We start from the raw sequence: 72,089 nt of genomic DNA, 5'->3' as shown, positions 1-72,089 counted from the left end.
CGGTGCAGACACCAAGAACCACCAATGCACCGATGTCTGAGGGCGTCTGCCACTGGCAGGGGGAGTGGTGGTGGGGAGATACCTTGTATTTCACTGCTATAGCACAACAGCTCATATGTTCAGCTATGTTCAGCTTACATGTGTTAAAATATTTTCACACTCTCCGCATCTATTCGCATGAATTTGCAGCATTAATTTTTATGATCAAGTTAGATTTTTCCAGTTTTTCTCATGTGAATAATAATATCCGACTAATCAGACCACTGCATTTGGCAACAAGAGTGCTTGTAGCTTAAAACACGCACCGGTACTGAATAGGCAATGATATGGAAATAGTAAAATAATACTGTTTTACATCAACACATGGCTAAATGCTGTTCCAGGTCAGTCAGCTCTCTGAAATTATTTCTCCGCTGCCAACTTTGCCAAAGAGCTCAGTCTGCTCCCCTGATATCCTGAAATATGTACCAAAGCTGTCGTGATAAAACTTCAACTCCTGGATCAAACCTGCTGCTGTTCCCCCCCCCCACCCAAACACACTTTGTGAAAAAGACGAAATAGCCTAACATGATTAGCTCTAACAGCTGGCTAAAGAATTCAAAAGTTAGAGCTCAATAAAAATCAATATTTGTGCTTATTACCTTATTACTTTCGACATTAGAACCATCTTGTGAACGATGCCGTATCTTGTAGATGGGCTCATCAATCAAAAAAGACATTTCATCAACTCATAGAGGTGATGTTAGGTTTATTAGCTGCCAACAATATTATAGCTGGCAGTATGTGCAGTTACTCCTATTTAGACAATAACCTTGTTATTAGTCTCCTATATGTTATCTGGTACTACCTAAAGGACTAAATTGACAACCTAAACCTATGAGTGAAATTCAGTTAGTTGTTTTTTTGTTGTTTTTCCACCATGAATTACCTGGCAGAACCTACCCATGTGAACAGTGAAAGGCCGTCTTTGTGAGCTCATAAACACACATGCGCACTGTTGCAAATCCGCACACAAACACACACACTTAATAACCATCCCCCGCCTCCCTTTGACTGGCCTTAAGAAGTGTTCTGTTGCTGGTTAATGAAGAGGAGGGAGGTGGCGAGGCAGGTGCTGCTGCAGGGGAACAGTGGGCCACTTGTGGTTCCTTTGAGGGACTCTCCACACTCGTCCATCTCTCTCTGCCCCCCTCCTGCACGTTCACTTTGTCTCATGCTGTTTCAGCCCTACCACCATCACAGACAAGTGTGATTCCTTGCCTCCTTGCCTGTCATTTCTCCCACTCTTAATCATTTCTTTTCTCTTATCCTTCTCCTTTCCTTACACTGGATGAAGATTAAAAAAAAAAAAAAAAAAATTCTAAATCCAACAAGAGTGTATTTCCTGGAAAAATAGATATGTCACATCCTAAGATGTGGAACCCAACATCAACTCAACTCCTGTTTAAATTACATCGTTTATCTAACCAGCCAAATTTTTGTACCTACTGAAGCTTGGCTGGTTGCTGGGATTAGTCACAGAAAGAAATCAGCTTTTAACATGTTTGCGAGTCATTGTTTTTGTCCTTGAAATACACAAAGATTCAGTACAGAACAAGTATTCAACAAAGCACATTGTCAAACAGGATTCTTTTAGTAAAAGAATTCTTTTAGGATTCTTTTTTCCTCTTTGAATTGAATTTTGCACCATCAATATGAACAACACCTGCACTGCAGATGAGTCTCCCACCACAATGACAATTCTCTCAAGGGTAATGGGCTCTGAAAGAGGCAATGAACTATTAAGAAGTGATCAAACTCCCATTTAGGACATCAGTACAACTCATTTTTCTGTGCTTCGTCTCACCACAGACGGCTAGCTCTGCAAAAACAAAACCTATAGAAACCTCAGATTCCAACTCAGTTTGAAGTCTTCTTCTCTACTCTGATAGACACATTAAAATCAATACTGCACTGATTTAGACTGCTTTCCAGATTTTAATGAACGCTAAACGCTGTGTGCCATTTATTTGGGAATCATCTTTTATTTAACTTACATCCATCAATGAAAGGTGCAGAAGCATGACAGTAACTTTTCACCCACTGTTATCGCCACCTGGTGGCCGTAAAAAATACAAAATAAAAAAATTTAAATGCTGGTTTTAAGCACCTCCATGTTGACTTAGACCATAAGCAGCATCCAGTTTTTGCAGATTCTGTGAAATCTTGATTAGTCGGTACTAACACACTCAAAGTGTGCCTGTAAAATATCTCCCACATCATTACTTCAGCAGAATCAGCCTGAATCTGCAGACCTTAGTTGCAATTATATGCTGGTTGAGTTCCTGTCTTATTCCAGTAATTAAATTCAACTTTCTGACTCAGTTAAGGTCAGTGTTCATGACGCCACCATAATTATGAGACTGGGCGAAAAAAGGCATGTTTGGCACAGTTCCAAGACAAAATCCACTGCTGAACAAAAGGGTTATATAAAGTTTCCCAGTTTTGCCAGAAAACATTGGGAAAACACTCTGTGGACTGCTAAGACAAAAGTTGAACTTTTTGGAAGGTGTGTGTCCGATTACATGTGGTGTAAAAGTAACGCAGCGTTTCACACCAACCATAAAATATGGTGATTGTATTGTGTTGACCTGGGGCTGTTTTGCTGCCTCAGGAGCTGGAAGGCTTGCTGTGTTAAGAACCATAAATTCTGCTGCCTACCAAAACATCCTGAAGGAGAATGTCCCAGCCATCTATTCATGACCTCAAGCTGAAGCACACTTGGGTTCGGAGTGGAAATCAAGAAAATCAAAAGAAAGACTTCGGAGTGGCCTAGTTAAAGTCCTGACCTGAATCTGATTGAGATGCTGTGGCATGACCGAAAACCCTCCAGGGTGGCTGAATTACAACAACTCTGCGAAGATGAGTGGGCCAAAATTCCTCCACAGTGATGTAAAAAATTCATTCAAACCTATCACAAAGGCTTGATTGCAGTTATTGCTTTTAAGGCTGGATGCTAGAAACTTGATGACAAGAAGATATAGAAAAAAAAAAGATGAATTTGAAGAAAAAACCCGGGGGGCAAAGACAACCACAGAGAAAAGACAAGGGAACTGAGAAAGAAAGAAAAACCAACTAAAACTAAACCCTCAAACACCAATGTGTCCATTAGTAAATAGATGTCATAACAGATCTTTTTTTTCCACTCACTCTGTGGCTGGCCAAGAGAAGAGCTCTGAGAAAAACATGAAATAAACATAAGATGTGAAATGCCCCCCGCCACAAAAAAAGCCTTGTAACCTTAATGATCATCCAAATTGTTAAGTAAGAAATGTAATGGGTTTTTAGAACCTTTTTAGGAGTACATTTCTACCTAATTTAAAAAAAAAACTACATCAGTATAATGTTGTTAGATACTGCTAAAAAGCTCAAGATTAAAGAATACATTAATACATTATAAACCATCAGCCATTTGTGATGTACAGTCTAGATCCTTCAAAGCACCATTAACCAACGCAAAACCTGCCTCTGTTGCGTCTTCACAAGGTGAGGTGAGGTTCATCTCAATGTGAGTTTGACATAAAGGAAAAATAAGTGTTTCAACACTGCCCAGAACAACGGTAGGAGCTCACACACACACAGCAGCCATGAATCAAATGCCCTCTCATCTCAAGCGACCAGGCACAATCTATTTCTCATTCTCTTCTTATTGTTGACACACTGTCATTGCTGGGTCTTGCTGCCTAGCAACAAAATCTGGGCAGGCATTTTTCCAATCTTCTGTCAGGGAGAAGCTCCGCCCCTCACCATCCCCGGAGGAATGATTGAAAGGTCACTTCACTCCTCGCCTCGTCTCAGAGCAAAGATTGTCTTTTCTGAAAACTATCAAGAGGGTGTGTGTGTGTGTGTGTGCGCGCGTTTGTGAGAGAGAGTCCGGGGGAGGACACTTGAGTGTTGGTGCAAAACATTCGGTGATGAGTGGGCAGAGCAGCAGCTCCACAGACCTGGTGATCGAAGTTGTAAAGGGGGAGGTTACGTTGCAAGATCAATAAGCCGACACTTACCTCATCGCACGCTGAATGTTACCCTATCGGATTGCTCCATTGTTATTCTTCAATAGGTCAAAGGCCCTGTGGAGCGCTATCAAAGGAAAAGTGTTTCATTTTATTTATTTATTTTTTTACAAACTGGGTCATTGTATTGTATTTTTGGTCATCTTTTGTATTCATTAGGGCACATTTTACGCACCCTATCCATGCTGAAATGCTGGAACAAGCTACTGAAGAACATCATAGAAAAGTATTGTGGGCAAATATAGGTTAGCTTTTGCTTTATGTTCAAATAACTTAGACTTGTGGATTTTCATTAGCCCAGAAATTGCATTTTATTAAACAGACATGGATAGCCAAAGCCAGCAAAGCCTTGTGTTGTGAGCATTTGTAGAACTGCTTTGTAAAATTATAATTTTTCATTTCAGGGTCTCAAATACTGGACTTCTGACAGATCCTGATGGCATAGTTGAATGTTACTTGCATCTAAATGGACCAGCACATTTAAAGTGTCTGTTTTTTAAATCAGCTACCAAAGTGTCTAGTGCTCTTCACAGACCACTAGACATTAACCATAGACCGTCAAAGGTCAGTGATAGTCTGCCAAATCAAGTGACAATGGAGAAAACAAAACATCCAATGGTGAAATGAAATGGGCAAGCTCCAGGTTGATGTGACTACTAATGTGAATAAGGGATATTGCAGGGAGACGTAAGACAAGATGGCAATTACATTAGAGGGTTACCTATGCAGCCGGAGCCTGGAATGTTTGCTAGGAACCAAAGCGATGTGGGTTGAGCTAATTGCTTCCTGTGTTTATGCTGCTTTAGTGCTGATTAGCTGTGGCGGCTCGCCCATCTGCATAAGAAGCCAGAGGAAGTGTAGCAGTTGAGGGGCAGCATTGGCCTTTTGTTTTACAAAAAACTCTTTTTCAAGATTTGTTTATTCATTTTTAATTGAGATGAGAGTCACCAGCAGTCTTGATTTCATAATCTGATGGTGCTCTACATAGCTGGCTTAAAGCCTTCTCCCCCTCTTCGTTTGTTTTTGCCCGGGCATGGTTCTCTGTGATTTTTTTTTTTTTACCCCCATCTATTTAAGTCAGCATTTTTGCACGATTAAAAACAACAACAACAACAACAATCTTTTAACATTGTGGACTATTAAATATTGTCTTTCTTTAAGCCATGGACTTGATCTCTCACTTAGGGCGGAAGCAGTTCCATGTCCAAATCGTAGACAAGCCCATAATGTGTTTTGTTCTGCAAATCCATAGCTCAATGCAACCCACGCCCATCAGATTCAGACCCGTCTCACCTCCTCCCCACCTCAACCTGGCCATATAGAGAAAGGGTTTAAGTCTCCCCCTGATGGTCTTTATCAGTGTCTACACTCTTGGGGGTCCTGTCCTACTTCCTATCATTGTTGGACTCTGCTTTTCTATGTAAGAGAGTCTAAATGCCAGATATTGTGTCTCATGTCACTAGCCAGGGCAGTACTGGACAATGAGAGGGAAGTCCCTCTTAAAGAATTTTGCAGTAGAAGGTTGGAGGGGTGTTAGTACTGTAGATTATAATGTTGACAGCCTGGAGATGGGGGGGTTGTGTTTTGTGAATCATTTTTACTGGCTTTTTGGGTCCTAAAAACTACTTAGATTTAGGAAAATATAGAAATTTGGGTTAAAATATGACACAACACTGACAGTGCATGCTGAAAAACTGTGCATTGAGAGTGTGTTTCAATATGATCCGAAGTATCCATGTGAGACAATTTGGGAGTGACAGACCATAGCAAAGCCTGGTGCTTCATGGCACAAACGTCAAAGGACACCTTGTACATGTCTTTGAAACGGAGTTTGACACCCTGAGAAATGAACAGGCTGGCACAGAAAGCAAAGGCAAATTGATCCCTGCACAGATTATCAGTGCGCTCAAAGGAAAATGAGTTTATCCTCGTTTTGCGACATTTCAAGCACATGCTTGATGATTCCTATAAGTTACAAATAATGGACAAATTGTTAATTATGTTAGTTTTCAGATGTGCACGACTTGAAAATTATATTTCTGTCATTTATTTGCAGCTACCCGCTTTGTGGTACTCAGGCATCAGGCACCCAAGTGTGTGTGGATTTCTGTTGTGTTGTGTGTAAGTATTCATTGATTCTCAATTTAAAGCAATGGCTGAACAATTTGAAACAATGACTGTCAGTTGCTTTCAGTCAAGCGATTAGTGAGTAGTATAGAATTTGATCAACACATCATCAACAAACTGCAGTGTGAAGACAAACCCTTTCCAGCCCGACAAATGTCAGCGTACAAAACACCCCCCACAACAACACATTCTTCAAGACTGGATAAATGTGTTACTTAAGAATTGTTAAAGAAGACAAAATATTTGTCATATTCTACTCACATCAGCTGGACCATTAAAACCACTGACAGGTGAAATGGATACCACACTGATGGAAAACCTTGGGTTTTGGCAATTATCCTGCATGACAAGCCCCATAATTGCCAGACAATGCACCCTGCCACACTACAAAAACTGCTCAGGAACGACAAAGAGCCCAAAGGCTTGAACCAGCTCCTAAACTCCCCAGCAACAACAACTGGAACAAACCAGATCCACAGACACTCCACGCTGAAACTCACAAGGCCGAGTGGATACATGTTCCTAATGCCAGAGGACACTCCAAGAGGTTCTGGTGGCAGAAGTAATAACTGCATAAGTTATAACAAGAAATATCATTGCAATTGTTGTGAAAGGAACAGAAAAATACATTTCAATTAAAAGTGTTCAACAGGAAGTTGTACCAAGACCCCAATTACATGTTCTCAGAAGAAGAGTGAAATTACATTTTTATTACAAAAAGGAGGAGGGAAAAAAAAAGTGTGAACGCTATGAGGTGGAAATTAAAACAAATTGACATACATATTTCATTCTGATGAATTTGACAGAGCCCATTAACTGCACTGCAGTGGTGTTTTTTTGTTTTTTTTTTACTGAGGTGAATGTAGCTGAGGGTTGTGATGAAAAGAGAATGAAAATGGGAGCATGAAGGGGGAGGCGGAGAGCTACATTTATGGAGTTGAATGAATTTAGTCCCATCTCTATGTGAGGAGACGTGACTACATTGCGAAATAAATGGTCTCTTGTTCACAGCAGATTGATAATCTATGGGTCTCTCCTTGAACTGTAAGCATGGACTGTAACTTCAAGAAGCTTCGATCCAGATGTTTTCGAGCAAGACCATTACATCAGACCAATCAATGCTGACCAAAATCTTTTGAACTGTGTGTTTGCACAGTTGCCCGATACAAATCACTAAAAATCAAATGCGAAAGTAGAGAGTTTAGTTCAGTTTAAACTCTAAAAAAAAAAAAAAGTGGTTTTGAGACTTGTTCATACTCTTCTATCTCAACCCTCTGAGGTCTACGTCACAGATGACAACCCTAACCCTAGTAAGGAATGTGAATAGTTTTCGATATGCATCAGTTAGACTGATTATTTTTTTCCTTGTTCCCTGATTGCCAAGACTTGAGAAAACTATTTTAAAAATATAAAAAATAAAATAAAATAAAAAAAATCACACACTGGGATTGCCTAGGATTAGAGTTGGGGTTATGCTGGAGCTGAGGTTGTCATCAATGTTAACTTAGACCTCTGAAAGATTTTATAAAGACTTAACAACAATGAGAAACCTTAAGAATTTCAATCAACAGTGCAGTGATTAATTCAGTATGGAATATTCAAGGCTATGCAACATTATTAAATGGTAGTTAAAGGGAAACAGTTTGCATCCTCAAATTACTTCAGATTTCTGTACTCAGTACTTGTCTAACACTAAGACCTGTCTCTGTCAGGCAGACGTGAAATGAGGGTCAGCAACAATGTGGCAACCAGAAACTGTACAATTCAAATAAAATTTAATGGTTATAATGGGAGAAGTAACCATGGCAAAGACCATTTTCAGAGGAATATTTTTGTTCGTTTGTTAAGCAACTTAACAATGACCTTTGACTCAATTGAGAAATTAAGAAAAGGATCTCAAGGAATGAACCGGTGTTGTATCCACACAAAACCGTTTAGCAAAGATTTAGTCTTTAGGCACTTTGTTACTAGCAGTCCGAGAGAGGAACACACAATTTGTTCCAGTTTCTTTATTTGAATCCATGAAAAATGCCAAAGATAACACAGTTTGACAGGCATAAAATAGCATTTTTGCACCAACAAGGTCATTCCCAACGAATTATTGGCTGAAAACTCTCAGCATGGTGAGCAGTGTGTTCTGAAATGATTTGACAAAACTGAACAAGTAGAGAACAAAAGAAGTGACATGCCTTAAAAAAAAAACCTAAAAAAAAACCTTGATAAACTAGATAAATGATATCTGAAAGTCATATCTTTAAGAAACAGGATCAAAATCCAACAAAGACCTGGTACAGATGCACGGAACATTCAGGTGATCCATGTAGTTTTTGTTGAAGCCTCATCACATTCAGTCTCAGTGGAAGGCTGGATTTCAAAAAGCTTTTCTTAAGGAGGAGAAACAGGGAGAAAAGCCTGATGTATGCCAAACTACACAAGAGCTCAACTGAACTGGCAACGGGTCTTATGAAGTGATGAATCCAAATGTGAAAGTTTTGGTGCAAGTTGTCTTCCAAATGTATAGAGATCAGGAAACAGGTACAACAGCGAGTTTCTACAGCCATCTGTAAAACAAGGTAGAGGCTCTGTCATTGTTTGGGGCTCCACTTCAGCCAGTGGTGTTGGGGATCTTGTCAAAAGAAGAAGTGTACCATCAGAATATGATCTACCATGCAATACATGTCATCTGTAAAGCATCTGATTGGGAAAGCTTCATTTTTCCACATGAAATAACTCTCCCAGTGCAGTAAAAGCATATCAGTCATGGGCTTGAGACTGGTTACGGTAGCAAAATTACAAGAAAACTCACCTAAGAGAGTTCAAGCTGAAAAACTTGTCTGAAATTATTTTAACTTTGTTAATTTAGACTTAAAACTTGACTTGGACTTAATATTTTGAAACACACAGCTATTAGAAACATTAACAACTTGCATTTCTTCCTGCATTTTACTTCAGACGTGGTTCGGACTTGAGTTTAACACTTAAAGCAACGCTAAAGATTACTTGAATTTGTCTTCAGTTGTTCAAGATTAACTCAGACTTGTGCTTTAAAGCTGTAAAACTGCTTTTTCTCAGTTATCACTATTCATTTTCTCTAGGAAAATATAATTAAAAGCCCATGCCCCTGGTTTAATACTCATACGCCACACAACAAGGTTGAATTTCAAAGACTGAACATGCAATTGTAGATGAACTTCAAACATGATATAAAGCCAGCATCCATAGTGTTAAAAACTTCCATTCGAGCCACTTTCATCTGGTTTTTCCTTCCATCTAAAAAGCCACTTCTGTGGTCTGATCAATACCGTTTCAAATTTTTATCAGACAGAGAACAAAACAGACACAGCTATACGCAACCTTCAAAGCTAAGTCCCCTGGATGCATAATGGAAAAAACAAAAACAAAAACCTAACAAGCCCATCTCTCATTAACATTCCCCCACAGTCACCTTCAACAATGCATCTGCCTTTCTGCGAGTGGCAGCACTCAGTGGGGAGATGGATTTCTCTGTTCTCGTGTTGGAATATTTTAATGTGTCATCAAAGTGGCAGCTCATTCCTGGCACAGCGAAACACTAAGCCAGAGCCAAACACTGGAACAAGAAGTCTGTCTGAGGGATAATATTAGCATACAGCCTCTGTGGTTTGATACGAGAACGAATTCAGACAAGACTTTATTGACTCTGAGGCAGCCTGAATGGCGCAGTGATTGTAGACCTTTGTGCCACTGGCATGAAACAAGAGATTGCAGTATAGGCTGTGGAGGCATGTAGCGTCTGCATGAGTGTGTGTGTTTGAGGGTAGCTTCTTTTCTCCGACTCAAGCAAAGCACCGTGAAAGGTCTTTTACAATTTTCTTTAAATCTTCCTTGGCTTTTCAGGCCTGAAGAGCAACCAAATACAACAACCTCTCTCTCACATTTCAACCTGTTCATGGAAACTGGAAATCAGGTGCAGTCAAAGGTTGACAGTTTGACAGGAGCAAAAGCAAAAGCAGCAGTGTGAAGCGCTTCTTTAATGTAAAGTTAGCTGTTGGAACAGTATCATTTACACTGTACCAAAATTCTCAAAACAGACAGCCACAATATTCTGCCATGGTCTTGCTGCAGCATGACACCACAGACAGTAAACAGATGGACCTAGGCCTCGCAATGCTGGCTTTATTAAAAAACAATCTTTGAACTTTTGGGTGGAGAATTTCACTCACCAAAATCGAAGCATAAAGGTTTTAGATGGCTTGTTCACCAGCTCATATTATTTCCCAGCTCGTTCCATTAAAATACTTCAAAGTTAGCAAGGGCACAAACGCTCACTGGTTAGCAGTCAGGTGAGGCCTGATGGACACTGATCAGTTACAGCTGCATCTGCTATTAATGCCTAGTTGAAGCATGCTAATCCGGTGAAAGCTGTAATGTTCTAGGAGGAAATGGAGCTGATAATGTTAAGATTTTCTTTGGGAGTGACCAGGATGAACAAGATTAGAAATGAGAACATCAGAGGTCCAGCTCAAATTGAAAAAGAATGAGTGGCCTGGTTGAGATGGTTGGGACATGTGCAGAGGAAGACCTCAGAGAAGATTCGTGGTTGTAGTGAAGGAGGACATGCAGACAGTTGGTCTGACAGAAAAAGACAGGATGAGATGGAGGCAGATGATCCACTGTTCTGACCCCTAAAGGAGGCAAATGATTGAAGACATGTTGAATCAACTTGAGAGAAAATGGAATAAAAGGCAGCCAACATCTAAAGAAGAGCTTTGAATGTCTTTCAAAACGTATGGAGAACTATTCCTTAAGACTACTTAAGAAAATCACAAGAAAACATGTCAAAGACAGTTCAGGCTGTGTTGAATAATAAAGGTGGTCACACCAGATACTGAGTTTCAAGTTTTTTTTTAATTGTGCAAACTCTGTTTAAGTATTATATTCTGTCTCTCTACATATGCTTGCACATTTTAATAAATCACAGCAGCTATTCCCCATCTTCCTACCAAAATACAAAGCAACGATGTGTAGTTTGTAAATACAGAAAACAATTAATAGATGGATGCAGAAAGATGGAAATAGCCTAAAGATGTTGTTTTAGAAATGTAGAAATAAATTCAGTATCTGATTCAGTGCATTAACTAGGAGAGCCAACATGTAGATTGTAGATATCTAAAGATTTATGTGCCATAGCGTGTTCATATAAGAGCTGTCTGTAACCATATAACCACCATCAAACTGTAAAATAAATAAAATAAGATTTATATATGGAAAAGACTCTGACCGCCTTTTCTAGCACGGGGAATAATGATGAAGTCAGTGAAGCGGTTTCTTTAGTGCTGCGGTGGTACTCAGTCTAAGGTCCACAGCATTCAGAATGAAACCATCTCTTGTGTGGTTAAGAGCGTCCACACGCAGCTCTTCACACTCTAGTTCCTCTGAACCACTGTTAGAAAGACAGCTCTTGTACTTTGCTGCACTTTGCTGCACTTTGCCGTCCACAGCCTGTGTGAGTCATTTCCTCTTCAGAGGGTCTGAGCACTTCAGCCGCGGTTCAAAAAACTGCAGCGAGAAGAGAGGCTCCGGCTAAAGCCACAGCACTGGGATCAGTATTTTTAACCACCACAGAGCGGGGAAAACAAACTCCCCACATTAACGCCGCTTGGCTGTTAAACTGAGGATTCAAATCCTGACATCCTCGTTCCTGCTAGTAATTAGGCGTGCGTGTCATTTTATGCTCTCAGTTACTTGGAAAGTGGGGTCACTTTTCACAGAGCCAGACCGTCAGTCACCACCACATGAACTCCTGCCTCCGGCTTTACACCTGTTGTCTGCTGGGAGACAGAAAAAGTGTGAGCAGTGTTAGCAGGCCCGGCCCTGCACCCTGATGGGGATATCTGATCCAGGGGTGGCCAACAGCTGAAAAGTGCTGTCAGCACTGTGACGCCAATCACCCCTTTAGATCTCGCTTGCCCATGATGTGCTATGACTGTAGAGGAATTTGGCAGAAAACAAAATGTGTGAGGAAACTGTAAATTTGAAACTTCTGAGAATGCAACGTGAGAAGATGAATTACTCAACCCTCTGTAAAAAAACAAAACAAACATGGTCACCTTGCACATGGTTTACTCCCTTAAATACTAAATTACTCCTGAAAAAGCAGCTGCAGACTCATGCACATAAGTCACCATGGGGCGGTGGTTGTGGTGGGTGGGGGGTGTGCAGTGAATTTAATGGAGGAAAAAAATCAAGATATGAGCTACAGTTGCAGCTATTCACCCCCTGATGACACTGGTGATATATTTCAGAGCTGATGAGAAAAGCAACTTTATTTCAAGTCTCACCACAAAAAGGCAAGAAGAAAAAAAATGCTTGCTGTAGTAATGAGGAGAAATGTTGCAGGGTTAACGCCCACCTTGCAGATTGTGCACTGGGCCAGTTGTCTCACTGTTGAATGATTTCAATTCTGCAACTGAGTAATCTGTGACTGAATAATGCTGGCAGCGCTCCAGCGCAGCTAAATTGAAAAACTTGGGAGTAATTTGGCCCGTGATGAGAAAGAGATATCTACACTGCTGAGTTTCTACGCTGGATTTGTGTTGTTTTATTCATGCTCGAACGCTGATAAAGAGCCAACTGTAAATAAAGGAAGGGGCGCTGAGTCGACTGAAGCTGTCGCAGACAGTTTTCGTTTCTGCACCAGCGAGATGTATTCTTATTTGTTTGGTGAGATTTGAAGGTGATATTTCCCCTTCTTTGCCTTCTTGCTAAAGGTTAGATGAGAAGATTAAATATGTAGCTGAGGTATCAGCTTAGCATGAAAACAGGAAACAGCTAGATATGCTCTGCGCAAAGGTAACTAGAGACCATGCTGCAGAGTGATCCCACCATAGACGATATAAAACAACGACATAGCCACTGTGTTATCACCAGTGTTGGTCAAGTCACTTGAAAAAAGTAATCAGTAACTAATTACTGATTACTTCCCCCAAAAAGTTTAAAAACATGATTTACAACCTTAATAGCAATAGATCTTTCAGCCCAATTCTACTTTTTCTGCATAATCCATCATATAAAATGTAATCAAATGGAAAAAGGTTTTTTCGCTGTAAAAAGAAGTTTTCTTCCCACGCAGTGAACAGCGGACGCTAATGTTTTTGTCACTTTTTATGGAATCAAACTCAAAGTAAGGTCAGTACTTCCACGCTTTAAACGCTGCACGCTCATACTCTCTCCCGCACTCGATATATGATCCATTGATCTGCACACAGCTGTTGCCACGAACGTCGCACTCGCTCACGTCACTGTCATGAGACACTCTCGCAAAAAATCACGGTTTTAGTAACGCAGTAACGCAGTGTGCTTACGGGAAAGTAACAGTAATCTAATTACCTTTTTTGCAATAGTAATCCCTTGCTTTACTTGTTACTTGAAAAAAGTAATCGGATTACAGTAACACATTACTTGTAACTTGTAACGTGTTACTGCCCATCTCTGGTTTTCACCCACTGGTTTGTGAACTACTATTTTGAAGCTTTTCAATTCAGTTTTATTTATATCCTGCCAGTTCACAGCAAGCCATTTAAGTGGTCTTTATAGAGTCTATGATATTAGAGAGAGAACCCCAACAGAAGCACTTGGTGACAGTGGGGAAGAAGAACTCCTCTTTAACAGGAAGAAACCTGCAGTTAACTGCCAGGATATAAGCTTTATTAAAAAGGAACATCTGAAACCAAATCTTAAAAACAGAGATGGTGTCTCCCAAATGTCTCAGGTTTAGCATTTTGAACCCTGTTTTCAGTTAGAAGGGACCATATTTGGAAAAGATGGTGGGCCACTATCAGTTAGTGATATACAGCTGTGTTAGGATGTCCTTGTTTCATATAATTTACCAAACAAAGCTGGAGCTCAGCTTGGACAATTACCACTCAGCAGGCCAGATAATCTATCCATCCATCTCTTTTCTACCATTAATCCGAGTTTGGGTAGAGGAGGCAGCAGTCTAGGCACCTCTTTCAACGCATCGGGGGGGGGATCTATGGATCTCTCTAGTGATTCCTTAGTCTGCCCCAGGACCTCCTCCTCGAAGGACATGCATGAATAACATCACCTTGGAGGAGTCAATGCCATGTACCTCAAGCTAGTTTTGGAAGCTGAAGAGTCTGCAAGGATCTTTGCCACTTGACTGCCACCCAACCACAAGGCACCAAACTCTCAGAGCCCCTGGTGTGGTTGGTGGGCCTATTAGAAGGCAGATCAGTTTAGCTTCTTTAATCAAGGCCTGGCCCTGCCCTGGTGCTGCTGTCCTGGGCAGGCTAAACTAGATCTTTGATTTAAGGTTGCAATCCACCAAGGGGAGATATCCACTTCATTAGATAATAAATTAAGTTAGATCATCCTGGTCTTTTATCAATTTTTAGAATTATTTCTAACATATATTTATTTCATTTTTTCATTGATCTGGATGCAACATTTTCAGTCTGATAAATACTCATCAAATTGACTTCTTAAACTTGGGTGACTGGAGGGTTCCCCAACCTTATAAACAAGATAGATGCATAACAGTGAGCCACAAGATTGCACATCAACTATTGTGAAACCAACTTATTAATCCCAAGGGCTGTTCACAAAGAACTGGAGAAATGACTGCAATCACAGCACTAAAAGATGGCAAATATTGTACTCTTAGGCCCCTTCTTTGGTTCAGAGGTGGCTGTCTGCCTTTTACAAACCAGTGCTCCTTTCCGTCCAGGATGTGCATATCCTCATCATTGAAAGAGTGGCCACACTTGCTTTAAAGCTTATGGCACACAGTTTTTGTGCTGATGTTAATGCCAGAGGATGTTTAGAACAATCACCTATTCACCAAGACCATTTCTGCTGAGGCTTCAGTGAACAATAGATACATCAACTGAAGGGCCTCATGCATCTGTCAGATCTGTGTCAGGTCTTTGCTGCCCTGCCCCGCCACCCGCTTCTTAAGGAGTTTTAGATATTGTTCATCTGCTGAGCTTATTTTTTAACCCCTGACACATCTTTTGTCCTCCAACTGTCTATTTTCCTCCAATCTTTTAAGGTCACACTGGACTGCTAAGTTATAATCAGTGTTGGGGAGTAACGGAATACATGTACCGCCGTTATGTATTTAAAATACAAAATATGAGTAACTGTATTCCGTTACAGTTACCATTTTAAAAGGTGGTATTCAGAATACAGTTACTTTGTTGAAATGAATGGATTACACAGCTGTATTTTCCTGTTTCATAAGGCTATGAACTCTGTTTTTGGTGTCCATGCTGGTGGAAAACAAACCAAAACGCGCATTAAGAGGCTCTCATGTCACCCCTACTTGCGGCCCACATAATGATGTGAAGAAATATTTTATAAAATGATTCACAAAAATGATTTAATATGAAGACAATAGGCAGAGTGTTACAGGCATAGCCCTAAAGAATGTAGCCTCATGGGCAGTGTAGTCCGTGCTGCAGGGAGAATGGACTGTCATATCATTTATGTGTCTGTGAGCGCAAAGGAGGGAGAAAAGGAGTCGAAAAGTACGAGATGTCACCGACCAGAAACGGGAGATGGAAGCATGTAAATGTTTATATACATATATATACATATACAAAGTTGACCCCGACAACAAAGTAAAGCTAGTTTTCGGCTACGAGCCCGACACGGAGCCCGACGTATTAGCCGGAGGTCTCTTTACGGTTTTATGCCTTTACGGTTCGGAGCTGCGGAGCTGTTTTATATCATATAGAATCTCATATAGAATAGTTTTCTATGAGACTGCTGCAAAAAGTGCTTACCTAATGTCCACCCTACTGTTACTCATTTTATATTAAGATTTAAAAATCTAGTTGCTATTGGTATGGCGAATAACCTTCAGTAAAAGTAATAAATCACACAGCAATAGTGCATTCATGTAGTTGTAAACAGCATGATAATATATTAAGTAATCCAAAGTATTCCAAATACGTTACTCTCATTGAGTAACGTAATGGAATACGTTACAAAATACATTTTGGGGCATGTATTCTGTAATCTGTAGTGGAATACATTTTAAAAGTAACCTTCCCAACACTGGTTATAATGGATTTTGGCTAATAGTTCTTCAGGAATGGCCTTGTTGGTGCAGAAATGCTATTTTGTGCCTGTGTTGGCCTTTACACTGAAATGGGAACAAATCATGTGTTTTGTGACAGGCACTTTGTTACTGGCAGGCTAAGGATTACAATCTAAAACTGGTTCTTTTATGGAGACACTGGTTCATCCTTTTACGGTCATGATTCATAGGTTTGCATTAAGTTGCTTAGCAAAAAAAAAAAAGTACAAAAACTGAAATGAGTGAAAAAGTAGCCAATGTCCACAGAAAAACTTTGAAAGACCTTCAGAATTAGTTTAAGCTAACTAATAACCCCAAACAAAAATAAAGTAAGGGCACTGCTTTTTTGGGGGAGGGGGCACAGTACTCCCATCTCACAACTAAAGTGTAAAGAATCACACTTGTGAGAGCTATCAATCTTTCCTTACATGCAACAGAATAAAGTAATGAGTATTTTTGAAAGATCCAAGTCAGTTTTAATAATTTGACTTAAATTTTAACCCAAAGACTTTATTTAAAACATGGGTAAAACATTGGCGTGGCCGACTTGTATAGCCAGAGCTTAAATATCAAACTACTAATATCCTACATTATTTATGACATTCATATATGTGTAATTTGAACATACTGTTCAGTAAGACTTCCAATGTAAATACCAGTGAAACTGCTTGAGGAATTCAGTGTCACAATTGTTTTAGACCTGATAGTGGGTGCCTAAGTATACCCTTTACATTTCTGACCATGTACAAGTAAACTCGCAGATAAACCAAAGTTAACCTCACTTGTATTATCTGTACAGTTTGGCAACCTTGAAAACACCCACACAGACACACACATATAAAAGAAGGGTCTGAACAAATCACATTTAATGCCCTGGGCTTTATTGTCTTATTTTAGTGAGAGTTTTGTCACATTTTTTTTAGTCTTTTCAGCCTCCAGGTGGGACAAGTAAACCTCAAGGATATATCCTGCCATTGGACTGGGCATTCAGATTCTGACAAAGACGAGAAGCACTACTAAGTAATGCTGCCTTTGTGCCTAACTCTTCATAGAAGAGAGAACATAAAATTCCCCAAAGGAAGGCACCCAATACTTGTGGTTTTTGGCCTTGCAGCCGTCTGGAGATTCTTTTTTCAAAGAAAAAAAAGAAAAGAAAAAAGAAATAAACAAAAAAAAGAACTTGAAGAAAAGGGAAGAGAGGAGAGAACAGATGCTTTCTCACAACTCTCTGCCCCTTCATTAGCATTTTTTGTTATTAAAAACTGGAATGACGAAACACGTACAGCGATTACTGTCCATTCACCTCCCTTATCACCTATGCATGAACAAGTAACAAACAAACAAAAGAATGAAGTCTTTCAATGAACGAAGGCTTACAATCAAGTTTACCACAAGAGAGAGAAAAAAAATACAAAAATAACTGATTTTCTTTTACATAAAAATGTTTGTGGGATAAAACAAATACAAAAACGGGGGACTCCGCTTGCATGAAAATGAAGGACAACCCCATAAAGAACAAATAAAATATAAAAGCAGCATTGATATTCATCAAAACCATCAAAAAAAGAAAAAATACAATAGTGCTTAAATCAGAAGCGGCAGAAGCTTCTGGGAAGAGACTTCATCCCTGTTTTGTTACTTGTAATTGGGATAATGTTAATGGAAGCCCCCTGAAGAGAGGAGTGCCTCTCCATGAGGGAACCACACCACCTCCTCTTCAACCACCTCCTCCACCCACTTCTCCTGGCCTCCAGGTCTGTCTGTATGTATGTCACCACTGATTTTAACACGATCCACAGAGAGAAGCACGGGGAGCCAAAATAAATCTGTGTGTGTGTTTGTAGGGGGGGTGAGACCTGCTTTGTGTTCACAATATACAAAAATACCCAGGAGTCCGTAGCTACCTAACATTTACTACAGCACAGGAACCAACAAAAGGTACAGTGTACAAATAAAAATCAAAACAAAACAAAAATTAAAAAAACAAAACAAAGAAACTGTAAACACAGCACAATAAATAGATAAAAACAGCAGGCTCCGCACCATGCACATGATGTAATAAAACTCTTCTCTATACAACTCGCACGTCTCTCACACTCGCCACAAGTTACTTGGCTCACTTTTTTTTTTCCTTTGACTCCCAAGTGCAAAACATCAAAAATGGACAGTTCTGTATTCAAGTAGTATATATACACTGGGTGGTGGGGAGGATATTACAAATATGAAGTTACTGTACAGATACTAACTTTGCCATATTCATAATTTACAGGTGTCAATATTTTACTTTTAACAGTAACAAAAAAAAACCAAAAGGGAAGAAAGAAAAGGTTTAAAAAGTATGAGAGAGATGAGAATTGCGAGCGGCCGCGGCCACACGTCCCGTCTGCGAGTCCGAGTCCTGCCGTCCCTTTTGCATTCCCGATGCTACGATGCACAGCACCTAAAGAGCGGACTCTTTGCTGCACTGCTACTACGTCACCTCCATGGCCACTGTGTTGTCTGCTATATTGTTCAGTGCTGGCTTTTCTTCATCGTGATTTTCCCTGTGGAGACAAAGAAAAACATTAATCCCTGCTGTTCTTCAAACTTTTCTCCCACACACTTTATGTGCCACTTGTGGCTTGCTGGCAGTTATTTTGGTCATATCTGCCAGGTCCAGCTGACTACTTAAACCAGGGATTGTGTCTCGTAATGCAAAAGCTTTAGCGCTTATCTCGAAACAAACATGATATAAAAGTGAATCTGAGACTTCTGCAACACTGACAATCTTACAATAAAGTCTCTTGTGAGTTGTTTTGTACAGTCTGTGTAATATGTGATGACTGAATGAATACATATCAAAATATCTCTTCCTCTATGCATGTTTATGTTTCTTCAATTCAGGTAGGTTTATGTTGTGTCTGGGCAGCTTTGGTTCTGCTGTAAATTAATTAAAGATTGTGACAGTGTGAAGTCAGTCAAAACAACAACAACAAAATGAACAGAACGCAATGCCACAAAGTGTAATGATGCTGAAATCCTTTAACTCTGAAAGGGTGTGTACAGGCAGGACGGAAGGAAGTGATGTGGCAACTACGCCAATAAAACAACAGGGGGAACAAAATATTTAAAAAAAAAAATTGTAACTCCGACTCGAGTTTTGAACTGAAGCAACGAATAGTGCTGACTGATATTACAAATGTGACCAACTGTCATCTATGTAGTTATCAGCAGCGAGTTTTACTCAGATTGATCCAATATGCAACCTCTGAGTGCCAAATCTGCCTAATATTTCAAGAAGTCTGTCCAGCTGCCTATCTGATGATATTTAGATCAGCAATTGTCATATTTTGGCTAAAGATTCTCTGGGCTCTGTTACCAGTGTTTCCCCAGTCAGTGCTGGGGAAACGCTGGTATTTTCTTGTGTATTGGAGATGACTGGACACGTGTAAGCCTCATTAGTCAATATGCAGTTAAGGCAAGGGGCCTGTTAATGTCACTTCATGTCCTGAACAAAATTAAATTCCCCTGAATGGAAAGTCAAAACCTCTTTCATGGGGGCTAAAAAGAACTGAGCATGAGCATGTAGGGATAAACCCTTACCCTAACCCAGGAGTTCTCAAGCTTTGAGGCACCAACAGATGGGGGATGACAAAAAAAATTGAATGGAGAAAAATTTCTTGGGGAATTAAACATGACATACTACTGCACTGAGGTCTTTTTTTCTTCTTCTTTAAAAAAATAAAAATAAAACTCAGCTTGAGTGAGGAAATAATTTGTTGGAGTGGGGCGTAAAAATGTTTTGCTTCTGAAGCAGAGCATGGCAAAAAAGCTTGAGTTACTGCCCTGACCTAAACCCTCCTTTTCTTCAAGTGTTAGCACTTAATCAGGCTTTTGAAATTGTGTGAAAAAGGACGTTGAACTAAATGTAATCACAAAACTAAAAATGGTTCTCATAAAGATAGCTGGACGTGGTAGTATTTTAATTGATTTTTTTTGGCTTCAACCCAAACCCATACATGACTGCCACAATCTCACACAGTGATCATATTCAACAAGTGTATCTTTCTTTATGGAGGCATGTGGGACATTTGTCCAATGGTTCTTATAGGACACAGCGTAAGTACAGTACATATAACAGAACTTAGCAATTTCATGCTTACTCAGCATTATCCCAGTTCCCTTAAGCTTAACAATAAAGATTAGTAAAAAACAAACTTATATTTACCTGCCACATATTAGAAATGCTGAGCAAAGCCTCACCTGGAGCTCATGTCCATGGATGTTGCTCCAGATACTTTGGGGATCTGCAAGTTGGTGGTGGTGGACAGCTTTAAGGCAGAGGATGGCACATTGCCAAGGGTCCGGGGGATGTGGCGTGCAGCCAGGCTGGCGGCCGACGACACGCCCAGACAGATGTTGTTCCCGAGGAGGACCTGAGTGGTGGCAGGGGTGGCACTGGCAGCGCTGCACCCCAGGAGCCCCAGTGCCGCTGCTGCATGAGCGCCGGGGTTGGAGTTGAGGGAGGTGGGGACGGCATTTGCGGGCGAAGGGGTGGCCGAGTTGGAGGAAGGTTGGAGGAAAGTGGGGGCTGCGGTGGTGGTAGTGTGCGTCGTCTGGTTGGTCTGGTGATGGGCTGCTGTTGTGCTGGATAGGTGCAAACCTTTGAAAACACCTGGTGGATGAAGAAAAGGTCTCATGAATGCAAATGATAACAGCTAATGTAGTCAGGCAGCCACACAAACCTGGAGCTATAAAGTTCCCTGTGCAATGACAAAATACCATTTTGGATCAGAGGTGCACCTGCACAATCTAATGCAACCCTAACCAACAGTGCTGCAATAACTTCCATCTCTCTGAAGCTTATGTTAAGTTTGTTGACACTGTCAGAGGTGCTGATGCAACACTATGGTAATTGTGAGGCTGTTGGCAGCGTTATTTTTTGTTGTTGTCGTTTGCTTTTTTTTGGGCTTGTTTTTTCTCCCCAGCCTCTGAGGTGACATGAATGCACAATCTAAACCAAGTATTTCCAAAAATTGAGCCCTAAAGACATTGCTTTAAATTGGTCTCTCCAACTATTATGTATCCTGGAAATTGTCCCTAAGATCTTTGGCTCATGCTCCTTTTAACATAAAGATATATGCACATAGCGACTACATATTTGCGTCACTCACCTGCACCTGGGAGGATCCCATTGACTCCACTCGTGACTACCGGTACTGGGTCCTCTTTGGACTTACAAGCCAGCAGCTGATCCGTGGTGACGAGGGCTGAAGCAGCAAACTGGGCGCTGGCCTGGTCTAATGTCTTGGATATGAGCGCCTGGAAACCAGAGGCATGTAGAAAAAAGAAAATGTGGGTCTGTGCCAAATGCTTGACTCCTGTGTTAAAATGTATGAAACTGCTGAAACAACTGAGCTCAGCACTTTTGCGGCCAAATCAGCTAAGGGCATTAATGCTGCTCGTGGGAATGAGGATGTGTCCCACTTCCTAAGGATGAGGGAAGTGACCTTCAGCTGTAAATCAGTGGGAGAAGTCTGGCTCATTTAGTTTGACTACTTGGCCAGAAAAGCACATTTTAAATGTGCCACTTGGTTGCAGAGAATGACACAAGTGTTGAGAATCATCCCAGCAATTCTGGACAGAATATTACACTTCTGTGGTAATACCACCTCCTCCTAATCCCGTTGCCTTCTTAATACTGGACAGCTACCCGAGTCTACTACAATAAAAAGGTACAGAAAGGGTACACACTGACCTGTGTGTTGGTAGTTGTAGGAACAATGTTGGCTTGTTGCTGCTGCTGTTCGCTCTGCTCCAGCTGCTGTTTCTGCATGAGGGCCAGCTGCTCCTGGTGCTGCTGGTACTGCTCAGCCGTGAACACTGTGTGAGAGAAAAGGCAAGGGTGAAAAACAGGATGGGGGAAATGCGCTTTTTCGCTTCAACATTCCTTGGATTGGCTTCTACACAGCAGTAAAGACTGCAGGACTGTTAAGGGTGTGTGTTTATGCTCCAGCTGTCAGCAAGCAGATTATGGTTGTTAAATCAATTCCCAGATAAAAATTGATCCTGAAAATGCTTACTATTGGATTATTTACTCATTTGTGACAGTATTGATACCAACAGTGCTGTCTTTGCCTCCTCCAGCTTACACACAACTTCAGCTAACACTGCTGCCGACAGGCAGGCACACAGTCCCCCTTCACTAGCAACTGCAGTAGTTCACCTTTACAATGCTAAACAACACAAGAGGTCACTACTCCTGTTTCAACTCCTTTTAATGAACACTTATCCATAATATTAACCCTGGCTGGTGCATACATACAAGGTAGCCACTTTTAGCAGCTACCCAACAGTAACACACCCAGCTTCTGGGAGTCACAAGCTAGTGTACTCCTGGTGCCTGTTAAAGGCTCAGATAATTGGCAGAGCTGCGACAGGAAGCTCATCTGGCATAAAAATCAGTGACAAATTAAACATGTGGATTAATGTGCTCTGTCAGCCTTTGTGGAAATAATTTGTTATGATAGCAGCAAGCAGATAAAGCAAATTTAAAACAGCTAACTATAGGTGCTATGCAGCAAGAGCCATCAGTTTGTCCATTTGTAAAGTTAATAGATGGTTAATTTAGCAGCATACCATAGTTTTATTTAAAGACTGTGGTTTCTCTTAAAGTCCCAGATTAAAGCTGTGAAATTTCTAGCATCAGTCAGAAAAAGGGGCCGCCAATAACGGTCCTTTATCAAGCCACTTCATCAACATGCTTAAAGATGAAGAAAGCTAATCTTTTCAGCTGCTTCCAACGACCAACACGTTGTTTTACATAGAAATGAAGGTGCTGAAGTAAGAACAAGCTGAAACAACACATTTCTAAGCAGATGTTGGGTTTAGTGTAATTTTTTAATCTGGCTGATTTCTTTGGCTGCTGATAGCCTGCAGGCATGTCAAAAGAGGGAAATAGTGTTTGGTTTACTACATTAAAAAAAAAAATCTTTAGATACTTCATATAACATTATTAATAAAGTAACTAAAACATGATTCCATATTGTTACAATTCAAGCTACTCCCGCCTTTTTAGCAGACAAAAGAAAAACGTAGGCGGCCAGTAAACCCGATCTGCTGGTCGAATTCATCTGCTCAATGAATTTAAAATAAATTACATATACATGCAGCATTTATTTATTTCAAAATCATTCAAGAATGATTGTTAATACAAGCAGTTACAGACACAACTTGGCTTTCTGCAGATGTATATAAAATGTAGTTCCTTTGGGGGGCTTTTAGAGAGAACAATCCAAAGGTTTGGTTGGTGTAGGCGTCTTGCCACAGGGTACAGAAAAATGTATAATAAGCTAGAAAGACCAGTTTGAAGGCCTCTCAAACACAGTCACACAGTGGTTTATGCTCAGGGGGCATGACTGTACATTTCAAACCTGTATATGCACAGTGATATAAGGTTCATGCTAGCAGGGCTTGTGGCCACTTCGTGAGCTTGCACATGTTGGAGAGCTCAACAGTGTACGACACTGCACTGTGACCAAGAAGGTGTCAAGCTAGGACAAGAATAACAATAGCAAACAGGGACATATTTCATGTTTTCATACATAGTTTGTTTTACACTGTATTGTAAACAGTAGAGCAGGGCGATATGGCCAAAAATATTTATCACGATATATATTTGAAAATTTGCGATAACGATATAACTGACGATATAATTGATGCGAGACAAAATGCAACTCCACAACATTACTAGCGCAAAAAGACAACCTTCCATTTATTTTCACTTAAACAAGAAGCTGGTTTTTATGTACATTAAAGCTTTATAAAAATGTAACAGTGCAAATGCAAATTCCTTGCTGAAAGTTTAACCAAAAGGCATTTCCAGTAGAAATGGGCTGACATATACTGAGCATAACCATGTATAATATCCACTGAAATTAAAAAGGTGCTTTGCAACATTAAACTGTAGTGTGCAGTACGTATTTTTCGGACCATAAGGTGCACGGGATTATAAGGCACATTAAGCGAAACAAAGCAGTCAGATAAATCAAACTTTATTAAACTCATTCTTCTTGCTTCCTCCACTTCTGTACCATTGATTCATTAATGTTGAATTCTCTGGCAGCTGATCTATTCCAATGTTGTTGCAGTATATTAATGACTAACCTTGTATTGTGGATGGATTATCTCAGTTGTTCTCCTGACTGAAGTTTGGTCCGTTTACAGCATCCTGCCATGCGATTGCATTTGTCTCTAACTATGAAGAACCTTCACGTTAACTTTTATAAGTGGAAAAGTGTTAGTGTTCGTCCTCCAGCTTCACTGTTTATGTTATGCTAACATAGCTGTGTCGCTAGCGATCACGTAGCACATCATTATATATCAGCTAGCCCAACTTCAGTAACCCCACAAACGTCACTGCTTTTTAGTTTTCTGTCTTCATTTATGTTGGAAGTGATAGCAGAGCTGTACGTTTGAATTTTTTCAGATATCTCTCAGTCAGAACGTGCTATATCATGCTTAGGTAACTAGCGAAACTAGCGAGCTAACTTCCGCTAGCTTCCTGCTAACTTCTAACTCCGTTAAATGTAATAAATTTTGTTTTCATGGATGCCTGGAAGTTAAACTTCATAGTTACACCTGGTAAAGCAGCAATGCTGATCGTTTTATTAAAGATGAAAGAATTTAGACAGTTTTCAACTCTCAGTGATGCTGCAGTGTTCGTTTGACCTGAAAAAGACGGAGTTTAGGACCCAGATTACTCCCAGATTTAAGAGCATCTTAGTCCGACAAACACGGCAATAACGACGGCCGCTTGCATGTTCTGCAAAAAAAATGTGCTTTGTCGTGTATCTGACGGACAAACACCAAACCAGTTCCACATCACTGAAGTTGCACCATTTTTACAAACCAATTCTGGTTCATCTGTTTCACTCAACAATCGGCCATGTGCGTATGAAAACAAAGGCACTGCGCATGCGCGTTTTACTCATATTCTATCGCGATATTTCATTTTCCTATCGTTGCCTAACATTATACCGGTATTACCGTGAACGGTATAATATGGCCCAGCCCTAGTAAACAGCAAAATCTCTATTCATGTTTAAACTATGGCTCAATGATTTGAAAGAATGAGCTCAAATGCTTAATAAGAGAAGACAACCCCCCCCCCAAAAAATGTAGTTTACAGTTATTATCTGAAGCTAAATAGCTTCTCAGATATCCACCAATTACAGGCTATCCAATTACATGACTGCCACCTCATGACTCCATGCTGTGGACATGCACACAATCAACATCATTTCATTTCAAGTTTTTCAAAGGTGGCAGCAAAGGCTGGGCAAAAAATACATTTTAATTAAAAATAAGATTTTGTTTTTGAATAATTGAAAAAAAAAAAAAAAAGCTGAATTTTTGGTATAAATGTTCACTACTTGCTTTTAGGAAGTTTGTCCTATAAAATAGTGTGTCTTTGCCCCTCTCTGAAAACCCTAACTCAACTATTTAGTTAATTTTGGGTCAATAAAATGATTCATAGATCAGCTAGACCATAGGTGTCAAACTCTGGCCCGCGGGCCAAATTTGGCCCGCAGCCTAATTACATTTGGCCCGCAAAGCCATACCAAATTACTATTAGAGCTGGCCTACTGGTATTATACAGCTAATATATATATTGTTTAGTATTAAGCTTTGCTTGTTCCATATTCAGTTTTTCAGCAAAACGTGTTTGAGTCCATAAGAAAAGATTCATTCTTATATCTGGAGGAATAAATATATTTCAATAAATATTAACATTAGCCCGTGACTTTGTTCCAGTTTTGAATTTTGGCCCACTGTGTATTTGAGTTTGACACCCCTGAGCTAGACTAACAGGTGCCCTCATGCCCTTGCTTGGTCAGGAACCAGCTCCTTACCAGATAACCTTGTGCGCCCCACCTCCCCAACGTCTGTATTTTATCCATTTATTTCACTCTCCCTTAACCACTCATCCTACTCAGGGTCACAAAGAAGCTGGAGCCTATCCCAGTCACAGGGTGAGGGAGGCTACACCCTGCAGGGGATACCAGACTTATTTTAAATTAAAATTATATTTAAAATATAAAGAAATTTGGTTCTTTCTTTATTTACTAAAGGGACAGCCACAGTAGATGGATCCACATGTTTAGTTTGGCACAGATTTTACACTGGATGACCTTTCTGACGCAACACTCCCATTTATCCGGGCTTTTGACCGACAATATGAGCACACAAGCCCCATGAATTTGTGTCTCCTCTTAAACTGAGGATTTTTTGCAATGTATGACGCTTAATGTCTGAACAAATCTGCTTGGGCCAAATTCTTACATGTCAGCTCATTCTGACACAGCTGCCAGACAACCACTTATTTCCTACACCAAAGTATTGCAGGACTGCACTGCTCCTCACAGCTTTCAGCTGACTAAACTTTACATGTTGCTTATCTAAAATGTCCCATCACAGAGAGAGGTGGAGTATCTGTCTGAGTTGACCGTACTTGTTTACAGCATCCTTTACAGATATAAGCACTGTCAGGAGCTGTGAGGGCTGAACAGCAAAACAGTGAACTGGTGATAGTGAGTAAGTAACCTGGCAGTCTCATTGCTTTCCTTTTTTGTAAAGGCAGACGAAATGTTGAGAAGACATGGAGGAAAAATTGGTTTCATCTGTGCTTAATTTTTGTCGTTACACAATAAAATCAATAAGAGTTTCCTCTTTAACTTGCCAGTACTGTCAAACAAATAAGTGTAAACTAAGTCAAGCCAGGCTTCTGGTAAATTCATATCCTCTTTAACCCTTTAAGACCTACCATAGAACCAAGTCCGCCAGAGCTTATATTATATTTTTACATGCTGTGTAGCCATTTTTGGGAGCATTTCAAGTTGCTATACATCAATACAACCATTATAGCCCAAACTTTAATAATATGTCTGCATTAGGTGCATAGTAATTACATAAATTGCAAAAAAGTGCAATAAACTACAAAAAAAATTGAAAATCGTTTTTGTTTTTTTAACATATATTTCTAGTTAGAGAAATTTAAGAGGCTCATCCCTCAAAACTGTAAATACAAAAAAGTTGCACAAACTAGTTTCCCACCACAGGAAATTTATTTTGAGTGTCTTCATAGTTTTATTTTTGAAATACACCAATTTTTATATACTGCAGGAAAAACGAAAATAAATATTATAGTGCAAATTTGCAAAATAACAGCATATGCATCAAAATAAACTATTTCCAGCAGTGCAATATGAGTCCTAAGCATCCCAGAAACGACACAGAAAGTCATAAACTCAAACATAACTTTTTAAAACACAAGTATAGGCTCATAAGGCCCCGATCGTAAAAAAACTACATTTCCGCAAAATGACGTCACTTCCGGTTTCGGGCAGGTCATGCGGTCATGTGATAGTTCGCGCTGATGGACGTAGGAAGTGTTACAAACAGCTGATCGGATCGGCGAAGCGTGTTTCTGGAATATCATGTTTTTGTTGCTGCAAGTGATTTTTATGCAGTTTTTGCAAAGCTATATGTGGAAGGAAACTGTGACCTAGGACAAGCTGATAGCATAAGATGTAAGTACAACTCCTCCGGTTTCATATGCAAAAGAAATTATTGCACTAGCTTACGTGGTTGCAGTGCTACCGGGATTTAAAAATAGTTACGCAAAATGGAGCGTGCCCGCTCCGATCGGCTGTAAAGGGTTAAATTGTTACCCAGTCTCTGAAATCACCACCCTGTTTTCCTATCTCCAGCATTGATTCACTTCACAGGATATTCCAAATCTGTTTAGAAAAAGCCATGTTCTAAGTGAATCCCCCAAGCTAGGGGAACATATCATTTTATGTATGAAAAGGAAAGGGGGAACGAAAGTACAAAGTTTGTGATTTTACTAGGCATGAGCAGCGCAATCTACCTTTAAGGTGCCTCATCAAAAAATGTTACACAGGTCACATCCCAAAATAAATGCCAACTAACACCATTATTGTTGCATTATGCGTGGATAAACCTAACTGCACTGCTCCATGTGCAACCCAGAAAAACAATTCTGCAGGATGTGTTTTTGTAAACACAAGATGAGCTGAAAACTGACAAAATCAAGAAGCAATAAGAAAACAATCATAAAGTACAGCACGGTGCTCTACAAACCCCACTCCAAACAAGTCTCCAGATTCTTAGAAGATGACTGAACACCCATAATTAAAGCAGCTGTAAAATTAACTGAAAACAAAACTGTATTTCTGTGTGTGTGTGTGTGTGTGTGTGTGTGTAAGTAAAATACAAAATGATGTGTTTATAGTTGTGACATGGAGCTAGCAGTGGCTGCACACTCCTGATGCCATAATAAACTTCGTTTGAGCACAGAATGTGTTTATAGAACTGTTGGGACATAGCGTAAAACTTCAAAACACTTAAAAAAGAAAAAAAAAAAAAAAGTTTGATCATTGGCAAAAAAAAACCAAACAAACAAAAAAAATCAATAGCAACATTGTGTAATGCACACCAAAAGACAAAAAATAAATCTCTGGATGCAGCAGCCAAAGCTGGAAACTAACGCAGGTTCTGTAGTGAAAAATCTATTCCTGGACCTCTCTGAAAACCACTGTCAGTGAACACAGTGGATCACTGAACGCAACTGAAATGTTTACCATGCAAAGAAAAACAAAGCATAGATGTACAACAGTCTCCAATAGGCCCTAGTTCATTTTAAGTAAGACTAAGGTTTAAAAAGGAAAACTGTCTGCATAAAAACTGGACACTGAATGGCCCACGAGATCTGTTATTATTCCACAGTCCAAAATTTCAGAAATGAAGTTACATGACAGCATAGCACTGTATCTACACCAGCATTTGATAACACTCTGCTTTCAAAACTAGAAGAATTGGTTTTCTCATTTCAGCGCCCTCCAAGCAAGCACTGTTTAAAGATGAGGTGATCCTCAGTGGTACCAAGGCTCCAAAACCAACATTTTACTGTTTTTTAAAAAATTTGATGCCAGCAACACATTTCCGAAAACAAAATTTGCCTGTAAATTTTATGTGCTGGCCTATTTCCAATTAAAGATTGTCTTACAAATGTATATTTTACTCAGATGAACCAATTTCTTCGAACACACAATTCAGTGTTTTACCATCTTCCACTCAGAGCTATGACAATAAACACAAAGTGAAAACAGCCTTCCCAGAGAGTCCCACATTTGGGATTTAAACCTTTCAGTATACTTTTTTTTATAGCCATGTAGACAACTAATGTTATTTAACTGGATGCGTAGGGACACTTGTGACTGAGTAATGTAAACCTATCCCTAAAAAATAATAACCAGCATGGTAGAATAAACAAGTGACTTACCATTTACAGGAGTGGTGGCTGGCCCAATGCGATTCTGGGCGCTGGCTCCTCCAGACAGGGTTCGGTTTAGTCCCGACACAGTCCAGCTAAAATCCCTAAATCCTCTGCGTGACAAATCTCCACCCAAAGGGTGATGAGATAGCGTCCGTGGTCTGAAGTGCCTCCAGCGGCAAGATTTAATGTTCAAAAGAATCTGGCTGAGGTCCTTCGGTTTTAATGACGACAGGGGTGATGAAGATGGGGGAAGGTGGAAGGAGCTGGCTGGGTCCGAGGTATTGGTTTCTGAGGTACTGGCGTTGGAGATGTGGAGCGGAGAGCTTGGAAGTGGTGAGGCGAGTGGTTCGGGCTCTGGGTCAGAGTCCAGGCTCTGGCAGATGTTGTCTACATCTGTGTGCGCTCTGTCCAACAAGATCCTAAAACATCAACATGTTACGTGAGCTTTTTACTACCAGTCATTAAAGGTCTGTTTACATGAAAAACATGCTTTAGTCATTAACAGCACAACATCAAGGTCCTACGATAATGACTGCACTGAGTGAAGCATTTCCCTGTGAAACAATAAAAATGTTCACTGGAGAGGACCTCATATAGTGGGCTATTTCATGAGAAAAACAGAATACTTTTGTAATGACATAAGTCTAGCTTATTACTTCATAGGTTCAGCTGGGTAATATTTAGCAAAAAATGAGACAACTGCTGTTAGAAGTACAGCCTTATCACTCAAACTGCAAGGCCATGTTCTAGCCCTAGTAAAAAAACATACAGAGACATTTTAAGATGTTATAATATTTAAAATTGTGCTTGAAATGTCAGAAAACAACCCAAAACATAATGCACTGAAGCACAGTACTACAATTTATACGTATGTCTTACAGGTTTTAGTTAAGAGTTTATTTTTTTAAATAACACTTTATTTGAAGTTTAAGACCAACTTGCAGTTAAAATACACATTAAAACTGAACATAATCAAATCAGTTCTTTGTGTTTTTAATGTATAGTTAAAAAGTGAATGAAAACATTTGAGACCATTCCAACTTTAAAACAATTTAACACCTTTAAAGAGTGTTTGTTACAAAATATCTTCTTAAAAAAAAAAAAAAACTTTATCAACCTACACACATCCTCTTAAACAAAACAAGGCAAACAACTGAACCGTCACTGACATTACAAACCCCACAGCCACACTATTGTTAACCCACTTTCCATGCTTCCTAACACGATCAAGTATTACCATAGTACATTATACTGAAAAGATGTTTCAATTCAGAGCTAGAGGAATCCTTCAATCTCCCTTGGGGAAGTTGATAAGGTCACTGCAGACACAAACAGAACATTGCTTATCTCATGTGTGCCCGGGGAGCAGATACTGTGTGACCCTCGTTTGGTCTCTTTCACACCTGGCACTGAGGAAGCTGCTACCCAGCTCGGTGTATTTAACTGTCTGTGTAAATACTGAGGAGATATCAGAAAAGGCTGCAGGGCACATTTAAGTTTTGTTTTTTAAACTAAACACATGCTACAGTGACAGGTAAATCCTAAAATGGGACTGTCATGTTCATTTCACCTGCCAGCTTGATATTTATAATAAAATGTGCCTGCCAAACGGTCGCTGGTAACCTGCCAAAGAGTTGGAATGGTAAACAACCTTGGCAGTGACAGCTAACACTTGGCTCAATTTCCTCTGCTCCATTTGATACTGGCAACATTCCTAAACACATTTCATATTTAATTTCTCCAGAATTTGGAGAAGTTGGTACATCATGAAAACCATGAATAGTAATACCTTCGTGTCACCCTTATTGTTCTTCATGTCAGCAACAAGGGATGAAGTGCTTCGCAAAAATAATTAAAGAAATAACACTGTTTTTTCTTTTTTGTTAGAGTGGGGTGGGGCGGGTTGATTTACCCAAATGATCAACACATGCATGACCCTCAAAGGCTCTGTAACAAACAGCCAGACTGAACTCACCTGCCGCCTCTGGCCACACGGCGCCTTGACAAACCTATGCAGCGCCTTGGGATGTTCAGCGAGGTCAGACAGTAGCGGAAGCGTGGATCGCCGAGCCCACCATCTGACGGGCTTACCCAGGGCCAGCTGCCACTCTCGTCTGGACGATACTGAGGGAAGATAAAGGGGGAAAAAAAACAAAAAACGATTAGATCTGAGAACAAACAGAAGTTGAAAATAAAACAGGTGATTTCATTATTGCATTGTTCTGTCCAGTAGAGTGTGGAAGAAAGAGCAGCCAGACTGGCCAGCCTGCTGTTGGCACTATAAATAGAAGCACGGGAGTCACAGGAGGGCACTCACAGCGTAGTACTGACAGCCGGCCTTCCTCCTGAACGCATAGCAGCCATCTGGGTCATTCTCTTCTTCTGCCTCTGAGGAACCTGAATGAATCTACACGACACAAAAAATGTAAGTAAAGGAAAAGCTAGGAACTTCAATTCATGCCCTCCTAAAGGGAAAATAAGAAATGTATTACTAGCCAAACATGGTTTTTACAGATGGAGCACACAATATCACTGCTTTCAACTTCTGTTCCATGTTTGTTCATGTATAATATTAGTCTCTGTAAAAATCCCACTGAAATTGCATCACAACCGAAGGGCTGGAACCAAATGTTACCTGTGAGAATGGTTCTTCATCTGAGCTGGGGAAATCATACTGGTTAAGGTCCTTGGGATTGAACACAGGGGGCCCTGAATGTTGAGGCGCTGACATAGGCAGGATTTTGGGTTTCTTTTCATATTTCCTTTTGGTTCGAACTGCCTCCGTCTTCTCAGGCTGTGAAGAAGGAAAGGAAATGAAAACATGTTTATACTGCAGTCTGTGTAATCAAGAACACTTTTTCATACGCGACACAATACTGCTGGCGGCAATTGAGTGTTGGTGGTCTATGCACAGGCACCTAGAGTGTGTGCAGAAACAACAGCAAGTAAAGAGAGGCATTGATATGCAGATGGTGGCACGTGCCAGATGCCGCTGCCTAGCCAGATGGCTGTCCTCCCCCTCCCTCCTAAATCTACCCCGTGCCACCTTTCACCCCCAAACTTCCCCAGTGGGACAACCCCTCCCTGTCTGAACACGATCCAACTTCTGCTAGGATTAGTAGGATTTCATTCAGTCCTTACACTCTGGGGACAAAGCAAACAGAGAGGCAGGGAGGCTACAGTGAAGAACGGCTGTGCCTAATCACTGTAAAAAATAAGGGTTGGAGTGACGAGGGAGGAGGGGTAGAGTTAAACTGAAAATGAACGTGTGTAAATAAAAGCAAAAGGTCAGCCAGCTGGTAAAGGGGAAGAGGAGGAGGCAGAAGATAAAAGAAGGGGAAATGGGTGTCTCATTGCAGGGCAAGGGGAGAGCTGGTGGACACTGGAGCTAATGAAGTTCCGATGACACCGAGGTCACAACTGTGCAAAGTAATTAAGTGCTATAATATGTAAACAAAGGGACGTTTAGCTTTATATCATTACATTTAACGGATAAACAGGATATTTATTGTGGTAAAACACTGTCCAACATTTGCTCCTGTGTGTTGTTAAGAACTGTTATACTATAATAAACTTAAGTACAAATTTGCAGTTTCTTATCCATAAGGGAAATTATTTTTAATAATTTAGACCTAGTTGTCATTTCAAACCATGCACCCTTTCAGAATGAAAATGCCAAGGTCTGATATGACTCAGTGTGCCAATACAGAGTACAGCATTAAGCAGCTTGAGTGAATTGACTCAACTAAAGGACGAATTCAAAGTCAATACAATTTCCCGTAGTTTGCTCATCATTCTGTATCCACACACACACACACACACACACACACACACAGAACATGTCCTTACTTTCTTGTAGTCCTTCATGTCCAAGTGGTCCTGATGTCTGTACTGGTTACTGCTGGACAGGGGAATGATGGGGATGGTGTAAACAGGCTTCACCAGAGCCCGCTGTGCCAGTGCTTCTGCCATCACCTCACTACCAAAGTCTGGCAACACATTCCTGGTGGACACAGAGAGAAAGGCAAAATATGAGGAAAATCAAAGCAAAGAAGTTAACATTTTTAGTAGGGGTGCAACGATACACTAAATTCACGGTTCGGTTCGATACTTTGGTGTCACGGTTCGATATTTTTTCGATACAAAAAATGTTGATGCCTTTTTAATTTGTAATTTATTAAAATTATAAATATATATTTTAACTCAAAAGTACAGTTTTTTAATTTAATGTTACTGAAACAACAATAATAAAAAAATTTATCTGATCGAGAAAAAAATCGCTAGCTCCGGGACGTCGGGCTAGCGATATTGCAAGCCCTGTATCTGATTGAGGAATCACTCATCTTTGGAAAAGAGAGTTTATTACAGAGAAATGGCTCTTTCCAAAATAAAAACTATACTATACGCTTCTTCTGGGCTATATTCTCAGCAGCATATTAAACATATCAGGTCCCCATAAGGAGAATCAGCCTAGGCAGAGTAGTCGAACGCAGATCCACTGAGCTCTCAACACAGACAGCATCGTCAGAAGAAAAGTTGATAAAATAAATAAAAACAATTTGTATTGTTCGATACATATGCATACCGAACCAAAAGCACTGTATCAAACGGTTCAATATCGATACGAGTATTGTTGCACCCCTAATTTTTAGTATTACAACTGCACTCCTGCCAACTTCAGCTTTATCAGCTCACACAGTAAGTATGAACAATTATTGGTAAAACAAAGCTCAATCGGATATTTGACAAAAGCCCATCTATAGCTGATCCAGTTTACTACACAATAAATCAGCAGCAGTGTATGAGTTGCCAGAAGGAGATAATGCATCAATAAAAAAGCTGGAAGTGTACAGGATACAAAGTAATAGTGCACTCAACTCCAGATCTGTGAAGATGGACAGAGTGCCCGGTTTTTACTGGCGATGACTTCTCTTTTTTTGCTGCATATTTGTTATAGAGGACGTTAACAGAAAAGTAATGGAGGGTTGGCTGCCTTAGAAATATAGAATGCTTCCGAGTTTCACAGTGAGGAGCAGAGTTTGTTTACTTAAGACTGGTATCGGATCAGAAATGAATAGTTGAATCAGTGCATCCCAACATGTCAGTTCAACAATAACATTAGACATAATAATACGAAATATTACACACTTAGGTTCAAGTTGTTTTTATTCGCTTCAGTTTTAAATATTGTAGATGACATACTGTCATGAAAACCGCTCGGGCTCTAACAGATGCATCTCCCACATAGTTTTAGTTTACTATATTAAGCTTGGAAATTTGTGTAAACTACTTCAATTTATCACTAACATTACCATGAATAATGTATAACTGCTAACATCATGCAACCACAGTTGAAACACAAAAGAACCTAAACTTCAATGCACAGTAAGGGCTTGAGACACACAAATGACAGACTGCACCCACCAGACATTACACCTGAGCCCCTCTACAGCAGCATAGCATCATAAAGTGACCGGGAAAAACTACCTACTGGGAACAGAGTGGTCCAGTCTGAGAGTGAGCACTAGCTGTGATGCGCAGGCAGAAACCAGGCCGGGATAACAAGAGGAAATTGAAATGTCACTACAAATCAAAAGCACTTCAAGGAGAAGGGTCCAATTTAAGCTCACGCTGACAGCTACTTTCAGAGTAAATTCATTCCATTCGGATGTCATGTTTAGATGGATTGCAAAGGCTCCACTGGGGGGTGGAGGGAGGACAATCCAAAATGGAGTTTGGAAAACACAAAGTTTATATTTTATAATACAGAGATACCCTGCCTCTCGCCCTATGACAGCTGGGATAGGCTCCAGCGCCCCCGCGACCCTGAAAAGGATAAGCGGAAGCGAATGGATGGATGGAATACAGAGATAGAGTCCACTATACTGCTTAAAAGACTGGGGAAAGCAAAGCCTTGACCAGGACCCAGACATCACTGAGCTAATGTGGTCCAAACACTACTGAATAAACAAGGTGAACTTTGCATGGAAAAGTGCATTTAACTGCGACCCCAATTAACAGGAGCAGTGAAGCCTGGCCTTACAGAAAATATGTGGTTGACTTTTGTATGATCAGTCATGCAGACAAGCATTGTGCTGAATTTCAGACTTGGCAAGTAAACAACAGGCTAATCAAATATGAAGGTTCACCACATACACTGTCCAAAACACCACGCTGTTATCATCTCAGCTTCTTAAGATGTTATCAGAAAGCATTCCCAAAACAGGACAAGGGCACAGCCGTTAGCTATTACCCTGAATGACCCGCTTTTGAAAATGTCATCCAATCAGATAAGTGGGGCATGTGGTTTGAGAGTACAAGTGAAAAGGTCTCCTTTATAGCAACTACTTGTCTGACAAGGTGCAGTTTAGTCAACTTTCTTACCTCTTTTCCACAATTTCCAGTGTGAGGTGCAACAGTTCCCTCTTGCTCTTCTCTCTTCTTTTGATCATCTCTAAGATGGTGACAGCTCGACTCAAGTCCCTGCGCAGCTTCAGCATCTTCTCATATGAGGCCTCATCATTCTTTCGATTCTGAAAACAGAGCAGTGATGATTCAGTGTCAGAAATCTCAATTCCAATATTTTGCTTGTGAATACTGTATCAATACAGAAGCGTAGCTGCAATAGACAAAAGGTGATTAATCACAATGTTACTGCAATAGTCAGCAAATCACACAATCTAAAAAAAATCTTTTTTAAACAGCAAAATAATGTCATATTGTGAGCTAAATATTGTGATAATCTCATTCCGTGAGGTGTCTGGTGGATGTCACCTTAAATTAGTTTCCATTTTAACTGAAAATCTTTAAAAAGGTTAAGGTATGGAAATATTCAACTGCTCATCTTTCATCTTAGGGGAACACTACTGTAGGGACAAAATATTTATCTGCCTCATCTGAACCACTTTAAAGCCAATATGTTTGGACCATACCAAAACCCATGGAAACTGCTTATATAATTACGTTGGTAAAAAGATAATACAAGGGTTCTAGGTTTTTATCTTCAAAAGTTGGATTGGTGAAGCCCCAGTAGAAATGTAGGTCAGCATAATTTATGTCCTTTAATTTGCCTTTATCTTACTCATTTTTGGCTAGAAAGTCCTACCTTCCTAGTTTGCATCTTCTCTGTCCGTCGGCGAAAGGCCACATAAGGGTCGCAGGTGCTAGAGCCATCCCTCTTCTCCTGCTTGACGCTGGGGATGAGGCAGCCACCCTTGCTGGTTTTCCTCTTCCGGCTCCAGTAGTCAAAGACCTCCTTGATCAGTTCATCGTCCTCCTTCAGCAGCAGTTTGGCTTCCTGTAGACTGACAAGCTACAGAGCAACACAGGCCAGCCCAAGTTAGTGTAATGGCCTGAGCCACATCATTCTGGAAATAATTATTACACATAGCTGAGCACTTAAGTCCAGCTGGTTTAAACAAGCAGTCACTATGAACACACCAAGACACAACAAAACAAAGGCTTTAGATTTTAAGCAGTCACGCTGCATTCAGGCACATCACATAAACTCATATTTTGTCTTTTTCAATGTCATGTGAAGTGCTTATTCGTCAATAAATAGTAACTTTTAAAGAAACCACTGACAAAGAGAATAACAGGCCTCTCAAATGACTAAAATACAAGTTAAACATAATGGAGTAATGCAAAAAGTGACTCAGAGTGTACATTTTATTCAGTGTAAAGTGAATAAAAAGACTGTGTGCATGCAAAGCAATACTTTCCCCACACAGGGTTACATATACCTGCTGTCCACTGCCTTTTTCCAGCCGGTCTATCATTTCTTCAAACTGCAGAGCAGTGATTTCCATTTTCTTCTTCAGCTTATTCACAAACGTCTCATCCTCTGAATCTAGGTCATAGTCTGGCTGCTCTGTATCCAAACTAAAAGCTGTGGGAAAAAAAGAAAAAGAAAAAAAAGAGCTGGTTACTGGAGAGACAGATGCAGCCAAGAAAATATTTCAAAGACATTGCAGGAATGAGGCTGCTGAACTAAACAAAACATCACTTTTCTGAACAATACCAGCAGAGGCTGCAGTGTGTATCAAATTGATGAATCAATATTAGATAACTATGACACATTTCAGTCAGCAAAGCCTGGGCTTACAATACAGAGACTTTATAATTCACCATCATTTTGTATTTAGCAACAGTGCCTTTCAAGCAATGTCAATAACACAACCCATAGGATATGAACTGCTGAAGCCTTTATCTTCAGCCAACTGCAGCCGAACTATGCTCAAAACATAAACAGCATTTTATCATAACAAAGCGCTGTGCTTCAGTTTAGTTGTGTGCTTTCACCCATTCAATAAGGCAACACTTTAGGACAAATATGAGATGTGAATGTAATCTACCATTTGAACATAAATATTGCCCCTGGCTTTGTATTTTTTTGGCCCTGCCAATCTGACATTGAGATTCTGCAGAAAATAAATTCAAAGTGGCTGTCACTACTGTGGCCCTCGGGTGAAAAAATAAGATGTTTACTGAACAGCCACTATCAGAGCCACTGTAATCAACACATTAACCTGTCAAAGCCAGTGGCATTTGGAAAAGCTTGCAGTGTTACCCTCACCGCCCCTACATTTAAAATGTTAAGATGACTGCCAAATTATGGTGAAAGTATCTGCAACAGCAGTCTCAAAGTTTGACATTTCACTAATGCGAACACAGGACATTTCATGGCTACAGTAAATGCCAAACAACAAGACTTAATCTTAAAGTTTTCTTAAGAAAAAAAAGCAACAACTATGTGTGTCAATATTATGTCCACATGAAAAAGCACTAACTTTCAGAAAACCGTCCAGAAAACAAAACATAAAATATAAATACACATCTCTTAGAAAAGCGCTTCTAATTACTCACAGGTTTCTCATCAAAACCACAAACACTAAAATCTCTCAATCAGCAGGACAAACACCCTGAAGCCATCCGGTGCAGCCAAACGGCAACATCACCACATGCTCACAGACCACTAACACAGCTAAGAAGATAACCCACTTGCACGCAGCCTGCTACTCACGCTGTATGTGAATAAGCTGCTTTGGCATTTTGAACTCCCCGGGGTAGAGGGACTCGTAGTGCGTGATGTTGCACTCCGCCTCGGGGACGGGGATAACCATGTTGTCCCGCTTCTCGCCATATACCTGCTGCGCTGAGATGGCCCGCTGGAGATGGTGCTCCTGAAAGAGAGAAAGAAGCTGCTGTTTAGAAAAAAATGTAAAGACTTCTGCAATGATCAGTATCTTGATTTGTCAAGAGACATTTGTACACAAAGAATTATTAAAAAAAGGAAAAAAAAGACTCCGGATTGTTTCTTAAACCATCTTGTTTACAAGTTGACAAACTAAAAAAAAATCTTTTAATTACTTCAATACTCATTTTACACATCACCCCCCCATTTCATTCTGTTGTGCATCTGCATGTACGTACAACAGTGTGTAATGGAAACAATGACAATGAGTGATTTAGTTAAGACCAAAAGTTGTTTCATTATGAGGTGCATGATATCGTTTCGCTGTGCTTGCACAGGACTAATAACCATAAGCAGTCCAGATGTTAAAGAACGCCAAGTGCTTAAAGTATTGTACTTAACAGGATAATAAATGTGATCTGTGGCGTCAGACCTCTCACATTAAAGAGATTACAGCCTAAACCTCTCACTGGACGAGCTCCAGAGGAAGGTCTGCGAGGACAGAGCTGTGAAATGTTTCATGTACATAACATCGAGAATCCGTATGTAAAACCAAAGGATGCACGTCAGGAGTGGCTGATATTAGCCTTTTTCTGCAAATGTCTTAGGCTGGCCAATGTTTATGGTCTGGCTGGCTTTCATCAGTATATTGGCAAATAAGATGGCAGCGGCTGATGTTTATCTATTGTGTTGGCTCAATTTTGCGCTGCCTAAATGTTGTTTTCATTCTGGAGATTTCTTTAGTTCCCTGGCACAGAAGAAATAATACAAAAAACACTGGCATTGCTTATTGCTCCGACTGATTGGTTTAAAACATCTGTCACACTGTGAAATACAGAATTATGAAATTCTGAGCCAATGCAGATGTTTGAAATATTTTGGCTGATAGTAGACTGAGGTACTGTTTACATCTTGTGCCAGAAAAAAAAATCTATACTCAAATTTACACCCAAAATTAACCAGGATTTAGTTTAGTTTTTGTCTTCCTTGAAATCAACACCAGGATAGTAATGTTTTCTTAGTTGGGCTTCATTTAGTGAAGCATAAACGCCATTGTTGGTTATCAAACAGCAATAGATACCACAAGAACAATCACAGACTTCTGTTAAATAAGGAACCCCAGACTCAGCTTTGTAAATCCAGCCTTTCGTATACCTGTTTAAGAGGCAGGAAACCCCCTGCAAACCAGTTTAAAGTCTACAATCCTTTTATCACACTAACCTTTGAATGAAATAAACACAGAAACAAAACAGAAATTTACACTTAACATATAAACATCAGCTACTGCAATCTTATTTGTCAGTGCAAAGCATGATGGCAGTTGTTCAAATACAAAATGTTCCAAAACAGGAAAGGCCTGCTACATGAATGGTCATCTCTCCATCCCTTGTGAAACCCTCACTGGCTTCATATGGTGCTGCCAACATTTCCTCTTCCTCTAGGGTGTATTCATCATCAAAAGTCAGGGACAAACATGTCAGCCGCTGGGTCAAAATAAAAATCGCACTCGTTTGAACATCCTGCACCTCCTGGGTGTGAATCCTCTCCAGTTCCCTTCGCTCATTATCTTTCAGTGTTTGTGTGGCATTTCTTAGCTGTCATTTTAAACCTAATCTCAATTCATTTGTCTAGGCTTGTCTGACAGGCAAAGCATAATATTTATCATAGTTTGTTATGTCTATATAATGTATGCCAACACAGTAATGATGTCTCAGAGAAATGAGTCATCAGCAGGAGAACAGCGTAGGAGTATCAGCAAGTGCACTGCCATGTCAATGAGTTTGGAAAGGTGAGCTTCACAGTCAGCCGAGTTGGACTTTGTAGCATGTGCTTTGTGGCAAACACCTCTTTTTGAGCACCCCTCAGGTAACCCCACTATCACTCACAACAATGACTCATTATTATTTACTGCATCTCTCAGGTGGAACAAATGGAGAGAGAAGAAAAAAGTTTACAGATATTCTGTTGCCTATGTTGAGCCAGTGGATCATATTAAAATACCTGCAAAGTTTCTTCAGCAGCAAATCTGGTACTCCAACTTGGCAGCAGAAGCATAAACGTGGGCAAATGACTCAGACTGTTTGACTCTTGAACTCAGCAAGTACAAAATGTTTTCATATTACACAACTGATAGTTACCTGAAATATATGTTGTTTGGAAGAATCCCACAAAAACATGAATCTTTTTCCCCCTGTATAAAACAGTGTCTTAATTTTCCAAACAGCATACTGCTCCTCGTAGGGCTGTGCGATATGACCAAAACCTCATATCCCGATATAAGAATTCTATCATCCCGATAACGATATAAATCACAAAAATGTAACATTTTCTGTAAATTCTGTGAATCTCGGGCAGCTCGACTTGCAGGAAGTGTTTCCAGCTGCGCGTCATGTAGACTGGAGTCGAGTGTTTTAACCGATGCATGAAACGATACATTTTTAGACATAAGTTGTAACGGCTGCCGTTTTCTTTGTGAGTATTTATTACATGGCGTGCTGCGGGGAAAAGCCCGTTCTAACGTTTGAGTCTAAGGTTTATTTTTTAGCACCTGACGGCTCTTTTTTAATTCTCATCCGTAAATAATCTTCAAAATAAACGGAATCACATGAAAGAGCAAAGTCTCAACAGGATCTTGAGCTTTATTGTGAAAGGTTTATGTGGAAAATAAACAAGCAGACACACGGTGGTTTTACCGTTGTTGTTGCTAACCACAACGCATAAAAACAGGCGCTTGTCCGTCCGTAGTGTGGTTATTAAAATATAAGAGAAAGAAAGAACTGTAATAAATTAATATAGCCACTACAGTGACCATTAAAACGATGAAAAAAATATTGCCGTAAACAGTTTATTTTGCGACACCACGAAACAAACGATAGCGTAAAATGAAACGATAGACGTTTTTATATCGTCATCCGATATATATCGTTGTATCGAACGGCCCTAGCTCCTCGGAGTTCAGAATCAGTGTTATTACTAAATGACAGGAGTTTAAGCAAAGCTCTCGCTTATGCACTGGCATTAAGATCTGCATGAAAGACACTGCAACTTACTAGCACTGCACGCTCACTCTGTAGTGCACAATATCTGTAGGCCTTTTATTTGTGGTTGATGCAACAGACGGCCAATCAAGTCAAACCAACTCAAGATCCGTCTTGCTCTAACAAGTATTTTAACAGAGCTCCTACTCATTTTACACTTCACACACGTTTTCTCAACTACAGTTTATTGGCTAGAATCTGAAATGTGGGTCAATGTTAAGAGATACCAACTGCGCCTGGCAAATATGACCACAAACAAGCATTCCCTGACAACGACTCAGTTTTATACACTTCCACACTTGCATGGGTGTCTGAACTGCCTTAAATAAAAATTCAAAGCCACGAGGAGCTCTGCATGCAGTAACGGGAACCATATCAGAGCTGTGAACTGGCATCAAAGGACACAGCATGTGCCCAGAGCTGAACCATCTGCCCCTTGTAAACCCATCAAGCACAGTCTACGCCAAGAAAAACATCTTATTGTGTCAACTGCGAAAGTGTTCACCACTGAGGATTTTAGACATCATCCACAACATCCTAAATCCCAGCATTTCCTGCTTGCCGCAGGCTCTAAAAGAGCACAAGAGAGAAATACACAACTTTTTACCAAGCACTAACTTAACCACAATCTAAAGCTTGAATAGCACTCTCAACCAAGACTCAATTTGGCACGGTTACAAAAATTGAAGGGTCAGGACAAAAACAAAGAACCAGATTTGGCTGCGACTGCGAGCGTGAGCAGGCTGGGCAGGCACACTTATTAAAAATTTCACACAGCCATGTTCACTGCCCACAAACACAACTTCCTGCAAATTAGCCAACAGCTCTGTGTCATTGTACATTTAAAAAGTCCTTCCTGGGTTAAACCCAAACTGCAGAAGCTGTGGTTCTCTGAGCTCAGAGACTTAAAACGTTAAAAGTTACGCTTTGCACGCACATTTACATCAGACTTCTCATATCTAAATTAAAAGCATAGTTTAAGTCTTTGAAACACCAGCCTGTATTGATAATTACAAGCAAAAATTGAAGCACAATGATGCAAGAAATCAAACCACTCCAAACTAGTATTCAACTGAAATACATTTCTTACAAAATGTACTTAACTGTTGTCTGCACTGTTACTCAGCAACTGTTACAGCTCAGAGAGTACTGCTTATCAAAGCGTTGTCTACTGACATGGCATGAGCTTATGTAAACTACATGTTTGACTGGCACAGTGAAGGATGCGTTTGCTCATAAAACCGCCACAAAGACACTGCCCTCTCTGAACCCTACCGTCTGACATGCTGATGAACCCAGGAGCTTTGTGAGATAAGGAACCTGCATAAAGCGTGCACGTAAGGTGCCAATTAAACCTGAGCCTGGCCCAGACCTGCCTTTGCGAGCTTCTATAAAGGATATTGGTTCGGCAGGTTGCAGCAGGCAGCCCTGAGCCTTCTCTGACCTAAAGATATCCTGATCTTTCACAGCTGTGATCCTCACAAGCATGGTTCACAGCCTGGGATTTCCTCTGCAGAGGAGTTGAGAGTGTCGGATAAAAGGATTTTGTGAATGGCACATGAGAACAAGTGAACCAGGTTATTACGGGACCCACAGCAAAAGCCTGTGTTAGCCAAACTTTCAAGTTGATGTGCCATTATGCTGTTTGAACTTTCAACAGTTTTTGGATGCTGAAAATTACTTGTCCCTATGGTCTTGCTTCCAAAAAAGTAAAAATAAGAAACTGGGACTTTAAAAAAATTAAATTTTATGCTTTTTCTTATATCCTGCTTTGTACAATCAAGTTACAATGATGAAATGAGCATATTACAAAAAGCTAAAGGTTCAAATGATGAGTTTAGCATATTTACCAGTATCATACAAGGCCTGAAGCTCAGCCTTCACACTTATCTGAACACAATTTCTTTTCTGGCTCTGCATGATGTCAGTGAAAGCAGATCTCTCTCATATGGTCAAATCAGGGAACCAGCTTAGGGTGAGCACAGCGGCCACTCCCAACTTCAGGTCAATCCTTTTGTTTGTAAGATGCAGCCAATAAGAAGAAAGCTGGCTTAAATTTAGAGGAGCTTGCACAGTTTGCATCACACAAAGGACGAACTGAGGGGCTGCAAAGAATTAGTTTGAGCAGTGGATCATGCAAAGCTACTCTAATAGCTAATTAGTAGGCTTACTGTTCATTTTATAAGAATATGATGATTCATGATCATGTATTAGCACACTATGCTTTGTAATGTATGCATTTGACTTATTTTGGTACAGACAACGTTTTTGGTCTTGTGACACATCTAGTGCAAAGTGGGCACAAATAGTGAAAACAACTGGATACAAAGTAGCTTCTAACGGCTTTCCACCCGAGAAAATCTAATATTGAACCTCAGATTCTCTTGTTCTTCCCACACAAAATGTTCTGGGACTCAGTGGCAGTTATGCTTTCTGTCACGGTCACAGATGCAGATCGAGGAGAGACAAATGAAAATCTATTTTTCACAGCACCACGCGTTCCCTCCATTAAATGTTCCCAAGAAAAAATAGATGACTCCAATAAAAGTTGCCATGGCAACAAAAGTGTGGCCTCCAGCAGGTGTTTTCAGCTCAACATGCCCAGAGGAAGGCGAGGAAGTGAGGGTGGTGCATTTCAGCAAATCCAAGAACACATATTGTGTAAAATCCACAAGTACTGCTAGTTTTCCACAGATGAGAAAAAGTGATTTATGTTGAACAACACTCAAAATTCAGTGGAGAAACAATGTCGCTCAATATCAACCCTCACAAAACATCACGCAGGTGCATAAGTACTATATGATTAGTATGGGAGAGGGGGACGTCCTTTCAATTTAAAGCTAAAGTGGTCACGAATGCAAGCCCCCTCTAAAGTATTAACATTTTAAATTTAATAAAGGTTAACTTGACACATGCCCATACCTAATACTTGTTAAATGACCCTGTAGTCGAGCTGTAATATGGTAGCTTTATGGACGTAGTGTGCACCAGACATCATTTTTGTCCATTTGGTTTTTTTGAAGGAGATCCACACGGAGCATTTTGGTGGCTGTGTTTTGTTTGGCTTTACATGTTTCTCCTGTTTGCACAGAAGCATCCAATTTCACTGTGCCACACATTTTAGTAACACTACCAGAAATCAGTGACAATTCTAGAAATCACTCAATTTAAGACCGTTAGTCGATTAAACAAACTGTTCAATACTTTGTGTGTTAATAAATACACACAAAGAGAAATCATGACTGCAAACAGTGTGAAGGATAGATGTAGCTTCCAGGACTGAAAAGCGTATACCTGACAGCCAGCAGGGGGCGACTTCTCTAGGTGAATAAGGACATTACTGTTACAGATGGGAAAACTAGCCTCAACTCCCTTCCCCTCCATCAGTAAACCATTTCCTGCTGACTTAGCATCATACTAAATAAAACATTGAGACAATTCTGTAAATTATAATTAAAGACAGGAGGATTTACTGGCTGACGTATTGTGAATCATAAATTGTGGCGTCGCAGGGACAAAGTCCACCTCTAAAGCATTTTAATTTTGTAGTCAAAAACGTGGTTTACAGATTTACCTTTTAACTTCCCCAGACGTTATGGAACAATTCAATGTGAGTGTAAAGGTAACAGCCACTGGAACACACAAACTATTTACACTATGCAGGACATGGTGCAAGCAAAGATGTCCTGTTGCATTGCAAAAATAGATTGTGTCAGAAGTTAATTGTTTGCCAGAGGTTTGAAGGTTTAAATGCTGATGAAATTAGTTCCTTGATTATATTATAACAACAACAACAACAAAAACTTCCACCTGATTTAGATTCTGGTTACACTTGCAAGCTAAAATTATGAATTAAAGAGACAAAGTGATGCACATGCATTGTGACGCAACAAACACTCACAAACTGTGCCTGCTGGTAAGTTAGAACAACATAACTCTCAGCCAACATTTGGGTATTTAGTCAATGCAACAACACCCCACTGTTCCTGGACAGGATGTGGGTCAGGGAGCTAAGCCACGCACAGGCTTGGAGTAAAACTGTCCTCTTTATCTCTTCTGTCACACTGTTATGCAATTTCTGCTGTGTATGTGCACAGCAGGTTGAGGAGGGTATGAAAGCAGGATTTCAACTTGCTTTACATCCCATCTGTGGATCATGTTTGTGTCTGCTGAGGCATCTCAGGTGGTGTATAAAAGTGAATTAGAAAAAGTCAGTGGGGCCGACCAGATGAGCAGGTAATGCATGAGCAACTTAAACTTTGTGTACTATCAGAAAAACAGCTTTCATTTCAGGTATAAACTCTAAATGAAAGGCTTTGTGGTCAAAACATATAGACCAATCTGTCTACAGGCAAATGCAAATTTGTGTATTTGGATATAATTTGAATATGTGTAATCTCAAAACACGTGAGTAAAAGCAGAACAATATACTATAGTGTTAAAAAACAAAAATCCGACTAATACCACAGTACAGACATCTCAGTGGGCCAAACTCATGCAATTATGAAGGATTCAAGTAATAAATAAGTAGTTGCAATAAGACACTTTCATAAGAGTAATTTAAGCCCAATTTTCAGAAACATAACTGAAATTCTCTATCGTCACCGTTTTCTTGCCATCGACGCTTCTAACCAATAAGATACTTGGAATATGGCTCCAGAAAAGAAGACTACATCCACGTGCTGCACTACACGAATGAAACTTCCCCATGAATGGCACCGTCATGGCTACACCATGCATGTCGTAACACAGTTTACAGGAACTGAACCACGTATATGTGAAGAGGAGTGCCGTTATTAATCATAAAGCAGAGCTCTGGGACATATTTTTAAACTCCGCGTTCTCCGCGAAACAGGCAGCACACATGGCAGGGCTGTGGCTGTCAACACGAGGCGCCTAGCTGTCAACCGGGGCTGAAGGCTCAGTGTCTCCCCCTGGCATTCGCTAACGAAAAGTACACCACGTCCAAGGCCTATCCCGCTCGCCTTTACCAACGAGAAAGTCAACAAAATGGTGGAACAGATAGAGGTCACGTGACTTCTTTGTGCATTCAGGTACTGCTTAAAAGGAAATAAACGGACACAACACGGCTTACCAATAAAATATCACAATATTGCAACCTTACACAGCCACTCGTGGTGAAACGGGTTAGTAGAATTCAGTTTTCATCGAGCTCTATCGTGCGCACGAAAGAGAAAATATGGCGGCCATTTTGCACAAGCTTGCGCAGGCAACATAGCGGCGCCTCGCGCTATGAAAATGCCGCCAAAGATCCACCGCCAGTCGGGCAGCAATAAAATAACATACCGATTCCTCCTCTTTTTCCATCCCCGTTGGCATCTGCGGTACTGCCCGGTTGATTGAGGCATATTCGTGCAGGTCCGGCAAATCCTCGCAGCGGAAGACGGGCAGGGGCTTACTAGCATCCAGTGCCCGTGCCCGAAACGACAATTTACTCATTTTTATAATAAAAGATGCAGCATAAATCTATTCGATCTGCTAGGAATAACAGCAGGTCTGCCTCGAGTTCTCATGGATGAATCTGTGACGGTCTCTGAGAGTCAGCCGGTCGATTGAGGGCGGGCTTGGGTCCGTAGCAGCGCGAACAGAGCCGGGCAGGCCCGGGTCTCGATCGCTCTCTGTCGGTCTCTTTCTCTCGTAGGCACCGCTGTTCCTCCCTGGTTCAATACGCCATTGCCAACATGGCGGACATTACAAACTCATGCAGCTCACCGCTCGCTCCAAGCGGCCCAACCCCCTCGATCATACAAACAGCCATTCCCACGCAGTTTCGCACGCGTGCGCGCTCGCGAGACCCTTGGGGTACGAGAAAAGGGAGGAAGGAGGGGCTGAATCGACAGCGGGGAAAAAAAAAACAACAACGCTGGATGCTGATGATGGGATGTGAACTTCCTAGGCTCGGGATGTTCTCATGCTGTTATACGACAGGCTGATGCTGACGTAAGAAAATACATATATTTTACATCTTCAAAAAAAAAAAAAAGTATATATAGATATTGTTTTTAAAAAATGTAAAAAGAACGTAACTCATTCATTATGCCGCCACATATAGACAGATCGTATTAAGGACTGACACACCACCCTAACTCAGAGGTTTCACGGGTGTTTTCTAACACAGCAAGGACGCAATTCTTCAAACTTGTATCGTGTGTTAAAATTATTATGAACAACCAGAACATGCTGTATCAATTAGTGAATTGTTTTGCAAATATCGCCACCCTGTGGTGCAAACACTACACTTTTAATTATAATTGGACTGACTTGTGTTCATGCGAATGCACAAAACGTATTAACGTGGTCAGAGCCAGGAAGTAGTCCGATGTGTCGTCATCACAGCCGCAACGTTACGCCCAAATACTACAGAAAATGCTCTAGAAGGTGAAAGCAACAGGAACAAAACTGGTTTAGGTTGAGCAATAAACAAATATGTATTCTGGCCTTATTTGTGTTGTTGTATGTGAAGAGCAGTTCACCCTGGAAACTGAATATAAAATACACTTACTGTAAAGAAGTTAATGTCCATATATATAAAAATGACAGTATCTTTTATATATTATATTATTATACACTATTGATCTATTGACTGTAGTGGCCATTGAAATACGGTGAACTCACTATCATGTTCATGAAAAGTATGATTTAGATGATTTCAGTTTCATGACATTATGTGTGCCACCAGAAGATGGGCACACTGGTCATTATGGGATAAATGTGGTCAGTACCAGCTTAGTTCAGTTACTACTAAGGGCCCCAAAGTAAATATCCCACAGAACATCATCCTGATCCATTAATAAAAAGCAGTATGGATCCACACTTTCATGTAGTTTACAACAACTTGTGACCCTTCCAAATGTCACAACAGAAAATGAAGACTCAAGCCTGGCAACATTTTTCCAAACTTCTACTGTCCAATTATGGTGAGTACTTGCAAACTGCGGGCTCAGTTTTTTGTTCTTAGCTGACAAGAGTTACACTCAGTGTAGTCTTCTGAGCTGTGGATCATCTGCTTTAAGGTTCACTGTGTTGTTCATTCACAGATGCTCTGTGTAACCACTGAGTATTTGACTTACTTTTACCTTGCCCATTAGCTTAAAGCTGTGTGGCCATTCTCCTCAGACCTCTAGCATCAACAAGGTACTTTCTCTTTTGTGAACATTTTCTGAAACCCTAGAGACGGTTGTGTGTGGAAAAATCCCAGTACATCAGCAGTTTCTGAACTACTCAGACCAGTCCATCTGGCACCAACATCCCAGGTTCAAAGCTACATAAACCATCTTTCTTTCCCCTTTCTGATGCTCAGTTTGAACTTCAGTAGGTTGCGTTGGCCATGTTTACATGCCTAAATGGATTGAGTTAGCACTAATGAAAAGGTATATCTAACAAAGTGATTACATCCCAATGTAAAAAAAACAACATCTGAATCCAGGAAGCACCCTTATTTATATCATTTTTCAAGTGCATCACTTTACTAAGTGACCTTTACTGTGTATTTCATATTTGACAATGTGCATCTTTTTGGTGCCTGGCCAGTAAGAATAAGAAGTACCCCAGAGCAATAACTCTTTCTAATCGGTACATACATGCCGTTTTAACCACAACAATGTTTCATGCCTTTTTTGGCAACAGAAACAAAAATACACTGGTGCATATAATGCTTTAATTTTTTAAGTGTCAATTTGCTGTGATTAACTGTAGCTTCATCTCGCCGAAGCTTCATCTTCTCATTGGTGGTTGCCAGTACAGGAAATGCTGCAGAAAAGTAAACCTACCACCCTGACTGGTTCTTCTGAGATGTAGTTTACATCTGACCAAATGTTAGATGACACATTTCTCACTTTCATTGGTGCATCATTATCAGCATCACAATTTCTCACTGCAGAGAGCTGAAATAAATCAGGGAAGCCACCAACTTCCAAACTTGTTCATTTCAGCAAATCTTTATCACAGCACATTTGCTGGTCCGTTTCATTTAATGGAACAATAATTAAATGCAATAGCTTCTTCATTCTTGACCATTAAGCCATTAGCTGCATGAATTCTTGTTTTCCATTTTTATAGTTGATCAAGAAAGTAGGCAGCCTGAATAAGGATATTTCTGGCTTTATGAACACAGCACTTTTTACTTTTAATATTACTGCTCCAAGATGATTTCTCGGCATGCAAACATGCACTATTATACACAAAGACTCAATACATTAAAAACTACAGCATTAATACAGATATTAGGAGGAGGCACAATAGATAGGGTTGAACGCACAGACCAGCTAGGGCCTTTTTGTGTTAAGTTTGCATCTTTTCCCTGTACATGCCTGGTCTCTCTCTACAGATACATTGGCTTGTTCCATTTCCTTGATTTCCTTGATCATTCCTGCACTGCAGCCTGTTTGTTCTTATTTTTATGCCTCACCCTCCTCCCCACTTTTCCCAGTTCTCACACCCCTCATTAGTACACAAGGATCTGTCTGACCTGGGGCCACTGCCAGTCCTCACCAAGGCCTTCAAATCCATAAATCTCAGACCTGCTACTAGCGAAATCGATGTTAGATTAAGCGGTGAGTCTAAATTCATCATAAATGTGAATCTATGTCTCTTTGTGTTAGCCCTGTGACAGATTGGCATCCTGTCCAGAGTTGTACCCCACCTCTTGCCCATTGACAACTGGAATAGAGATTGAAAATGTGACGTCATTCAGGGGTAACACCGCAAAGGATTCTGGGAAGTCGTGGCAAGAGGTACTAGCGCACACAGGCTTTCAATTGAAATCTGTTACACAGCGATAAAAGAAGCAAAAAAAAAAAATGGCAAGAAGCTGTTGTATTATTAACTGCAATAGCCGGTCGCATGTCAGCCACGGGAAGCCGACGGGTAAAGAGATCGGTTGTTATCGGATTACATCGTTGAAGAGAAATTGTTCAAGCCATGTTTCCGAAGTAACAAAGAGGCGACGGATGGCCTGGATTGCAGCCATTCAAAGACCAAATATAACGTCCCAGAACCCTCCAGCTCACAGGTTAGTCTGCTCCAAGCATTCCCACAAAGGTTAGTGTTTTGTTGTAGTTAATACGTCATTTTTCTTAACATAATTGGTGATATAGTTTACAAGCAAGTCTGGTGCTGAACAGAAATTGTCGCGCTATGCTCCTTTGTTTATTGTGCATAAATAGTGAATTGTCCTGACACAATATTGTGTTTCGCTTCTGTTATTATGGTACATTGACAAAAACATATACTTTATTCACAGGATAAAACAGTTTTTTTGTATCACTAATTGCCCAGTACGATTACAGCATACAATATTATTGTCACTGCTACATTTCTGTAATGCGTACCAGAAATTATTTCCACTACTAATTAATTACAGTTTAGCTCAAAGTTCCCATTAATAAACTGTTAACGAATGTGTATTTATGAAGACGATTTGTGAGACTGGTAAACTTACATTTGTTCGTACGATGGTCTTTCGTTCTACACGGTGCATTTCAAGTTCCTGTACCCATCCGTCGGTAAACTGTACCTGGGCTTGTTGCAGTGACCTGAAGTTACTAAACTTCATGAGTGTATGCACTCACTCCAAGAACCGTATAATTAGCGTGGTGAAAGTTGGGCAGCACGCGAACGTATTTTGTCCACTCTGTGTGCTCGTACGGGTCTAACCCTTTCACTCCTTTGATTTTTTTTCCTCGTATCTTTCTTTGACTTTTCATCAAGTCTGTCTTTGTACGGACCGGCATTGTTCTCCTTCGTTTTGTACATACCTTTTTTGGGGAGCAAAGACAAAGCAAGAAGGTATTGGAACCGGAGAATGAACGTTTTGCGGTGCTGCAAATGCTTGCATTTGACGCGGTACTTGGATTGTTTTGCCACGAGTTCCCAGCATGCAATGCGCAAAAGTCACATGGTCTATCAATCTCTATCCGGTCGTTAAGTCTGACGTCACTAGCCGTGTCTGGGCCTAAACTCCGCTGCAGGTCCATATATCAAACGATCACTATGGCATTACTGAGAGTTGAAAAACTGTCTAAAGTCTTTCATCTTTAATAAAATGATCAGCGTTCTGCTCTACCAGGTGTAACAATTGAGTTTAACATCCAGGCATCCATGAAAACGGAATTTATGACATTTAACGGAGTTAGAAGTTAGCAGGGAGTTAGCTCGCTAGCTTCTATCTAAATACAATATAGCATGTCCTGACTGCGGGGTTTTGGAAACAAATTAAAACGTACAGCTCTGTTATCACTTCCAGCATAAATGAAGACAGAAAACTAAAAAGCAGTGACGTTTGTAGGGTTACTGAAGTTGGGCTAGCTGGTATATAATGATGTGCTACGTGACCGCTAGCGACACAGCTATGTTAGCATAATATAAACAAGCTAACTTTTTTTCCACTCGATAAAAGTTAACGTGAGTGTTCTCGGTGGTCAGGAACAAATGTAATCGCATGGCAGGATGGTGTAAAAGGACCAAACTTCAGCCAGGAGAACAACTGAGATAATCCATCCACAATACGAGGTTAGTCATTCATATACTGCTGCATGGGCTGGGCTGTAGTTACATCCTAAGGTTTTAAAAACTGAGCTTAAATAAATGATTAGCGGTAATAAAAGCGAGGGAGGTCAACAGTGATCACTGACTGTTTTAGGAGCTTTTTGAGATTAAATCGAAGAAAATACATAACATTAAACATGTTAACAACATAAAAGCCATATTAAACGCAGACTACTTTAGGCCCGGAAGTAGGATTCGTCGCGTCATCACTGAACAACCGGATAGGCCCCAGCCCTACTACGATCCTGAATTGGATAAGTGGAAGAAAACCATGGAAACCAGCTACCCTCCCGTTACAGTCTTCATCAAAATCACTGAAAATAAGAAGAAACGCAAATAACCTGAAGAGATGGGTGAAAATTTTTGTGGCGATGAATACAAGATCCAGGCGAAGATTTTGGTCACAATAATCGTCATCCATTTGGGAGACATAGGCTGACATCTGTAGACCATAATGGAGGCCTGTGAAACAAAATGAGTCAAAAAAGAAGAAGTGCTTATAAACATCATTATTACTGGAAGTTATTACTGGAAACAAATATAAATTCTAAGCCCAGAAGACATCTCGGCATCTGCTGTGAGGTTATTTTCTCTATAGGACTCTTTAACTCTGTATGCAGGTTTACAATGGAGAAAACGTCGACAATTTCTACATCTGCTATCTACGTATACACTAACGCTGCCAAGTAAATGTTTGTACGAATGAATTTTCCCATATCCATTGGCTTTGGACTGTTTTGAAGCACACACAGCAAGTTTTGCTCCTGCAATAGAGTACACAGTAGAGTAAGCCATATATGGTGGAACAGATGGGTAAACAGAACAGGACACGACAGCAAAAAAGCTGTAAGGTATCGTTTTAGCAAATGACAAGCAATTGGGCACCGCTTCGACCCCCCCAAAAATGAGTTTTCGAAGGCTTTTTAATTCGTTCAGTTCTCAAGACCAGACACAGCTGCTTGCACAAAGAAGAGCGATAGAGATGCTAGCTTAACGCTAGCTTAGCCCAGTTACCCTGACCCTGCGCCATTTACTAGCCAGCTAACAGTTTGCGGACAGCCACCAACAGTTTCATTTGAGCTCGCAAGTGACTTTAAAGCCACAACTTTCGCTTCCCAAGGATACAACACGGGGAAAACAAGCTTGAGCTTGACTCGCAACTTACCCGGTGCCAGCAAACCCACAGGGGAGGAGGAGGATGGTGATGGTGGCAGTTGTTCTTCTGGCTGTCATGCTAGCCTAATGCTAACGCTTGTTAGCTCCCTTCTAGGACGCCTCAGAGAGAGAAAAAAAAAGAAGGATATTCAGTTTCTTTTTATGTATATGCAAATGCCGTTGATGCAAAAAGAGAGGTCATTGGAAGCCAACGCAAGGGTAAAGGAGGAGCTGTCCTGTCGCTGACGAAAAACTTGGTTAGTTAGCTCAGGTTACTTCGATCCAAAAAAAAAAACAACCCAAAAACGATCCAAAGTGACCACCAAACCACTTTACAGGCGGATTGTGATTGGACGGTAAAAGCCACCAATCACCTGTGGAGAACTCGGGGAGGATGAGCTCACTAGTAACCCCGCCCACCCACGAATAACAACAACATAAGTAACAATAATAATAATAATAGGAAAAATGTTGTCATGCATTAATGCGAATTTATTACGGTAGTGTGCAAATAATAGGATTTAAATAGGCTTTTAAACACAGACGGAGTCAAAGGGCAAAACTTATTAGAGCCACTTACTGAACAGCAAATAATCAGATACATTTTTTTTTCATAACATAGCTGCAGTATTTGTTACATAACTGTCTCCTGGGCTGGTCACCTCCCTCCACCGCCCTCTGCCCCTCCACTAGTTTTGTCGCAGGGCAGGGCTGCTCCTGCTTCCTTTTTCCTTCCTTTTCTGATGCTCTGGTATCTGCACTGCACATTTTTCATGATCAGACACCGTCCAAAGAGAATGCTGCATAGTATAGTGGAAGCATATGGAGTCATTTTCTGTGCTGCTTCAACACCACCACCACTGCTGCTGCTGCCGCCGCCGCTTCCCACCTCCCACTACCCCCACTAGTTGTTAAAGCTGCATGCACGCCTGCCCAGTGACTCTGGGAGTGGAGGGGAGGCATCACTTTGATGAATATTGCTTTGCTCAACTCTCCCAGCAAGGTCATCAGCAGCCATCTGTAGGCAGTGGAAAAAAAACCCTAATATCCATTTAGATCTGAACATCCCATTGTTTCTCTGCGTTTACACGATTCAGCCCAGTGCACCGGTTAAGTGGTTGGCACATACACTAGCTGCACATTTAAAGTTGTGCAGCATATCTGTCTCTATATCTGTTTAACAAATGCACAGGTATGCTGGAGTACAAAAAAAAAAAATCCCAAGAGTCAGGATTTTGCACTGGTGTCAAAAATGTCATCTTCTATAGCTACAGTGACTCGAAGCACCTTCCATCTTTTCCTGCGTAGTGACACTTTCTTTTCCTCTCATCTAGAGGGCAGTGGAGACCTGCGCAAAGACCTGTGCTTCTGCTGGAATTGCAACGCAGAATGCAGGATGCTCACCTCACAATCTCTCGCCTCCTGAGCCCCGAGTTACACAGCTGAGCCAGCCATCAGCATAAATGGGAACCCCCCCCCCAAACACATATGCATGCCCCAACAAAATATTCAGCTATATGTAATTAGCCTTTGTGGAATTTCAAAATGTGAGGGCATAACTTTGCATATATCCCACGGACAGCAAGCTTGTATATAAGAAGCAGCTTATGATGGAAGGGAGATGCTCTTTGAATATGTGTGCGTGCCGTGCATGCAGTGAAGGATTGAAGACATGCAGTCCAAGGTTGCGTGTTTGAGATCAAAGGCGAGTAAGTTAGACATCAGCGTCAACATCCACCTCACCCTCACCCTCAGCCCCCCCACCAACCCACACAGACAAGTTGGTCCCATCTGTTGACAACAGTTCAGGGGGAAGGATGTTGTTTCATTGTGCTTCACGACGGGGATCCTGATTGAAAAGTTGATCTCCTTCCACGGCTGCTATCAGTTCTCTTTATATTTCCAGTTGACAACTGTCATGATGGCCCTTTTGTAGATGGTGTTGTCCTTCTGCAACACAACAAAACAAGTGTCACGACATGACTGTTATTCGGTATTTGATTTACTTTCCTATTGATTGACTGGAGGTGTAGGTGAATGAATGTTTTACTTTTAATGTAGTCATACATTTCTGTTTGCTATTGCTGAATTTCCTATTGCCTTGGTATTGAATTTACCCCACTTTATTGTGTTAACTGTTGATAGGTCTCTGTACTGGTGTTCCCTAGACAAACTCCTGCATTTATTGTGCAGTCTGTGACAGACTGAAGGATTTGTTTGGGCAGGGGCTCACCCTGTTCCAGCGTCTCTGCTCCAGCGCTCTCTGAAAGCGGGCAAACTCCCTGTGGTCATGGATGCTGGTGAGTAGTTTCCATAGCAGCAACAAAGCCACACCCAGCACCACAACAGAGCCTGAAAGCACTGTGGTAATCAGGATCACATTCGGCCCCGGTGGGCACTCTTGAAAGACAAGAAGAAGCCACAGCGCTTTAGCAGCCATAGACTGCGTGTTTGTGAATTTCAGATAAAATTAATGTGCTTGTACAATCTCACTGTGGCATCATTAACCAACTTACAAAGGGCAGACTGCAGAATACAAAGTCCTAAAGAATTCTACAGACGTGATTTGCATTTATGCCACCATCAGCCAATAAGGCGCATTAAAGAGGTTTAATCTATATCTCTGTTGGTGCCCTGCCTTTCCCTTATTACTATAATAAAATGTGTTTTTGCATAAAACAATTCCCTGGAGCTGCTACAACTGACAGAATTTCTTCATCTAATGTTGATATACTGGTGTAGTCATAAAAAAATTGAGCATTTGGCTCTGCTTACCTCGTTTGCAAGCTATATAGAAAGACTTTTCTCTTCCTAGGGTCCTCACCCAAAAATGCACTATACAGCCTTCTGAGTCCACTTCCATTCACCTGCAAAGGCCTGGGGAGAAAGCCACTGTTACTAAGACACCAGTCTGACCTACCAAGGCGAGGTTCAGGTGGGCACACTTCATCTTGCACTCATTTGGACTCAAGCCCACTGAGAAGGCCCTGCATGATACACATTCTCTGTGAAAAGAACCATAATCAAAAGTGAAAATGTGTTTAGTTATAAAGGCAATTAAAGCACCCCCAACGTGCTCTCAATGTAGGGGGTAACTCTTCAGAGAACTCTGTTAGTTATGCAGTTCAAGCAATCATTTATTTAGTCACTTTTAATATAAGCAATCCATTACAGTTAAGTTACCGGTAGTGTTACCCATTCCTTTTATTGCCACAGAACCAAGCATAACAGATTAATAATGCATTTCTTTCTGTTTGTCCGCTGCTTTTTTGTATGTAGTTGTTTATTAGTATATTAGTCAGTGTGCATGTGGATCTTAGCCAGTGAGGTGAAGGAGTTTGCAACATTTTACATTTGTGGGTGAAAGGGAAAAGAACAACAAGGGAAAAGGAAACTGTGCCTGGGTGATAATAAGTGTCTGTCAGCTGTGAGGAGCTCTACTTCAAATTTGATTAAGGATGCCTGCAAACTAACTAAGCACAGCAGCTCCACAGCACTGGTGGCACATTGAGGAGGAGAATGATGGCGGTGGTGGAGCTCAGGAACAGAAGAGGTAGCTTTTAGTTTGGCCAGAGCAGTCACTCAGAGGAAAATTAACAAGCTTCTTACTTTTTATGGTGTAGTAGTAGGCTGCATACAAACCGACATGCACTTCATTTCTTGTATTGCAAAGGCAGCAACCTTGGAAAGTAGCAAGTGACTAACGTTACTCGACATATTCATGATTATGAAAATGTCAGCTTTTAAAAAAGAGTGTGGCAGAATCTTTCATTTTCATGTTTTCTTAATTGTGCCCTGAACTTTAAAGGTCGTAGTAGTGGTGCAAGTTACAGATGCTGGGACAAGAAGGGCAAAGCTCACAGGTCGGGCCCTGGAAGCACTTGTCATGGCAAATGCAGGTGCCGCAGTGGCTGCCTCCACAAATCTGTCCATCCTGAGACAGACACTCGTAAGCTCGGCCCCTGAATGCTGGGGAACACAAACACTCCCCCCACACACACCTGCCGCGCCCTGGGACAGTAGAACAAACAATTTTAAAAAAGACATACTGGCCTCCTGTTATTTTTTTGTAGATGTGTTCCTGCTACTATACCTCCACATTGTAGTCCTCGGTACTGATCACAGCTGAAATCACTGCACTCACACAGCTCCCCATAGTACACATGGCTGGGCTTTTTGCTGCTCTTTTGACAAACACACCTCCCGCAAATGCACTTTCTGTGCCCACTGCACACTTCAGATGCATTATCACGGCGACAAAGGTGTGAGTCAACTGCTGTGCCCGACTCCTCTTGCTCACATTCAGAAAATGTCCCGGCTCTCCCTGCTTTACACCTGCAACACAGGAACACACATCAGCCTGTTTCCCCCCTTAATAACCTGGAATTAAACTTGTTAGCCAAATTGATGCCGTCAAGCCACTTCACCTACCTGCATGCGCCACACTCCAAAGTCCTGTTGCCATGGCTACATGAAGGACTGTGTGGGACCCTGTCCTTTTGACATGAACACTCACATATGGGGCTCAGCAGGACCTCAACCTCTTCACTATAGCCTTGGGGCTTAATAATAAAGCGGCATGGTCTTTGTGAAGCAGCCACACACAGAGGTGCTGTGATTCTTACATTAAAGCTCACCTAGAGGGGGGTGAGAATTCCTTGAGCACCATTATAATCCTCCACTAATGAGGTAATCATAATCAGCATTACCATCGCTTCAACCGAGGATGGCCGCATGCTAACAGAATCACTCACACAATTTACCACACACAGAGCTACATGGCTACATGCAGCTACTCACCTCGTCATCTACAGAGATGTTGGAGCATCTCCTCCCCTGTTCTCCATGCCTCGGCCTGTGGTCCTTACAGTGGGAGTATAGGAGATGTTCTAGCCCGGTGGAAACTTGCTGTGCTCCATAACAACCTCAGAGGTCAGTGCCTATAGCCAGTAAAGCAGTTAACCTCTCAAAGATGAGGTGGTGTCAGCAAGCTATACACATGAGGCTAATGACCTCTGTAGGAAGGGAGTTTGTGGTTCACTTACACTATATGCTTCAACAATTATCTGCAGGATGTTGTGGGAGTTGTTGGACAGCATTCTGAGCTCACATTTTGGGAAGATGCTTCTTCCCGAAGAAGTATCTTCTTCCCAACGGCATCTTTAATGTCAAATTAATGCTTATGCATTTATTCAAAGTCTTCCAGCTGGACAAGCAAAAAACGAACCAAATGTTTCAGAGAGATTATAAGAGTTGATAAGTAAAGACGGTGGCGTACAACCTTTGCCCTTCCACGAGCTAAACTAACATATGAGCCTGTCGTGTTGTTGCACTGATGCATGCCAGAGGTTCACGATAGTTATAACAGAGAAGCAGGCAAGTATGCATTTTTCATGACTTACTGTATTCATAATGGGAATGATCATGGCATTTGTTCAAGGGCTCTGACAGATACAAACATGTCAAATCTCTGGACTGAACTACAGCTAATTCAAATGTGTATCACATAAACTGTGTGTGGAAGGATGGCTTTAGTTATTCATTAATTTATAGAAAAAGTCAATTCTTTGACTGGTTTTGAATGAACCAGCTATGCAATTAAATTAAAGATGTGGAACCTTTCATTTAGACAGGAGGCGTGCCTGGAGCTATAACAAGGATGGCTGCCAAGCAGATGACTTACTTAAGGGCTGTGGAACGTAGTGTCAGAGCACAGGGGCTTGCATAGTTATGGTGAAAATAACCCCCTCTGATGGATCAAGGTAAAGATTAACTTTAATTCTGGATTTACCAACATATAGCATAAAGATTCAGAACAACAGTGAACTGGCAATGTAGAACAACTCATTCCTGTGTGTTATAGATGTTGACTGTGTTCTTAAGGTTAGGGTCCATTTGCAGGCAAATCATCAGTAAAGTTTTTCATAGCTTTTTGCTTTTAAGTGGAAATAGGTGGTATTGGTCCTTGATTAGGCACCAGCACTCCATGTGCAGAAAATAGAGAACTGATAGTGAAACCCTTGCAATGAGTCTCATCTATCTTCATTATAATGCACTTGAGTAGTTTGGTTTACTTTAGCAACTGAGAGTTGCAGTTAATATTTACTGGAGCACCAAATGCACAGTGGAAAACAGTTCTACAATAATGCACATTGTTTTTTTGTTGTTGTTTTTTTAGGTCTTTAATATAAAAGGTAACCAGTGAAAATGCAATGTGGTGAAGGTTTTTGGCAAAAGTGCAGTGCAAGTGGTTAAAAAATTATAGATTTTCCAGAAACTGCTACATAATTTTACTCAGTTGGCATCGAAGGGAACAGGGAAGCTTAAAACGTAAACATTTTTACAGCAAATAGTAGAAATAAATAGTAAAATAGTACAATAGTTGGTTTTCCCGTTTAATACAGCTATACAAATCAAACTAAACTGAGTAAGATTTAAAGTTATGCATGGTAAAAGAGTATGTTATCTAACGTCAAGGCATTCAAAACATTCAAGACAGTTATCAGTCTTTCCAGGAGTGGGCATCCTAGCAAGTTCACCCCGTGGTCAGACATTTCAATGCTCAGAAAAACCCCTCAAGAGCTACATTTTAGACTCTACAAGCCTCCAAAAATGACTTGTTTGGAGGGGATTTCCTCTTCTCTTTAGAAAACAACATGGCAGCTTGGCTTAAGTTGCCATGTTGCTTCTGAACAAAACACAAAACTTCTGGAAAAATGTCCTTTGGATGGATGAAAAGAAGTGGAAATATTTGGCCATAATGCACACTGTCATGTTTGGAGATAATCAAACATGAAACTTCAGCACAAACACCTCATATCAACTATCAGAAGGGTGGTGGAGGGATGATAATTTGAGCTTGTTTTACAGCCACAGGACCAGGGCACCTGGCAATCATTAAAGCAACCATTAACTCCTTGGTATACCAAAGTATCCTGGAGTCAATTATGAGGCCATCTGTCTGACAGCTAAAGCTGGACTGAAACTGGGATCATGGCAGCAGGTCATGGGTCATTGGGGTCATTGCAGCAGAGCAGCAAATTTACAACAGAATGATTGAAAAAGAAAATAATCAAGGTGTTTTAATGGTCCGGTTAAAGTCCAAACCTCAACCACATTGTTATGCTGAAGTCAGACCTTAAGAGAGCTGTGCATAAAGAAATGCCAACAAACCTCAATGAAAAAGCTATGAAGAACAGTGGGCTAATATTCCTCCAAAACAATGTGAAAGACTGATAAAGTCGTACAGAAAATCATTGCTTCAGGTTATTGTTGCTAAAGGTATTGTTCCTACAAGCTACAAAACCTATTGAGTCATTTAGTTTTTCATGTGACTGCAGAATATCCTTTGAAAACTGTCATGGAGTGTTATCCAAGCTAGCTAGCATTAGCTAATCAATGCAAATATGATAATTTCTGGGTCCAATAAAACAACATGTAGACAGAAGAAATGCCACACTCGAGGCTTCCGAAATGTAGTCCATTAATCATTGGGTGATGTCATGGTGGATACTTCCATCTTTTATATGGGCTACAGTCTACAGTCAGCTTTAGATAAAAACTCAAACGGCAAAGCATCAAAATAAACACAAGCAAATAAATGATAAATTATTGCAGATAGGCCCTGCTATACCTTATACAAGGGTGCGACTTTTTCAGTGACAGCAAAGATGATCTGGACGTTCTTCTGTCTCAGTGTTTCAGCAATCTGAGCCACCGAAGGATGGTCCTGTCACAGTGGAATCAGGGCAGATGCAAATTGCAATGCATAACAGTCAGGCCAGAATATATATGTGTAATAAGTAGTTAAGCATGCTCTACCTCTTCCTTCTATTGCTGTCCTCCCTCTTTCCCTCCCATCTAACAACTCTTTCTATTGCTCATTTCATTCACTCACCGTAACAGACTTTCCATTCCCTCCAAATAGATAAATAAGTCCCATTCAAAGAGGAGTGACGCCCGTATCTTGCACATCCATTTTCAGCCTTGGGTGGCCATGCATTCAGACAGAAATAGATTAATAATGCATCCATATTCACTCCACCTGTCAAGTGTCTGGACTGGAATGAGGTCAGGACACTAACAGTCTCATGAACTTAACGAGACACCTATATGGATGCTTAATACACGCGTATAAAGAATTACACTCACAAGCACACATCCAGGCGTGCATGCTCTTTGAGCACCTGCACAGCACACACCCACCCAGCCTTCTATACACAACCCGGGTGAGATTAAGAGATGAAAGCTTTGGTTTGAATTACTCCACAAACACTCCAGCTGTTTCCCATCAGGGTGTGCCTGTCAGCATCTTCTCTACCCAGGGAACTGTGCTGTTGATTCTGACCTTTAAATCACTGTCTTTGACTTTCTCTGCAGCTGCCTGGACCTCTATTTCACTGCAGACGGGAATCAATTTAGCACGCGTTGCAATATCTGGTCCATAGGATAAACACTGTATGCTCCTTGGGACCACAGTCACCCAAGCATGCATGAAAGTAAGTGAAAACACATATACCTCTATGATGGCTCATTCTGGCAAGGTAAAGCTTCGGTTTTTACCTGTGAGTATAACTGTGGGATTTCACAAGGCAGGATTAATCCGTTTTCTCAACAAGTGAGATGAGTTTGAAAAGAAACTGACAGACAATCCCAGTAGACAACGAGCAGCATTATTACCCTATTAAACTGTGTTGCAGAGCAATAAAAGGATAGAAATCTGATATTTACACTCCTTTTAGTTCTTGCAAGGTCTTTATTAATTCATGAAAAATATTTGTCTTTTGTTGCTGGTGTATATTTTGGGTCTATAAAAGCCTTTTTAGTGAAAATGGATCTAAAAGTAATTTGCATTGCTCTGAAATGCTATGTTTGCTAGAAGTAGCAGAAGTAGCACTATCTATCTATCTATCTATCTATCTATCTATCTATCTATCTATCTATCTATCTATCTATCTGTAATCTCAAAAGTATCTGCTTGTCTGCCTCTGTAACATTCAGTCCAATTCAATTTTATTTATAAAGCGCCAAATCACAACAGCAGTCACCTCGAGGTGCTAAACATCCCATTCTTAATCCACAGGGTTTAATATGGATTACCCATCGGAGATATAACAGCTTCGGCTCTTCTGGTAAGGCTTTCCACAAGGTTTACAAGTGTGTTTATGGGAATGTTTAACCATCTTCCCAGACCTGGTTTGCAGTCTCTGGTCTAATTCATCTAAAAGGTGTTTTATAAGGTTGAGGTCAGGACTCTATGCAGGCCAGTCACGTTCTTTCACACCCGCTCACTTATCTATGTCTTTATGGACCTAGCTTTGTGCACTGGTACGCGATCATGTGGGAGCACGAAGGCGCCCTCACCAAACTGTTCCCAAAAAGTTGGGAGCATGAAACAGTCCTAAATGTCTTGTTATGTTGACACATTAAAAGTTCCTTTATTTAGATCTAAGGGACTGAGCCCAACTCCTGAAATACTACAACATATAATCGCCTTTCCACCAGAGGCCATCGAAGGTATTGGAACACCTGAATTCAGTAATTTGGATTGGTGTACCTGTCTATAGAGTCCAGTGACAGAGGAGAACACACTTTTACTGTAGCACTACACATCTAACAGATCACACCATGAGAGTGCTTGTGTTTTTCATGGGCTAAAAAATATTATCCATGGTCTGCTGTAGCACACTGAAGTAACATAGACATATTGTTGATTTATGCATCCGTGGTTTTTTTTAACAGGGGGCTAGAGCCTATCCCAACTGATAATGGGTGAGTCTGTAACAGGACTAATACAGGGAGACAGACAGTCACTCAGCCCTATGGCCAATTTAGAATCACCAATTAACCTGACATGCATGTCTCTGGACTGTGAGAGGAAGCTGGAATACCTGGAGGGACCCAATGCATGCACAGGGAGAACATGCAAGTCCCATACAGCTGACAGGTTTGAACTAGGAATCCTAAAACCATTAAATAAAACATTAATTCTGCAATGATTTTCAATGTTTGGCCCATTTCAGTGTAAGTCCAACTATAATAGACCTATAATGAAAACACCATTTAAGCTTGAACTTTTTTTCTTTAGTAAAAAAAAAAAAATTAAAGTTCTTCTAAAAAATGTATATATTTGTAGCAAGTGACACTTCCCATCATTTGGAAGCACAATGCAGGATAATTTTCCATCTCCAGCAACGTGGAAAACAGCATCCGTGGAGAACACCAGCAGACGGGTCACGTTTCTCCAGCCAATCTGCCGCTGCAAGTGAAGAACATTTAGTCAATAAATTACCGATTGGCAGAAAATTGAACACAGCGACCACGACCTAAGTGTTTCTGACAGACTTCTAGAAAAGAATTACCTTCCTGCTTTTCTATGTAATCAAATAACTGTGAATGAGTAATACTTTGTGCCTTCAAGTTTAGGGCTTAGATCAAAAACCTGTGAAATTCAATTATAGAAACCAAATTTTCATGTTTAAGAGCTTGTGAGTCTAAGATACACCCAAAACTGAGCGATGCAGTTTCCCAAAGGAAGCTTAGTATTCTGTAATAGCCCTTTCATCTATTGTCTGCAGTCTTTCCACTTCCTCCACATAACGCCCACTCAAACAAAAGCAACAATATCTGTATTGCAGTCGAGCTCCCTGCTGGGCTTTCTCACATTACCTCACACATGGTGGCCTGCATCAGGTCATTCAACCCAACCTCTGGTGAATCCAGGTTACTGGAGATCCGTTGCCCCCCTACCAGCTCTGTGAAGAGGCTTCCGTTGGTGGTGAGGCTTAGGATGTTGTGGTAGGTGAAGGGAGGGGTGCAGGGCCAGGGCTAAGTCCTTTTACAGGGATTTCGGAGCATGTCCTTTGCAGTGTTGATGTATAGAATCACTGTCTTTCCCACAAATGCAACAAAACCTTTTGGAAGTGGAAAGGAACAAAGGAAAATAAGAAGTACTGTGTGCTGTGAGAAGTGAATGAAAAAAAAAAAGGTTGGGGTGGGGGTGGGGGGGAAGTAAGATAACTAATGGTTTCCTGTCTCCCAAAAGCTACCAGTTGTCCTTGAGCAAAGCACCTAATTCCCAATCACTCCAGCAGTGCTGCTCAGTGGTCAGTAGTAAGATTATGATTATACTGGGCAGCTCCCAGGTGTATAACTATGTAAATGGGGCACAAGGGTATTCAAAAAAATAAATAAATGAATATACAGATATAAAAAGTTATAAGAAAATTGCATTGACCTAAATTTCATATGATAAGGAAACTGAGGCAAACAGACCCAATCTGAAGTCACTGGTGATATTCTTCATTTCTTTCATGAGGTCAGCCCCCAACTTTTTAACATTCATCAGGTCATCCTCCATGGAAAAAGACAGATCCATCAGGTAGTACAGGTCTATGAGGTAGTCCTTCACCTGTTTGAACTTCACCTCAAAGCTCTGGGGTTCTCCTATAGATGCGAAATGTGGAAATTCTACTGCAAAACACACCACAGCTATAAAAGTAGCTCGGTACTATTTGGAAGTGTGCACACATCACACACTGTTTCAGGCTGATTCTGATATTTGTGGAAGGTTTCTACTTTTACATTTGATATTTTATGCAGTTGATACAAAAAGATTTTGTGGTTCATGGTTTCTTTTGTGTGTGGGTGTCGCTGGGTGTTTTTGGTCTCCTCATTACTCAGCCAAGGTTGTGCACAAAACCCTGTAAACCTGATTTGGTCATTGCTTCTAAAGGTATTTTTTTTTATTTTGACTGACTTACGATGGCTTTAGTTTCATAAGATGAACAGGAAAGCTTGAAGGAAAGCTGTCATTAGGTGAAATCAGTCACAAGGAGAGAGCTGCACCAAAAATCTCCAGACTACTTTGGTCACTAGCAGATTGCCACAGTCATCCGTTATGTCTACATGGAACACCTTGACTTGTCTTCAAACACTTGTTAATTGCTAGCTGAGTGATATTAAAAACTTGAGAAGGAGTAACACAGACTAGAAATGGAGAGAGTTCAGTTTCAAAATGCAACTTATGCGTCAGTGCTGAAGCCAACACATTTCACCAGGTGGAACTTTAAAAGCAATGCATTTTATGTCTCACTATTCAGAGTTTCAGTACTGCTTATAAAAAGTATTTTTAGACAAGTAAGCAAACTAGTAATCTGCTAGTGACTCAAGCAATTGCAATTTTTTGGCCAATACACATTTTTCCCTAGCAAATATCAATCCACTCTGATCCACCATCCATTATTTCCGCTTATCCTCTCTGCTACCAGGCTGGAGCCTAACCCAGCTACCATAGCGCAAGAGGGTGAGAGGCAGGGCTAACACATAAAGACACTCACATTAACACCTATGGGCAATTTAGAATTACTAGTTAATCTAATCAAATGTCTTTGGACTGTGGCAGGAAGCTGGAGTACTCAGAGAGAACAACAGTCCTAATCACCGCACCACCTTGCTGCCACCCCAGCAACCAGTGGTTGCAAATTGGCTGCAGACTGGTCTTTAGGGCTGTGTGGCTCGGGCCTTATTCACTTGACTTTGCATTGTCACCATGATACAATACATGTAGTGTCCTTTCCTTCCCGTGATGTTATCACGATTAAGGCTAAGTGCTTAAAAAATTGCATTACACAAACTAATGACATTGGCTACATCCCTCTTTTATGTGCAGTTTGCTAAAGCTAATAAGTGACATTACTAATGTAATTAAAAATGCATTAATTATACTGGTAATTTATACCCACCTGGTCTGAGGTGCAGCAGGACAGTCTGAGGCTGGAGCTGGGTCACTACTCTGTGCAAGCGTTTATGTCTTTGTTCTTTAGGATGAAAGGTGATCTTCTGGTTTTTCAGAAGGACAGTGGAACCTCTAGGGTCCTACAGGTGATCAAAAGGACAGCCCCTCTTTAGCAGGGCTCCAGCTGTGTCGCAGCGCTCCCATATGTGCTGACCCACTTCTAGAAAATTCTTTACACAGGTTTAAGTTAAGTTCAACGCCTTACATCAACACTGACTGCAAAAAGGGCAAAGTCAGTGCTGCAGTTAATGGAAGCAGTACAGAAAGGATGTGAATGTGTGTGTGTGTCTCTGTGTGTTTCTTTTAACTCAAAAAACAAAGCCCGTCATCTTTCAACAACATCATTAAAATGGAACACATATGATGTTCCATATTCAAAATTTGCTTACAGGGTTTACTGTTGTTATAAAACACACGCTTACATCACTGTTTGATACAACACAACATGCACACGACAACATATGATGTACTAAATATACAGTACTGTGCAAAAGTTTTGAACCACCCTCGAATAGTTTATATTTTTGCTTCCAAGGAGTCAGACATTCATGCAGTTGTTTTTAAAAGGCGTCTTGAGCTATAATTTTTCAGACTTTCTGAAGGTCTTGCTAAGTTTTCCTTTGGACAGTGGCTCCTTTTTCACTCATTTTCAGTTCAGTCCTTGTATCTGACCATTTTTAGAGGGATCTTTTTTAGTTGTTAAACCATTAAACACTGAGAGAAAGAGAGATAGGAAGAGATAACACAATTTAATAGACATAAAATAGTACTTTTGAACCAACAAGCTGATTCTATGAGCTGAAAAGATGCGATATTTTGGCATCGTGTGCAGTCTGCCCATAAAAAAATCAAAGAAACTGGAGAACTGGACAAATAGAGGACAGAAGAAGTGGCAGGCCTAAAAAAGCCATAGCTTCATCAGCTATCGCTATAGCTATAGCAAAATGAAGATTATATGAAAGTTGTGTTCTTCCGAAATAGGAAAAAGTGCAGCAAATACCTGACATAGCACCTGTGAGAGGCGCTTGAGTTTAATCTTGATCAGAAATGTTCTCAGTTGAAGGGTGGCTGTCGTGAAGCCATTTTTAAAAAAAATATTCACCTTCAAGTTCCTTAGATTGCACAGACTCTGTTTTTGCCTTCTATATTTTGCACCTATTTCCCAAGCAGCATATGAAGATATAAGGTGTGGCTTGAGACTTTTACACAGTACTGTAATTTAAGTTATTAAATATGTAATTACTTAATTTTATTAGGATTAATCAGTAATAGCATTCAATCTTAATACAAAATGCAAACTAGGACTTAACCCATCCACTGCTAACTTTTCAAGGTCTCCACTCAAATAAATTGGAGATTTCTATATCCACTAAGCATCTCTCTGTTAAAGGAACAGATCTGGAGTACTGAAAAACTTTTTGTGGACCAAAAATATACTTGGTGTTCAGTTAACAGTGAACCCGCCAAAAAAGAAGTCACAGCGTATTTCCGAGGCCATTCACCTCCTAAGTACACCAGGCACAATGTGGCCCTGCTGCCAGGCACTCTCCACAGCTCCTGACCCCTTGACTTTCACATTTGTGATGTGAATGGTCTGCAAGAGAACAGAAACTAGCAAGAGGCTCCAATATTCCATCATGTGAATGCACCGTACGCAGAAGAAAAGCAAACTTAGATTTTTATGCTCTGTACTGGATACATTTTGGAAGTCAAGGGATTAGCCGATCAGATTTTTCCTCTCTCTGTTTCTCATAGCACAAAATCACAAATTGTCAATGCACATTTTTCCTTGTCAGTCACCTAGCAACGCTTTTCTTACAACTTAAAAAACATTCTATAGTTTGTACTTGACCCATGTTAAAAATGCAGGCTTTGTGAATTACATTTCAAGTCAATATATGATCAGAATCACACTGCTGGCTGTTTGTCATCAGTTTAGTCACACTAAAAATCTGTATGCATCAATACCTCCTAAATTGTAGTCCATAAATAGATTATTTTTTTTAAAACTACAGAGGTATCTTAACTGTTTAAGCTAACTGAATCTCTATAAACTGATATCTGCTTATGAATACGCAGATAACTGTAGTCTAGCAAACAGGTGTTTTGTAGCACTTTCTGTTGATCAGTCACACCTGAGAACATTTTGTTGTGTGGATACAGGATGTCATGCCACTGACATATTCCCACCATGTAATAATAATTCAAAAGTTGAAAAACTAACACCGAAACCAATAAAAACTAAACTAAAACAAGAAAATCCACTCTGGAAACTAACTGAAATGGAACTGAAATAAACCCCCCAAACAAACAAACAAACAAGTCAGAATGCAATTTTAAAAAAAATTCAAACTCCCCTGCAGCCCTGAATTTGATATGCATAAGGAAATGGGTGGATAGATGGAAACAATGGCTGGTGGACAGAACAGGAAGTTTTGAAGCACACATATGTTTTTTTTAACTGGATACCCTGCTTATATGTTCAAGTATAGATGGTAAATAAAAGATGGACGCAAGCTTTAGGGTCAGAAAAGTGCCATAAACCTGGCTCCCAGATATTTGTCTGATCTCTTGCAGACTTATACCCCCCTCAGATCTCTTAGATCAAGTGATCTTTTGCTTTTAGCCGTACCAAGGTCGAGGCTGGTTCATAGAGGCGATCGAGCATTTGCAGTCGTAGCACCTAAGCTGTGGAATAATTTACCCCCATACATCAGACAGGCTCCTACTGTCAATCTTTTTAAATCTTATCTTAAAACACATTTTTGTTTACTGGCTTTTAATACAGCATGAGAGTTATTTGTTAATTCATATTTGGTGTTTGCTATCAATACTATAAGTTATTTTATTAGGTATGTTGTATTCTTGTACAGCACTTTGGTCAACGCTCCTGTTGTAATTAAATGTGCTATATAAATAAATAAACTAAAAACTTTAAACTATAACCTGCATTTTTGGCAATGGCCAGCAGGGCAGATACATTTGGTTGCAGAAAGGAAAAGGAAAATGACCTCTGAGTATTTTCCTGTTGAGTGTGTGGTCTTAATTATGAAAGTGAAAAAAAAAAAAGAGATAAAGGAAGGTATGCTTTAGGGTTACTTTTTTATTTAGAGCCACAACTATTTGGAAACAGTTGGACTTCACATGGTGGGCATACTGGTGGCTAGTAGAGTTTATGAGCCAAACAAAAAATACTGTTGCCCCCAAAGGATAAATCGGCTAACTAGCCGATTGGTTCCCTCATCCGTAGTGAGCTAATGCAGCGGTCCCCAACCACCGGTCCATGAGTCTTTTGGTACCGGACTGCGAGAGTGGAGGCTCAGGTGTGAAATGTATGTTTTTTATTGGTTTTTATCGTTATTTTGTTATTGTTTTTATCGTTAACTAGGTTTCCCTGGGTCTTTTCCCATGTGTTATGAATAAATCTTCTTTTTTTTGGTAGTGGTACTGGTTTTATTTTGTTGTATTTAGCCGCGACACTTTAAAGGACGACCCCTGAAAATACTGTCGGACATAAACTGGTCCATGGCGCAAAAAAAAAGGTTGGACCGCTGAGCTAATGTACCTGACTGTTTGCTGCAGCTTCATATTTAGCATTCAGACACACTAGAGGGGAGTCCATCCTCTCACAACTGTCTGCGAATGAGTAGTGATTACACAGACGAGAGAAATCCTGGATATCTTTCTGTGAAGGCAACTAACATAAGTGTATTTCCTAAAATTTGATTCAAACCCATTTGCTTTTATCATTGTGACACACTGCAAAAAAAAGGAGAAAAGAATAAAAATTGCCCCACAGAAGTGAACGCACGTCCACCTGCTGTCCCATCGCGTCTGGAGCTGCGCTGCATATAAAAGAGAGAGCGGCTCAGCCTGCAGCAGATGACAAGAGCAAATTTTGACTGGCAAACAACTGGTGGGATCCGGGCTACAATCTAAATGAGAATTTCTGAGCGGCAAGAATAATGAGACAGTTTACTTTCATTGCATCCTCAATGAGAAAAGTATTGACCCACCTTGTGTTCCTGTGGCTTTGCATCTGCAGTACAATAACAGGACAACAGCAAATAGGATGCTCATCTGGAAGAGAAAAAAAAAGTAATTTACTGGCTAAAATGTTGACCATTCTTTCCTCTCAAATCATTAAGGCAGAATGGAGTTGTAATTGCTGTTTAAGGAAAATAATCTCTGCACTGAGCAGCTTACAAAAGACTATGAATTTGACCTGTGGGTGTTTGGTTTATACAATAGAAATAAAAGGCACTTACCTTGACTGATTCTACTGTGTGTAGACAAACGTGAAGGAGAGTAGGGGTGCCTTCCCTCTGGGGGTGGGACCAGATGGTTTCTTTATACACATCCTGTGCAAAACACGAGCTGTGGGACTTTGCCACCTCTCCCTCCCTCTGTTATCCTCTTTCCTGTAGCAGCCACAAGTGGATCAACTGGCTTATGTTTCAGGGTCGTGAGCAGCAAATGATCTCTTCAAGTAAGGCCAAAGATAAAGAGAATAATTCCCCAGCTTTCTGCTGAGAAAAGCTGAAGAAAAGAAAAAGACACTTACTTGTCATACTTGTCCTCATATAGCACTGGGCCGGTGTTAGAGAGCACACGCTATCTCTTACAATCTTTGCAGAGCTCTGCTTTCTCGATTGTTTGGCCTTGCTGACCACAGCATGCGACTAAAGCCCCAAAAGATATTGACCCAGCAGCACACAAGCTAAATGAGTTTTGAGGACACAGTTCTTGCTCAAAATACAAAGGCTCAGGACTTTCCTCCACTTGCAAGAGGAGATATTTTAAACCTCAAATCCAATATGTTGAATTTGCAAGGTAGAGAAGTCAAAAAATAAGCTATGTGAACGATAACGGTAGCTTTATTTGCATGCAACTGGTGGGAATAATGAATAATAGTATGGTTTTATCTCGCGCAGCAATAGCTGACTGATCACATAGCATCACAAGCTAAAATAATAGGGAGATTTTCTGCAGAGCTCTATTAAAGACAGCAGTAAATATGTATAGAAATTTCCTCGAGATCAAGCGGCTCTCACTGCCCACTCTAAACCTACTATAACAGCAAAAACAATGGAATTAGTCAGTGTGCAAAAATGAGCTGGCCAATACAAAGACGTGACAGTTAGTTTGCTTTCCCGTCTTAAAGATAAAGGATTAAACAAAAAGACCACTTTCCACTATTGCTGACTTCGATTTGGTTTAATTCAATTCAAATTTCTTTATCAGCCCGTGAATGGAATTTTATTTGCAGAGTTTGAAACAGAAATCCATAACAAATCAGCTCATTCTCAAGCGTTCTGTCAAACTTTGCAAACAGTTCAGGGGAAAAAAAGGCAAAGAAAATGAAGTTTTCTCATAATATATGAAGCGATATGGTTCTAAGAGCAAAAAGTTACTGACTCATTTTAAAGCAAAATATAGAAAAGGCATCAAAGGACAGAGAAAGAAGACCACGCAGTGTTGGCTCAGGTCTTTTAAGGAGATTTTCTTTGCCCACCACCATCCTACTTGTATGCTGTTCTCTGTGTTTTTTTCCCTTTTACTTCCAACCGGCAGCTCTTCTGTTCTGCCCAAAGGGACATTGATCTCGGGTCACTGAGTATGGGCAGCCTTTGAGAGGCGAGTGTTAAGTGTCTGTGCTCCCTGCTGAAGAAATAATACACAGACCTCTTCCAAATTACATCATAGTGTACATTTTTACAGCTTGGTAAAGCATCTTCT

At 40.6% G+C, this 72,089-nt stretch overlaps 2 protein-coding genes across 4 annotated transcripts; both read right to left on the bottom strand.

Moving 5' to 3' along the window:
* Positions 1-17,122: 17,122 nt before the first annotated feature.
* Positions 17,123-54,145, bottom strand: LOC309714194 (enhancer of polycomb homolog 1-like). 3 transcript variants are annotated; one of them, XM_082546454.1, is made up of 15 exons: positions 53,565-54,145; positions 52,741-52,861; positions 38,625-38,784; positions 37,345-37,490; positions 36,708-36,914; positions 35,987-36,135; positions 33,452-33,605; positions 32,238-32,396; positions 31,920-32,009; positions 31,578-31,726; positions 29,609-30,021; positions 22,001-22,125; positions 21,417-21,564; positions 20,506-20,917; positions 17,123-18,806 (listed from the first exon to the last, which is right to left on the bottom strand). In XM_082546454.1, the coding sequence occupies exons 3-15, from the start codon at positions 38,722-38,724 to the stop codon at positions 18,734-18,736; spliced, it is 2,325 nt and encodes a 774-aa protein (XP_082402580.1). In that variant the 5' UTR covers positions 38,725-38,784; positions 52,741-52,861; positions 53,565-54,145; the 3' UTR covers positions 17,123-18,733. The 3 variants fall into 3 exon arrangements, with proteins under 3 accessions (XP_082402580.1, XP_082402579.1, XP_082402578.1); XM_082546453.1 differs by lacking the exons at positions 52,741-52,861; positions 53,565-54,145 and adding an exon at positions 47,141-47,634 and having other exon boundaries at positions 20,471-20,917; XM_082546452.1 differs by lacking the exons at positions 52,741-52,861; positions 53,565-54,145 and adding an exon at positions 47,141-47,633.
* A 5,542-nt stretch (positions 54,146-59,687) lies between these two features.
* Positions 59,688-65,847, bottom strand: LOC309714596 (integrin beta-1-like; the record flags this gene model as incomplete). The annotated part of the gene is made up of 4 exons (XM_082547145.1): positions 59,688-63,812; positions 64,223-64,381; positions 64,815-65,063; positions 65,821-65,847. The coding sequence occupies 4 exons, from the start codon at positions 65,845-65,847 to the stop codon at positions 63,588-63,590; spliced, it is 660 nt and encodes a 219-aa protein (XP_082403271.1). The 3' UTR covers positions 59,688-63,587.
* Between the last annotated feature and the right edge of the window lie 6,242 nt (positions 65,848-72,089).

The sequence above is a fragment of the Aulonocara stuartgranti genome (assembly GCF_965226115.1).
Source record: "Aulonocara stuartgranti genome assembly, chromosome: 9".
NCBI lineage: Eukaryota > Metazoa > Chordata > Actinopteri > Cichliformes > Cichlidae > Aulonocara > Aulonocara stuartgranti.
The sequence above is the reverse complement of the archived record's forward strand: the minus strand, read 5'-3'. Positions and strand labels throughout refer to the sequence as shown.

Coding starts and splice junctions, on each gene's coding strand:
- LOC309714194 (XM_082546452.1), bottom strand. CDS start 47,293: ATGAGTAAATTGTCGTTTCGGGCACGGGCACTGGATGCTAGTAAGCCC. Junction 36,915..37,344: donor AAAAAGGCAGTGGACAGCAG/GTATATGTAACC, acceptor GTTGCTCTGTAG/CTTGTCAGTCTACAGGAAGC. Junction 21,565..22,000: donor CTACAACTACCAACACACAG/GTCAGTGTGTAC, acceptor TCTGGTTTCCAG/GCGCTCATATCCAAGACATT.